General features: G+C 42.9%; 2 protein-coding genes across 3 annotated transcripts; both read right to left on the bottom strand.

Moving 5' to 3' along the window:
* Positions 1-4,321: 4,321 nt before the first annotated feature.
* On the bottom strand, positions 4,322-18,220 carry LOC106603528 (receptor-interacting serine/threonine-protein kinase 4). Its single transcript, XM_014197346.3, has 8 exons — positions 17,635-18,220; positions 11,568-11,859; positions 9,404-9,552; positions 8,534-8,583; positions 7,625-7,783; positions 7,318-7,424; positions 6,492-6,720; positions 4,322-6,266 (listed from the first exon to the last, which is right to left on the bottom strand). The coding sequence occupies exons 1-8, from the start codon at positions 17,820-17,822 to the stop codon at positions 4,924-4,926; spliced, it is 2,517 nt and encodes an 838-aa protein (XP_014052821.1). The 5' UTR covers positions 17,823-18,220; the 3' UTR covers positions 4,322-4,923.
* A 4,059-nt stretch (positions 18,221-22,279) lies between these two features.
* Positions 22,280-52,996, bottom strand: LOC106603529 (PR domain zinc finger protein 15). Of its 2 annotated transcripts, XM_014197347.3 has the most exons (25): positions 52,929-52,996; positions 52,104-52,143; positions 48,229-48,322; positions 47,873-48,026; positions 44,848-45,000; positions 44,542-44,644; positions 44,293-44,379; positions 40,980-41,336; positions 40,703-40,856; positions 40,174-40,295; positions 38,264-38,358; positions 38,035-38,122; positions 37,661-37,828; positions 37,326-37,423; positions 37,117-37,248; positions 36,805-36,945; positions 33,410-33,573; positions 33,082-33,161; positions 32,734-32,853; positions 30,472-30,603; positions 30,152-30,235; positions 29,838-30,013; positions 29,109-29,189; positions 25,262-25,465; positions 22,280-25,020 (listed from the first exon to the last, which is right to left on the bottom strand). In XM_014197347.3, the coding sequence occupies exons 2-25, from the start codon at positions 52,132-52,134 to the stop codon at positions 24,511-24,513; spliced, it is 3,528 nt and encodes a 1,175-aa protein (XP_014052822.3). In that variant the 5' UTR covers positions 52,135-52,143; positions 52,929-52,996; the 3' UTR covers positions 22,280-24,510. The 2 variants fall into 2 exon arrangements, with proteins under 2 accessions (XP_014052822.3, XP_045573068.2); XM_045717112.2 differs by lacking the exons at positions 47,873-48,026; positions 52,929-52,996.
* Between the last annotated feature and the right edge of the window lie 2,471 nt (positions 52,997-55,467).

The raw sequence follows: 55,467 nt of genomic DNA, 5'->3' as shown, positions 1-55,467 counted from the left end.
CTCCTCCAATTTGGCACCAGAATAAAGAGCCGTTTGTCTGAATGATTCTGCTTGATCAAAACAGATCTGTGCCTTCCCCATTAAAATCAAATAAAATCAGGTTAATGTTGAATTGCTTGTTCAGTAACTATCACCTTTACCTTTATAATAGGGACTAAAACATAAATAGCTGTAGCTTCAGAGAACGGGTGTAATCAGGTAGGTTTTCAACCATAACAAATGTACCATTATGCTAATGTTCTCCCTATAAATAATATATTAAGACATACACATGAACAACACATTTTAAAGATAGGGTAACAGAGCCCCCTCGTGGTCAGAGAAAGTGCTACAGGTACACAATCTGAACAAAGTCTCTTATGACCTCAATAACGTGGGGTAAACTGGACATTTAGATTTTCTTCTCAACAGGCCTATTAGGGGGTAAAGTTAAGGGAAAAGACTTGTCATGTAACCAGCTCACCAAATGGATCTCATTCACTATGAAGAAGCATTTGTTTTGGAAGAGGATTAACAACTCAAATGACTTATGCAGACATACAGTGCCTTCAGAAAGTATTCAGTCCCCATGACTTTTTCCACAGTGTTACTTTACAGCCTTATTCTAAAATGGATAAAATAAAAAAGAATCCTCAGCAATCTACACACAGTGCAAGTCCCTGAATGTCCTTGAGTGGCCCAGCCAGAGCTCGAACATCTCTGTAGAGACCTGAAAATAGCCGTGTAGCAACGCTCCCCATTCAACCTGAAAGAGCTTGAGAGGATCTGCAGAGAGGAATGGGAGAAACTCCCCAAATACAGGTGTGCCAAGCTTGTAGCGTTATACCCAAGAAGACTCTATGCTGTAATAGCTGTCAAAGACGCTTCAACAAAGTACTGAGTAAAGGGTCTGAATACTTATGTAAATGTGATATTTCCATTTTTTTTTTTTAATACACATGCAAAAATGTAAAAAAAAATGTTTTTGCATTATGGGGTAGTGTAGGATTGATGAGGGAGAAAAAAAAACGATTTAATCCATTTTAGAATAAGGCTGTAACGTAACAAAATGTGGAAAAAGTAAAGGGGTCTAAATACTTTCCGAATGCACTGTACATCAAATGTGAGCATACAACTACAGAAGCAAAATATTGTACTATTTTAGTCTGTAAATAATGTTAAACTGATTGAAAATATGTACATCAATAATAAGATACACAGTAACATGTTTGTTTAACCACCGCGGGAAAGAAATAACCATTAAATGTTTATCTTTCCAATTCACTGGACATGAACCCCCTTCTCTTTCTGCCTCTCAACTCTGTCAATTAGTAACTTATCATGAGTTCAACACGGCGCTTTTAACGTCTACATATTCAGCCATTAATCTCTAGGAATTCATCATCACTGCTTCAGTGCACCCACATTGTAACCCCAAGGCGATCTCTAGTCTACAGGTTGCTGCTTGTTCACAACCAGAGACACCAGCTCAGATCTGGTTAGACAAGTTCTGTCAGGTTAAAAAAGCTTTCAGTGATCATGTGATCGTTTTAGCTCTGAGCAGCCAGCTTGTGAGTTTGTAAAGATGTTAGGCTACTGTTATGTTACCGCTGTTTAAAATTATTGCTTTCTGAAATCACTCTTTATTTGGTATATTTTCATTCAGATGCGGTTCAGTCTACTGTATATCAGCAATGTTAGTATTAATAACAATCTTCAGTGTAACAAACTGACAAGAGTTTGTATTGGGATTTATTATGGATCCCCATTATCTGATGCCAAGGCAGCAGCTACTCTTCCTGGGGTCCAGCAGAATTAAGGTAGTAATACAATTCAGAAAGCATTACAATACATTCACAGATTTCATCAGAGTTATGTCTAATGATATTACAAATACGGGGCTTGCGTCATTTCAGCCGTTCGACTCAGTGAAGTGTTTGGGGATGGGTCTCCTGCCATTGAGGTATGACTCCTCACAAAAAGGCCCTGTTGTAGCATCCAGGTGAGCACAACCTGTACTAGCGTCTTCCAGGGAGGAAGTCCCATGACCCTTAAGACAGACCTTTACAGGAAAAGGCCAGGCTAGCCAGATGACTACACAGAGAGGGCAGACAATAACTGTCTTGTTTCCAATTAAATACAGTATAGTATTCATTTTAGGATGGATCAGACTACTATTAGAGATTATATGACTCATAATGAAACACATTTAGTCTTACCATTTTTTTTTACCTTTATTTAACTAGGCAAGTCAGTAAAGAACAAATTCTTATTTTCAACGACTGCCTAGGAACAGTGGGTTAACTGCCTTGTTCAGGGGCAGAACGACAGATTTTTACCTTGTCAGCTCGGGGATTTGATCTTGCAACCTTTCGGTTACTAGTCCAACACTCTACCTGCTACCCTCTATTTAAATTATTTTTCCCTTATCAGAATAACGGACCTCCAGGTGAGACCTAGCTATCTCTTGAACCTAATTGGTAGTAATTCAAGTGAAAGTAACTTGCTTGGTAAAAAAAATGTGATGCAAATTCAGGGAGAACCTTTGTTGGCATTCCATATTCGTCGCGGTCTAGTATTTAACATGAGACAAATGAGCTCCTCAGCCATGCTGGACACCACTAATCATGCAGATGCAGGCTCCATACATGTGGCCTCAGCAGACCAAGGAGATATGGCTCCACAGTCCTCCCTAGGTGTACTACCCACAGACAGGGACAGGGAGGACCTAGGGCCAACCTGGCCACCGATCTCATTCTGGCACCCAGGCCCAGCAGGTGTCTGTGCAGTACATGCGCAGTGCTACTTACTGGCTGCCTCAGCACCAGCTACACCAAGACCAGCGTGCTGCACAGTGGAGGCCTGAGTCCTATAGGATGGCCTAATAGGCTGGGGTCACCTGGTCCTACACAGGAGGATCCATGGATGCTAGGATGTATCCTATTTTCTCCACAGCGCCCCAACAAGCCCCACTGGCCTCAGGCTGGAGCAGGTCCCTTCCAGGTAGACTCCAGCAGCCCTCTGTCACAGCTTCAGAGCCATAGCCTCAGAGTTGCAAAAGTCTCCTAGGGCCCTCTGACCCAGGTCACCGGCCCCAGCAGGGGTTAGGGGACATTTCCCTGCCTGCAGTCACCTCCCTGGAAGAGGCTAAGAAGATCTTCCACTGAGCTGGAGGCTGAACCCAGCCAGCAGGCTGGGGCTGAGTGTTCCGGTGCCACAGGGGATGTTGTCCAGCCCAGCCCAGCAAGGTTCAGGCAGGGGTCAGTTTCCCTCCACCCTGGATCACTCTCTGGACCAGGAGGACCTAGAGGCCTGCATGCAGTGACTGCTGGAGGCCCAGGGATCAGAAGGAACATTTTCTGCACATTAACATGATATGAATCATCTTGACACAATCAAAAGATGAAGTAGAGATGAGCGTCACTAAGAGGGAGCAATGAGTCAAAGCAGTGTTTGTTATTCCCATGAGAGGTTTAAAGAGTCACATACATTTAAATAATGTTCTCTACTTACTTTTTCATCAAACACTATAAGGGTGGGCACAGTGCAAGTAGAGGGAGTGTACTTGCATAACAAGCTACTGTGTACAGTATGTAGAAAGTGTACAGTGAAGGAATGACATGATAATTGAGGGAAGATTGAGTAATGGTAGCACATGATCTTCCACACCACTAAGGATCACTTGGCAACAGGTGAGACAGACACACACACACAAAACAAGGCCTCTGATCACACAAACTCACCAGTCAAATTTCAGGGACACCGGGGTGGCAGGGTAGCCTAGTGGTTAGAGTGTTGGACTAGTAACTGAAAGGTTGCAAGTTCGAATCCCTGAGCTGACAAGGTACAAATCTGTTCTGCCCCTGAACAGGCAGTTAACCCACTGTTCCTAGGCTGTCATTGAAAATAAGAATTTGTTTTTAACTGACTTGCCTAGTTAAATAAAGGTAAAATAAAATAAAAACATGAGCTGTAAAAACAGGGCAATGCCAGGGCTCAACTCAGGAGGGCTTCAGACTCAGGTTACGACTCTTCAACCAGCCCTGCAAGCGTCAACAATGGCATGTTGGTTAAGGAGAGTGAGGTTTAAGTGGTCTGTGGAATGAGCCAACAGCCTGGAAAGGCAGGCATGTTCCCCCCTCTTCACTCCTCCCACCTGGCCTGTGATCCCCCCCTGAGGGCAGTTCCCATGGCTGGTGCCAAGTTGAGCATGCTCTGTGGGGTCTGGGGGATAGGCAGGAGGCACAGATAAGAACATAGCTGGCTGCAGATAGAGACATGCCCATTTTGCCCGGCATTGAAGATGTCATTTGCACATGGGTACACACACACACACACACACTTGTATTGACACTTGTTTTATTAGAGAATATAACTTATGAACATGATAAACATACCAGCTAGAGTAAGTAGATGGGAAATGAAAATACAAATGAGCATTCCACAGATGTCAACATTCTCTTTCTGTACGGACGGCAATGAATGTATGAATGTGCATATGCAAAGTATAAAAGTTACACTATTAAGGGGAAAAACGTGACATTGAGTGTATATTTAACATGAAGGGAAAAAAGTAAATGATGATCCAAATGAGCTCATGGTTCTATATACAGTGTATTTACATTAAAGCATTCCTTCCCTGATAAGATACCCAAGTAAGATAACAGGGGCTTTGAGAGGCCCAAAGCACCAAATAATCATAACATCTGGCAATGAATGATCAACGACTGACATAATAATAACACACAATCAATAAAAAATACTATGTACAAACAAAACAAAAAAAAATCACAATACAACAGCTGGTCTCTTTAGCTTGGACACTTCTCCCATCACATCAATGGGGAAGGGAATAGAAGAGATCCCTGACTGTTTTCAATTCAAGGACAGTTCTGTACAATCCAGTCACCGGGTGACTCCCTCCTCTCAGCGGAGGGCCGAGGCTCACAGTGCACCAGCGGACTCTGGACATTCGTTACCCTCACGCTCCGTCAGTTTCAAGATTACAACCTTCCTCTGGAGCCGCAAGGCCAACTGGCTAGGCCTACGAGCCAGGAGCTTTGGGCAGTCCTCTGCTGTTGGATGCAGGGTGTCCTGGGGGATGGAGTCCTGTGGTACATCCTGTGGCAGGGATATGGAGTCCTGTTGTACCTCTTGTGTATGCTGGGAGATGGAGTCCTGTGGTACTTCCGGTGATAGTTCCACCCCCTGGGCCAGCAGCATGCTGGTGATATCTGTATAGCCTCCCCTCACAGCCAGGTGCATAGGGGTGAGGCCCTGTTCGTCTGATAGACTAACAGCCTCAGGGCAGTGGACCAGAAGCTCTTTGAAGACCTCACAGTGGCCCCCTTCTGCCGCCAGGTGGCAGGGGGTACGCAGGGTCTGATTGGTGCAGTAGGGGTCTGCCCCTTCCTCCATCAGCATCTTCACTGTGGGCAAGTGGCCGCGTTGGGCAGCGAGGTGGAGGGCGGTAAGACCCTTGTCAGTCCGGGCCTGGATGTCTGCATTGTGCTTGACCAGGAGGCGGGAGGTGCTGGTGTGGCCTGTCTCAGCCGCCACGTGCAGGGGGGTGTGGAGGCCCATGGAGGTCACGTGGACGTCTGCCCCCAGCTCTATCAGGATCCTTGCCACCCTGTACTGCCCCCTTTGGGAGGCCAGGTGCAGCGGTGTGCGCCCGTCAGTGGTCTGCCCGTCTACGTCCGCTCCAGCCTGCTTCACCAGCAGTTTGGCAATGCCTAGGTGGCCCTGCCAGGCAGCCAGGTGAAGTGCCGTCCAGTCATCTCTGCCCTTCACGTGGACGTCTGCGCCTCGGCTCAGCAGCACCCTGACCACGTTCTCTTGGCCATGCTGGCAGGCGATGTGTGCAGGCGTGCGGCCCTGGGCGTCCGTCTCATTGATTGAGGCGCCGCGGTCCAGCAGCAGGCGGGTGATGGCCTCGTCTCCGTTCTGAGCAGCACAGTGCAGGGCCGTGTATTGGTCCTCATCCCGGGCGTTGGCGTTGGTGCTCCGACGGCCCAGCAGCAGCTCGGCCAGGCCCTTCAGGTGCATCTCGGTGGCCAGGTGGAGGGGGGTGGAGCCGCGAGCGTTGGCCAGGTTGGTGTTGGCGTGGTTGAGGAGCAGGAACTTGATGGCCTCCTCGTTGGCCTGCGTGACAGCGTGGTGGAGCAGGCTGCAGCCGCCCTCCAATAAGAGGTCCACGTCCTGAGGCTGCAGGATCTTCATCAGCTTGGACATGTCTTTGGTACGGATGGCGTCGCTCAGCTTCCTCCTCTGCACCTCCCCTGAGTCTAAACAACAAGGAGATAGAAGATACAGTATAGACTCAGGGCCAAAACGACAAAGAACCTATCTGAAAGTTAAAGAGACACTCCACATGCTCCAGAAGTCATTCAGGACTGTATTGCATGTAGGATATATGACCCTGATAAATAAGAATTCCTGTCATCTGTTAAAGAAAACCATGGACAATGCCACAATGTATTGACTACAATCACCATATCAGCCAGTCTTACCACAAGTATTCTCTTTCTCAAAGGAGAGGGTGATGGAGTCTTGAGAGGAGAAGGCAGAGTCTACAGAGGAGATCCCTGACAGTCTCTTGCTGGTGTTGTCTTTGCTGGGACAGCAGTCCTCCGTCACACGGTCAAAGCTCCGAGATATCCCAGAGTCCACCTGGCTCAGCAGCTCTGATAGGCTGTAGTCTTTCTCTGGCAGCATGGCCGATTTGGGCCTGACCGGTTTCTGCATTATCATAATTTTCACAATTTCACAGCATTATTCCAACCTCATAGTGTGGAAGTATATGTAAAACACACAGGGAAATCACATTTTTGACTGCACTGGGCCTTTCAATAGTTTTTCTCAAACCCAGTCTTCATGCCTTTCTCTGACTGTTTATCATCTTCACCAATATATCATCTTCACACATTGCACAATAACACCTGTAAATTCTGTCATATTTTGTAAACGGGTGTCGGTCAGTTTGTCACGTACATCGAGCACCAAACATTCAGAATGTGTCGCAACAGAGTTAACCAAGTTAAACAATGCTGCTGGACAGCATTCTTATTTGATGAGGAAACTGTTTGTCAGGATCAAATATTGACTGTGTATGTATTATGGAAACAATAACAGGTCCAGTACACAGGAAAGCAATCTCAAAAATAGGCACTCAGACCTTCTGACATACCAGAGGGTTTTCTAATTACATTACAGAAGAACACCAAAGAAGACTGACAGAATACTATATAGTCTGGCATGTCAGGGAGAAGAAGAGGATAGAAATACATAGAAAAAACAGAGGGAGAAGGCAGGGGAATAGAAGTGTGAAGGTTATACCTTCTCAGTGGTTAGCCCATGGCAGTGGTTATTCTCGAGCTCAGGAGTTTGGGTCTTGGACTCCTCTTGGGGTTTAGAGCACAGCTCCTCAGTTTCTGATGTGATTTCTGCAGACAGAAAACAACAAAGGTCAGGTTTGGTCAGGTGTACAGAATAGCATCCCTTGGTTTGATTTTCACCTTTTCAGAAAGCTATGCACAGTACATCATGATGTCGTGTAACCCAGTTAAATTGGGTTCTTACTGCTTTAAGATACACACAAACACCCACCCTTTAGAGACATAGGCCCCATTGGGTCTGTACTCACCCTGGAAGCTGGGTCTGGTGTCAGGTGAGGAGGCCCAGCAGCGTTGCATGAGGCACAGGAACCCCGTGCAGGCCTGGGGTCGACTCCAGGGCACAACATTGAGGTCAGGGCGCACCCCTCTCACCACCTTCACCATAATCTGCAGGATGTTGTTCTCCCCTGGAGGGAATAGAGGACATATGGTTCCAGTCAACACAAGACACATTGATACACTTCCTTCAATTCTCATATGATACCTCAGTCCATAAGGTCTACTGAGGTCACATTATTCTAAATACAAATTAAATCCTTGATCATATCAATGAATTATGTCTTGATCGTGTTCTGTTGAAGGTATGGAGAAGCAACATAAACTAATTTGGGTAAGACTGACACTAGTATGTACAGTTCATTATTATCATTATTATCATTCATGTACGCTTAGATAAGGAAGGTGTATAGATGTTTTGTTTGTTTCCCACACCAGGCCTGAAAAAATCTCTTAGATTTCCTTCTGTTAACGGTCTCTTTGTTATCAGGTGTTGGGACCAGCCAGTCAGCCAGTCAGTCAATAATTCAAAGCAAACAGAGGCAGTGGACTTAAACTCAGATCACCCTGGCTTCTTTGGTATCTCCGAGAGAGATTTACATGGTTATCAAAAGTCACGCCAGAGTAAGCCCACATGAAACACAGCCCTTATTTTAAGTGTTTCTAAAATCCCTTATGAGAAAAACAATTAGAATAATTTCCCTGTTTGACCGCTAGGTTTTATGGGTATTATGACACCTCCCCTGTGGGGCTCTATTGCAGTCCTGGAACTTTGAGTTTAAGAAATACTAGGAGTGCATTTTATAAGACAAACCCTGAAGGACTACAAGGTGTCTTTACATGGGAACAGAATCTCCATACGTTTCCTCAACATGTCTCACCTTGGTAAGGTTTCTTTTGAGTAAGAATTCCCCAGATGACTATGGAAAAGCTGTAACAGGAAGGGAATAACAACAGTTCAGTATCAAGTCATACTGTCTAAAGTGATAAATGATTGAATGACTGACTCACTATGGGTTTTCCAGGCATAACTTATAACTGATCAATATACACAGTGTACAAAACATTAGGAACACTTTCCTAATATTGCGTTGCACCCCCTTTTGCCCTCGGAAGTGCCTCAATTTGTCAGGGCATGGACTCTACAAGGCGTTGAAAGTGTTCCACAGGAATTCTAGCCCATGTTGACTCCAATGCTTCCCATAGTTGTGTCAAGTTGGCTGGATGTCCTTTGGATGGTGGACCATTCTTGATACACACAGAAAACTGTTGAGCATGAAAAACCCAGCAGCGGTGCAGTTCTTGACACACTCAAACCGGTGCGCCTGGCACCTACTACCGTACCCTGTTCAAAGAGACTTCAATATTTTGTCTTGCCCATTAACCCTCTGAAAGGTACACATACACAATCCATGTCTCAGTTATCTCAAGGCTTAAAAATCATTCTTTAACCCGTCTCCTCCCCTTCATCTTTACTGATTGTAGTGGATTTAACAAGTGACATCAATAAGGGATGATAGCTTTCACCTGGATTCACCTGGTCAGTCTGTCATGGAAAGAGCAGGTATTCTTAATGTTTTGTAAACTCAGTGTAAATCCAATTCAGATTCATATTGATTAAAACAAATATTGTAAAACAAACAATGGAGGGAGGAAGTGAAAAAACAAACATCATGACTAAGCATTAAACAGACAACGTTCCACCCCTCTGGCAGACAAGGACAGAGAGAAGTGAAGGTGAAGACACTCACCTGTAGACGTCATGCTTGGTTTCTGACACCCTGTCCTTCTCAATGATGCTCTCCGGCGGCAGGTAGGCAATGGTGCCACAGAACCCGTCACGGCTGATTTCATCAACCCTGGATAGGCCGTTCCATCGTGCCAGACCAAAATCTGATATCTGAAGGGGGAGATGGGAGATACAGAACACAGCTTGTTAGGACAAGACCAACATCCGATTTCTAAGGGGGAAGATGAGGATATACAGAACATATCTTATTAAGACAAGAACCCACTGGAACTCTCAGCCTTTCCCATTGTTCTTATGGTTATGGCTACCTTTACCCTCAAGCTGATGGCTGAGCCCTCATTGTATTCTATGCATTCAGAGCCATGATGAGGTCAGAGGCAGCCACGTCCTGTCCTAGCCTGAGGGTGCCTCCCAGTCACGTCCTGTCCTAGCCTGAGGGTGCCTCCCAGCCACGTCCTGTCCTAGCCTGAGGGTGCCTCCCAGTCACGTCCTGTCCTAGCCTGACGGTGCCTCCCAGCCACGTCCTGTCCTAGCCTGACGGTGCCTCCCAGCCACGTCCTGTCCTAGCCTGACGGTGCCTCCCAGCCACGTCCTGTCCTAGCCTGAGGGTGCCTCCCAGCCACGTCCTGTCCTAGCCTGACGGTGCCTCCCAGCCACGTCCTGTCCTAGCCTGAGGGTGCCTCCCAGCCACGTCCTGTCCTAGCCTGAGGGTGCCTCCCAGCCACGTCCTGTCCTAGCCTGAGGGTGCCTCTCAGCCACGTCCTGTCCTAGCCTGAGGGTGCCTCCCAGCCACGTCCTGTCCTAGCCTGACGGTGCCTCCCAGCCACGTCCTGTCCTAGCCTGACGGTGCCTCCCAGCCACGTCCTGTCCTAGCCTGACAATGCCTCCCAGCCACGTCCTGTCCTAGCCTGACGGTGCCTCCAAGCCATGTCCTGTCCTAGCCTGTGGGTGCTTTCCTTACCCCTCATGTCAGAAGTTGAGACCCTGTTTGACTGAGTTACATGTGTGGGCGAGTAGCCGAACACAAACTCAGTCAGTGTTGGCAGAGTACCTCAGCCTGTTAAGACAGGCCCAGGTTACGTGTTTACATGGAGGTATTAAAACAGACAGGTTGAAGGAAGGTTCCCACCCATTTCTCTTCCACCTCCAACCATTAGTCATGCAGGGGGAGGTTGGAGATCAGGTGGGATGAAGGCTGGGCGGGAGACACCTTTCTGCCCATAGCATGTGTGTCCAACAGGACGGCCATTTAAAGCAAAATATCCATACCTGTCAGCTGAAATGCATCCTTGACCAAATCCTATTAAAAAGGACTTGAAGTTATTGGGTTTGGGCTGTTGTTTTAAAGAGTCATGCTACATCATTTGGGGGAAGGTTTACTAAATACTCACTATAAGGTCAAATCTGACTTTTCTAACATTAGACAGTGTAATGATTTGACATATTTGGGTCGTTCCATGAAATAAGTGCCTTTTGTGTCTCTTTGATATTTTTAGTAGAAAGTGTGCGCCAATATTGAAATGTAAAATCCTGTTATATTAAAGGAAGTGCCCTTTAGTATAGATCACATGGAAAATTCAATAAATCAGATGTTTTATATACAGTAAAGACTTGCGGAAGTGCCTAAATTCAGACGTTTAAACCCAACAAGTTTTCACCATCATTGTAAAGCCCTAGTTATTTTGTTGCTTTGACAAAGTCATTTCTGAAGATTATTATTTTTTAATGTGATTAGTGATTCATTTTAAGGTACATTTTTTAAAATAAAAACTGTCCCACATTTTAAGGTAAATCCTGTTACGTGAACTAAACTGTCATTTTAATATGGTGAAACTATTCCTTTTAAAATATTTTTTTCCCAGAAAACATTGAACATCTAATAGTCAAATCATAGTGTAAAAGCAGATGAGCTGGTTCTACTATTTTTGGCCATTTTCTGTGTACCACCAATCTTCTGAACCAGTAGCAGTAGTAACAGTAACAAAAGCAGTAGCAATACTGTAGGAGTGTTTGGTTGAGTTCACCCGCCGCCCCAGGGAGGCAGAATCCCAATTTAGGACCAATGCAATGTGTATTTCAGGAACAATTGTCTCAAATGTGCAAGCTCTTCCCACACAGCGCCCTGTGCGAACTCTAATGAACAAACCAAGTAAGTCGTCTCTCACCTTGACGTGGTAGTGTGCGTCCAGTAGGATGTTGGCAGGTTTTAGGTCCAGGTGCAGGAGGGGTGGGCTCATGCAGTGCAGGAAGTTCATGCCCACCGCCGTCTCGTGGATGATCCTGAAGCGCAGCTCCCAGGGCAGAGGCTCAGCAGCCAGCAGGGTCTCCAGGGAGCCTGTCTCCATGTACTCCATCACCAGGCCCTGGGGGTCCCCACAGATCCCATACACTGGCAGGATGTAGCGGAACTTAGCCGCCTCCATCTTCTTAGCCTCTTCCAGCAGCTCTGCTCGCTCCCTACAGAGGACATAGCGGTCTGTTAACTTACTTACCTACTTAGCCTTCATTGCGCCAAGTGGTGCATAAAGGCCTTGTATACCTGTCTGTTCAGATTGAACTACATACTGTAACTCATACTGTACAGAGTAAAGGGAATTTAGGTTTAGCTGTCCTATAAACCTGCCCATCCATCTACATCCCTCGATCCACACCAAATTCGTAAAATGCTGTTCTCTTATCTTACTAACACAGGTATTCTAAGCCTTGTTAAAACAGCACCATCTGGAATACCTTTTACCATTGACCCAAACTCAAACTTCGTTACACAGTAGAATACAAGGAGACAACAAACTGAGATGCATGAGATTCTCCATGCATTAACTGGTCTCTCTGACAGTGCAGTAAATCAGTGAACCCAATAAGACATGACACATTTGAAGCTAGGCCTTAATGACATTCCTCAGAGAGGGCCAGGCCAAAGCATCGAGGTCTGTGTGGAGTTGTGAACACAACAAACCTCTTGTTCTCTGTGCTCGTTGCTCAACCTTTGCACAATTTCCTATTACCTTTATCAGTGTTAGCCCGGCTAGGCTAGCAGATGCAAACAGAGCAGTGTAGCCTATCACCACTGACCTCAATAGAGAGATCTCAAGGAGAGGTCCCTTTGAAAACAAACTCAGATAAACTGCTTAATCATCATGAATAATGTGTGTGTACGGGAGTGACTTCACTACAAATGAGCAACGACTTGGGTTTACAAAGGATTCATTCATGTCAAAACAGCATGGTGATGAGAACACCTTAAAAAGTAGTAGAAGCAGATAAAATGATGAAGTATAGTCAGCCATTCTAAGGCAGCCATGTTTGGAGGGGTCAATTATGAAATCATTCAAGTTCAATAAAAGTGTAAGCTTTCTCATCATATAAATCTGACAAGCATTAAAAATCAGTGCAAATGTGTGGATTTAGGAGATTTGGGGGAGAAAGAGAGGGGCTGACAGTCGTAATCACCTGGCATCACCCAGAAAACTCCTCAGCTCAGAAACCTTTCAAAACCAAACAATGACCCTTTTTATAAGGGAGAGGAGCCCAGCAAGACCGGTTCTGCAACTTCTCTTATTGTTTCCACCAAACATCGTCTGTATAGAAGGGAGTTGGGATCCAGTCAGACAAAGCTGGCTTTGAGTCAGAGAAGTGTGTGGAGGCAGGGTGCAGGCAGGCAAATTACAGTTCATGTACTTTTCAGATGTTCAGAGCAGATAGCATCTTTAGTTCAGGTTTAGTGGGTGCCATGAGTCTAGCTACCACGGATTGGAGATGGATGACAATGCTTGTCATTGGTGAAGCTGAAGAACTTCCTCCTTGTGCTGTGTATCTGACATTTTCCTTTATAGGCAGAGTTGCAAAGACAAAGCAATATCTCCGACTGGCCAATAAAAAGACAAGATTAAGATGGGCAAAAGACGACAGACACTGGACAGAGGAACTCTGCCTAGAAGGCCAGCATCCCAGGGTCGCCTCTTCACTGTTGACGTTGAGACTGGTGTTTTGTGGATACTATATAATAAAGCTGACAGTTGAGGACTTGTGAGGTGTCTGGTTCTCAAACTAGACACTCTAATGTACTTGCCCTCTTGCTCAGTTGTGCACCGGGGCCTCCTACTCCTCTTTCTATTCTGGTTAGAGCCAGTTTGCGCTGTTTTGTGAAGGGAGTAGTACACAGCGTTGTATGAGATCTTCAATTTCTTGGCAACTTCTCGCATGGAATAGCCTTCATTTCTCAGAACAAAAAGAGACTGACGAGTTTCAGAAGAAAGTTCTTTGTTTCTGGCCATTTTGAGCCTGTAATCGAACCCACAAATGCTGATGCTCCAGATACTCAACTAGTCTGAAGGCCAGTTTAATGCTTCTTTTTCAGCTGTGCTAACATAACTGAGAAAGGGTTTTCTAATGATCAATTAGCCTTTTAAAATGATAAACTTGAATTACCTAACACAACGTGCCATTGAAACACAGGAGTGATGGTTGCTGATAATGGGCCTCTGTACCCTTATGTAGATATTCCATGAAAAATCTGCCATTTCCAGCTACAATAGTCAATCACAACATTAACAATGTCTACGCTGTATTTCTGATTGATTTGATGTTATTTTAATGGACAAAAAAGTTGCATTTCTGAGTGACCCCAAACAGTTGAAGTCGGAAGTTTACATACACCTTAGCCAAATACATTTAAACTCAGTTTTTTACAATTCCTGACATTTAATCATAGTAAAAATGCCCTATCTTAGATCAGTTAGGATCACCACTTTATTTTAAGAACGTGAAATGTCAGAATAATTGTAGAGAATTATTTATTTCAGCTTTTATTTCTTTTATCACATTCCCAGTGGGTCAGAAGTTAACATACACTCAATTAGTATTTGGTAGCATTGCCTTTAAATTGTTTAACTTGGGTCAAATGTTTTGGGTAGCCTTCCACAAGCTTCCCACAATAAGTTGGGTGAATTTTGGACCATTCCTCCTGACAGAGCTAGTGTAACTGAATCAGGTTTGTAGGCCTCCTTGCTTGCACACGCTTTTTCAGTTCTGCCCACACATTTTCTACAGGATTGAGGTCAGGGCTTTGTGATGGCCACTCCAATACCTTGACTTTGTTGTCCTTATGCCATTTTGCCACAACTTTGGGAGCATGCTTGGGGTCATTGTCCATTTGGAAGACAGATTTTTGACCAAGCTTTAACTTCCTGACTGATCTCTGGAGATATTACTTCAATATATCCACATCATTTTCGTTCCTGATGATGCCATCTATTTTGTGAAGTGCATCAGTCCCTCCTGTTTTCTCCAGCATCTTCACAAGGTCCTTTGCTGTTGTTCTGGGATTGATTTGCACTTTTCGCACCAAAGTACATTCATTTCTAGGAGACAGAACACGTCTCCTTCCTGAGCGGTATTATTGCTGCGTGGTCCCATGGTGTTTATACTTGCGTACTATTGTTTGTACAGATGTCTACAATTTTTTTTCTGAGGTCTTGGCTGATTTCTTGTGATTTTCCCATGATGTCAAGCAAAGAGGCACTGAGTTTGTAGGTAGGCCTTGAAATACATCCACAGGTACACCTCCAATTGACTCAAATGATGTAAATTAGCCTATCAGAAGCTTCATTTTCTGGATTTTTCCAAGCTGTTTAAAGGCACAGTCAACTTAGTGTATGTAAACTTCTGACCAACTGGAATTGTGATACAGTGAATTATAAGTGAAATAATCTGTCTGTAAACAATTGTTGGAAAAATTACTTGTGTCCTGCACAAAGTAAATGTCCTAACCGACTTGCCACAACTATAGTTTGTTAACAAGAAATTATGGAGTGGTTGAAAAAAAAGTTTTAATGACTCCAACCTAAGTGTATGTAAACTTCCGACTTCAACTGTATATGTATGACAAAAAAAATACGTATTAGGGTATGGTGCATGGCTTGTATACTATTCAGGCTACGTGTAATTATGCAATACTAAGGTACTATACCTTTCGTTGACACTTCAAAAACATTCCAAGTGGCATGTGTTATGATTGATTTTTATCAAGAAATCTAAGATTTGAATGTGTATTTCAGACTAATATCCATAACAGAAGGTGTAACATCTAAAACAGTTGTTTTTACACTAAAAAGTAATAATGTACATTTCAATATGTAAAAAAAGTTTTAGTATGTGTTCAGCCATGCTTTTCCTTCAAAAAAGCAATCCATGTTTTGACCTAAGACTTACAAACTCAGACTTTTGCTAATACAGTACGTTCAGTCTCCCCAAAAAGCTTGTCCATTTCACGTAACATCCATAACGCTTCTTATGCGTTTTATTTCGCCAAAATGTCAATATTTATAAGTCTGCTTTTTTGGGTATACACTCCCCCCAAGGAGTACTGTAGACACACATCAAAAGTTTAATTTATATTTATTCCATTCTGTGAGACATTTAAGTTCTGATTGTGTGTGCAAATGTAATGTCAATAACACTGTAATCACCTTAAATTACTAAAATGTAATTTAAAAGTGTCTGTGACAGTGAATAAATCCTTCAACAAGTTCTCAACAGCAGAAAGTTCCGCATTCGGTCTGTGGATATATAGCCTCAAGTGAAATTAAGTTTACGCACAACCTGATCCAATCATTGTCTTCAAAGCTGTAAAAGCTCTCAAATGACAGATGGTCACAATGGTTAAAGTGTTCTACATTATAAGCCTCTTGAATAATGTTCCCAACCTCTTACACCTTTAGAAACATTAACTTGATATGACACCAAAAATGTTCAAATGCACTAACGTTCTCCACTGCTGATGAATGTAAAGTCACCATTTCATAAGTAACACCTTTTGTGCCAAAGGAATGAAAGGACATTGTACAGATTTTTTAAACACATCCACTCTGGTTAATTTTTTTAATCAAGTAGAAAGTAGGAAACTAATAATGAGAGTAAAAGAATAGCTGATAGTCCTCTTTGAGGCTCCAGGGGGGGCTCAGGTGTATACTACATTCGTTAAGAAGAGGGTAGGGTAGGGTGACAGGTTGTTCTTCTGACGGAGACAGCTGAGCTAGGCCTTTCGTGTTTCCTCCTGCTGTTGGCATACATGAGAAAGGTCAGGGGCACCCACGCAAGAGGGCATGCCTTCAAAGCAGCCTCAATTTGTTTGGGGGCATGGATTACATGGTGTTGAAAGCATTCCCCAGGGATGCTGGCCCATGTTGACTACAATGCTTCACACAGTTTTTTTGTTGTTGTTTTATTTAAGTTTTTTTTTTTTTACATTATTGAAACATTCTGTATTTGTGGCCTTCTAAACCATGACAAAAACTACTGGCAGCGAATCTGGACCCTCGTCCAATCAGAGGGTAGTAAGGGCAACCTGATGGAAGGTGGACCAAAGGAGAGAAGTGTGGTGTTGACATAATTTGCACATTTCTAGATACATTTTCTAGGTTGTACACTCAAGCTTTTTAAGTGCAATGACAAGAACTGCTTGTGAGAGACGTTAGCTACGCTTAGTATACCAAATATTAATTACACCTTCCTAATATTGAGTTGCCCCCCCTTTTGCCCTCAGAAGTGCCTCAAGTCATTGGGACATGGACTCTGCAAGGTGTCGAAAGCATTCCACAGGGATGCAGGCCCATGTTGACTCCAATGCTTCCCACAGTTGTCAAGTTGGCTGGATGTCCATTGTGTGGTGGACCATTTTTGATACAAATGGGAAACTGTTGAGCGTGAAGAACCCAGCAGCGTCACAGTTCTTTACACAAACCGGTGCGCATGGCACCTACTACCATACTCCGTTCAAAGGCACTTCAATCTTTTGCCTTTCCCATTTACCCTCTGAATGGCACACATACACAATCCATGTCTATTGTTTCAAGGCTTAAAAATCCTTCTTTAACCTGTCTCCTCCCCTTCATCTTCACTAATTTAAGTGGATTTAACAAGTGACATCAATAAGGGATCATAGCTTTTACCTCGTCAGTCTGTCATGGAAGGAGCAGGTGTTCTTAATGTTTTGTACACTCAGTGTATTTTCACCATCCACGAGTCCGTGACATAAGGCTGAATAAGCATGCTGCCCAGTTCACACCCTTAGATAGAGGATCAAACTCATAATCACATAGAACTACAACTTTCTACTCTGAAGCCCACAGAGGATATCAAACAGATATCATGGAGTCTAGGCTTAAATACTTGAAACAACATTCTTCATACCCCACACACAATGAATCCCAGAATAATAGCTGACCCACTCACTTGTCATCTACATGAAGGCAGGGAGGGCACTTGATAGCCAGCCATGTTTTCCACTGTACATGCCGGACTTTGTATACTTGTCCAAATCCGCCAGAGCCTATCTTCTCCCAGCTCCCAAACTCAGAGGAGTCAAAGGTTCTCAGCAGCCCCATATTCCCATGGGAAGGGTCCGGAACATCCATATCCATCTTTAGAAAGGCTTTAATAGTGTTGAAATGCCCAAATCCTTATTTTTTCCTCTAACACACATTCAGAAGAACTTAACACACACACACATGCCTACTGAAAGCTTCCTTCCTTGTTTTTTTCCACCCTCTTGCCTGACTCAGTCTGGCCCCTCCTTCTTTTCAGGTGAAAGCAGGGGAAGGGCCAGTAGATGTGACATCATATCCTGGGTCTGGCCAGACAGACCAAACAACAGCCTTTCCAGGGAGCATTCAACACTGAACCTGTTTGTCAAAGTGCTCGAGTCCCAACTCTCCTATTTCTGCCCAGAAAAAAAATAAGCATCATATTTGTAAATAAGATGGAATTCAAGAACAGTGGAATGTTGGCATATCACCCAACACCTTTCTCCCTCTAATAACCATAACATAGCAAAGACCCTGTAAATATCCTGAGGAGACATGGGAAATATACTTTGAAAAAATGTGTTACATGATATATGATATGGCTCTGGTTTTGAATGTGTGGGTTCATATGAGAAGTATACTAACCTATTCATGAGGTATCCAAAACCACAAGCCTTGTCATAAACCTGCCTGATTCCTTTCCTGTCCACACTGTGTGAGACATGCCAGTGATTCAGCAGGTGTCATATACAGTACCAGTGAAAAGCTTGGACACCCCTACTCATTGTAAGATTTTTCTTTATTTTTACTATCTTCTATATTGCAAATTAATAGAGATTACATCAAAACTAGGAAATAACACATTTGGAATCATGTAGTAACCAACAAAGTCGTTTTATTTTTAGATTTTAGATTCTTCAAAGTAGCTACCCTTTGCCTTGATGACACCTTTGCACATTCTTGGCATTCTCTCAACCAGCTTCACCTGGAATGCTTTTCTAACAGTCTTGAAGTAGTTCCCACATGTGCTGATCACTTGTTGGCTGCTTTTCCTTCAATCTGCTGTCAAACTCATCCCAAAGAATCTCAAATAGGTTGAGGACGGGTGATTGTGGAGGCCAGGTCATCTGATGCAGCATTCCAATACTCTTCTTCTTGGTGAAATAGCCCTTACACAGCCTGGAGGTGTGTTGGGTCATTGTCCTGTTGAAAAAAAAATTATAGTCCCACTAAGCCCAAACCAAATGGGATGACGTATCGCTGCAGAATGCTGTGGTAGCCAGGCTGGTTAAGTGTGCCTTGAATTCTAAATAAATCACAGACAGTGTCACCAGCAAAGCACCCCCACACCATCACACCTCCTCCTCCATGCTTCACGGTGGGAACCACACACGCGGAGATCATCCGTTCACCTACTCTGCGTCTCACAAATACAAGGCAGTTGGAACCAAAAATCACAAATTTGTCTCATCAGACCAAAGGACAGATTTCCGCCGGTCTAATGTCCATTGCTCGTGTTTCTTGGCCCAAGCAAGTCTCTTCTTATTATTGGTGTCCTTTAGTAGTGGTTTCTTCGCACCAATTCGACCATGAAGGTATGCATCACGCGGTCTGCATCACGCAGTATCCCTTTTCAATCCGAGTTTCCAACGACCCCCTCGATCGACAGAACAACTTCTTATCCTGATTTCTATTAACATAGAGGGGTGACCAGATGTAAATGGGCCATGTGGGAAATAATAATGAGATCTTAGTAATTTATGAGGGACCCTACTTCACACCACAGTGATGCACATCACCACAGAGTGATATTTTTTTGGGGGGATGGCAGGGTAACCTAGTGGTTAGAGCATTGTGCTAGTAACCAAAAGGTTGCAAGTTCAAATCCCCGAGCTGACAAGGTACAGATCTGTCGTTCTGCCCCTGAACAAGGCAGTCAACCCACTGTTCCTAGGCCACCATTGAACATAAGAATTTGTTCTTAACTGACTTGCTTAGAAAGGTAAGAGACAGATTGTTTAATGTTTGGGGCTAATAGACACAACAAACGCTTCACATATCTCATATGTGAAGGGTTCACACCTTCAACATTTGAATGTGTGAACCCTGTGAATGAGGGTCGTTTCAGATGATGGTCCATCTAGTCCACACCTCATGTTAAGTCTGGATGTTTAGCCTTATTGTGGGTTTTGACACACCTTGGTCCATAACTGTGGAAAGAGACAATAGCAAGATCCATACAGACTGAAGCCCTATGCTCCTTTAAACACCTTTCTTAGACAGAATATCTTTGCATAATCTAATGCTGATGTCAAGCGCTCTGTTCGGGGTCTCTCAGATAAATCACATTTGTGAAGATAGCGCTCCCTTCTGGTTGATCCAGGTTCTGACTCCTGGTGGGAAGCTATAGGTGTAAAACAGGTGGAAAGACTGACTGGTTCTTTTGATATACATACAGTTCCAGTCAGAAGTTTGGACACACCAACTAATTCAAGTGTTTTTCTTAATTTTTTGCTATTTTCTACATTGTAGAACAGTAGTGAATACATCAAAACAATGACATAACACATATGGAATCATGTGGTAACCAAAAAAGTGTTAAACAAATGAAAATATATATTCGATTTTAGATTCTTCAAAGTAGCTACCCTTTGCCTTGATGACAGCTTTGCACACTCTTGGAATTCTCTCAACTATCTTCACCTGGAATGCTTTTCCAACAGTCTTGAAGGAGTTCCCACATATGCTGAGCACTTGTTGGCTGCTTTTCCTTCACTCTGCGGTCCAACTCATCCCAAACCATCTCAATTGGGTTGACGTCAGGTGATTGTGGACACCAAGTCATCTGATGCAGCACTCCATCACTCTCCTTCTTGGTCAAATAGGCCTTACACAGCCTGGAGGTGTTTTGGATCATTGTCCTGTTGAAAAACAAATGATAGTCCCACTAAGTGCAAACCAGATGGGATGGCGCATCACAGCAGGATGCTGTGGTAGCCATGCTGGTTAAGTGTGCCTTGAATTCTAAATAAATCACAGACAGTGTCACCAGCAAAGCACCCCACACCATCACACCTCCTATTCCTCCGTGGGAACCATACATGCGGAGATCATCCGTTCACCTACTCTGTGTCTGACAAAGACAAAGTGTTTGGAACCAAAAATCACAAATGTGCACTCATCAGACCAAAGGACAGATTTACACAGGGTCTAATGTCCATTGCTCGTGTTTCTTGGCCCAAGCAAGTCTCTTCTTATTATTGGTGTCCTTTAGTAGTGGTTTCTCTGCACCAATTCGACCACGAAGGCCTGATTCACGAAGTCTCCTCTGAACAGTTGATGTTGAGATGTGTCTGTTACTTGAAATCTGTGAAGCATTTATTTGGGCTGCAATTTGAGGCTGGTAACTCCAATGAACTTATCCTCTGCAGCAGAGGTAACTCTAGGTCTTCCTATCCTGTGGCGGTCCTCATGGGAGTAGTCATCATAGTTCTTGATGGTTTTTGCGACTGCACTTGAAGAAACTTTCAAAGTTATCAACATCTTCCGGATAGACTGACCTTCGTGTCATAAAGTAATGATGGACTGTCGTATCTCTTTGCTTATTTCAGCTGTTCTTGCCATAATATGGACTTGGTCTTTCACCAAATAGGGTTATCTTCTGTATACCAACCCTAACTTGTCACAACACAACTGATTGGCTCAAATGCATTAAAGAAGGAAAGAAAGTCCACAAATTAACTTTTAACAAGGCAGACCTGTTAATTGAAATGCATTCCAGGCAGTGGTGGAAAAAGTACTCAATTGTCATACTTGAGTAAAAGTAAAGATACCTTAATAGAAAATGACTCAAGTAAAAGTGAAAGTCACCCAGGAAAATACTACTTGAGTAAAAGTCTAAAAGTATTTGGTTTTAAATATACTTAAGTATGAAAAGTAAATGGAATTGCTAAAATGTACTTAAGTATCAAAAGTAAAAGTATATAAACCATTTCAAATTCCTTATATTAAGCAAATCAGACAGCACAACTCATAATTTTTTTTGACGGATAGCCAGGGGTACACTCCAGCACTCAGACATAATTTACAAACAAAGCATTTGTGTTTGGTGAGTCCGCCAGATCAGAGGCAGCAGGAATGACCAGGGATGTTCTCTTGATAAGTGTGTGAATTGGACCATTTTCCTGTCAAAATGTAATGAGTACTTTTGGGTGTCAGGGAAAATGTATGGAGTAAAAAGTACATTATTTTCTTTAGGAATGTGTGAAGTAAAAGTTGGAAAAAATATAAATAGTAAAGTACAGATACCCCAAAAAGCTACTTAAGTAGTATTTTACACAACTGATTCCAGGTGACTACCTCATGGAGCTGGTTAAGAGAATGCCAAGAGTGTGCAAAGCTGTCATCAAGGCAAAGGGTGGCTACTTCGAAGAATCTCAAATACAAAATATATTTTGATTTGTTTAAGACTTTCTTGGTTACTATATGATTCGATATGTGTTATTTAATAGTTTTAATGTCTTCACTATTATTCCACAATGTAGAAAATAGTAAAAATAAAGAAAAACCCTTGATTGGGTAGGTGTGTCCAAACTTTTTACTGGTACTGTACATTACAGATATCTGAGATGAAGGGAGTTATTGGAGCCTTGGGCAGTGCTGTGGGAAGATGACCCCCATTCGGCAAGCGGACAAACACATCAATCTGATTACAATGACACCAGCCAGCCAGCCGAGTTTGCCAGTTCGGTAAATCAGAACCCAGGCTAGAAATAGTCTAGAAAACAAGTACGTTTGCAGTGCACTATATTTTCACATTTATACTCTATCTAAACATTGATATTTAGACAGAAATTAGCTAAACACATATTTCCTTTTTGAGACATTTCATTGAAAAACTGCTATAAAAAGGCTTCCAGTATTTCTTCGACAATTTCTCAAAAACAATCTGACGCTTCAATGCTTTCAGATACATTTTTTTTTTTACATCTGATTATCTCTACTCTTTAAATGCTCTGTGTCTTGGCTGCTCTACACTCATGATCTATTCATAAAGAACGCTTAGACTCTATCATCTAATTGTCTTCTTTAAACCTGTTGTGCAAGGCATTCAAAGTTATGTGCCAAAATAATTTCATATTCTTCTTTTAACCCCCAATGAGTGAATCAGAGAATTCCTAAAAGTCATACACTTTTTTTCCCTTTCAATAACTGAAATAATTATGTAATATACTATGTGATCAAACGTATGTGGACACCTCCATTAATATGGAGTTGGGCCCCCTTTGCTGCTATAACAGCCTCCACTCCTCTGGGAAGGCTTTCCATTAGATGTTGGAACATTGCTGCCGGGACTTGCTTCCATTCAGCCACAAGACCATTAGTGAGGTTGGACACTGATGTCGGGCAATTAGGCCTGGCTCGCAGTCGGTGTTCGATGGGGTTGAGGTCAGGGCTCTGTGTAGGCCAGTCAAGTCCTTCCACACCGATGTCAACAAACCATTTCTGTATGGACCTTGTTTTGTGCACAGGGGCATTGTCATGCTGAAACAGGAAAGGGCCTTCTCCAAACTGTTGCCACAAAGTTGGAAGCACAGAATCGTCTAGAATGTCATTGTATACTGTCGCGTTAAGATTTCCCTTCACTGGAACTAAGGGGCCTAGCCCGATCCATGAAAAACAGCCCCACACCATTATTCCTCCTCCACCAAACTTTACACTTGGCACGGCAGGTAGCCTCTCCTGGCATCTGCCAAACCCAGATTTGTCCATGGACTGGCATATGGTGAAGCGTGATTCATCACTCCAGGGAATGAATTTCCACTACTTGAGAGTCCAATTGCGGCGAGCTTTACACCACTCCAGCCGATGCTTGGTATTGTGCATGGTGATCTTAGGCGTGGTGCGGCTGCTTGGCCATAGAAACCCATTTCATTAAGCTCCTGAAGAACAGTTCTTGTGCTGACGTAGCTTCCAGAGGCAGTTTGGAACTCATTAGTGAGTGTTGCAACCGAGAAAGGACGATTTTTATGTGCTCTGCGCTTAAGCACTCGACGGTTACGTTCTGGGAGTTTGTGTGGCCTACCACTTCCCAGCTGAGCTGTTGTTGCTCCTAGATGTTTCCACTTCACAATAACAGCACTTACAGTTGACCAGTGAAGCTCTGGCAGGGCAAAATTTGGTGGCATCCTATGACGGTGCCACTTTGAAAGTCACTGAGCTCTTTAGTGAAGCCATTCTACTGTCAATGTTAGGCTATGGAGATTGCATGGCTGTGTGCTCAATTTGATACACCTGTCAGCAAAGGGTGTGACTGAAATAGCTGAATCCACCAATTTGAAGGGGTGTCCACATACTTTTGTATATATAGTATGTTAATATTGTTAGACATGCATGTTTCAAATTTACAAAATATTCAATAGCTTACTTTTGTTTATGTTGATAAGTCAACCTGTGCAGTTTTGACCAAAGAAACAATGCAGCAAAATCCTTTTAACTATACATCCATCTCTGTAAACAGCTTCCTCTGTGTTTTTCTTTTTTTTTTACAATAAAAGAAAGGAACAACTAATGTTGACGTAAGACAAAGTGGCTCTTGGTTCTTGTAAATGCAATCATCCTCCATCAATGTTCTCTTGTTCCAGGGATGTATTTTGGGGAGAATGTAACATAGGCATTTTGGAGACAGCATTCAAGGTCTCTAGTCCACATAGGCCTTCATAATAGGAATCGGTATTCCATGTGTGTAGACTATCCACTATCCTTCACCAGGACTGTGAGGTGACCAGCATCTCCCTTCTCCAGTCTAGCAGCTGAACATATGTTGTGTTGTGTTGGCCTGCTGCACTGCCTGGGCTTGTCTAGCCTGCTCTGGGGTTTGGGTCTCAGAGTCCTGGGCATCACCTGGAGCCCCCTCCACCACAGGGGTGACCCGGAACCCCTCCGCCTGCGTGACGGGCCTCCAGGCCAAGGTGGGGGCCTCCAGGAGTTGGCCCTGGATTGGGTTGACGAAGGTGGTCAGGTTGATGAAGTGGGCGACCGACTGTGGCCCAGTTCCGTCACCACCTGGCTCCACCGTCTCGGCTGTGAGCTCGGTGGGCCGGTTGTGGAGCATTGCGGAGCCAGTGACTGCGTCAAAGGTGACAGTGAGGATGGAGCTGTCTAGGGTGAGGGGCCGGTGGTCACTAGCCATCAGGTGGCCCAGGGATACGGGCTGCAGGCTGGTGAACTGGGAAGGGGCATGGGAGGTGATGGGGGTCACTGTGATGCTGGTGGAGGAGGCTGAGGACGTGTTGGGGTTGGCTTGCACCACCACCTACAACAACAGCACCAGTCACATTGGGTCAGATCATACAGTATGATAGACTCACACAATCTACACATGATGTTGTGGATAACATGGAAAACTCAAAAACTCCACTTATCCATTACCAAAATACTATTTAAGACATTTATCACAGACAGGTGGACCCAATTGTAATGAGTAGAATCTCTAACCTCATATAACTTCTAACATTGATGATCAGACTAACACATGTCCAGTGTGGCACACCCACCTGTTGGATACTCTGCACAGCAGAGCTGGTCTCATCTCCCACTATGGTGGTGGTGTACTCTACTCCATTGCCTGTGAAGTCAGCGTACTCGTCAGAGTCTGGCAGCTCCAGCTCCTCCAGCTGTTTCTGCTTCTTCCTGGGCAGCCGGGGGGTCCGCTGGGGCCTCTCCCCAGAAAGTGCCTCCTTCTCTGGGGTTAGACTGGGCTGCAAAGGAGGGTATGAGAACCAAAAATATTGAAGGTTCAATGCAGCCGCTTGTATCTCAATGTCAAATCATTACTGGGTAACAATAAAGTACCTTACTGTGATTGTTTTCAACTAAAAGTGTCAAAGGGGGGTAGATCAGCTTTAATAGTGCAGATAGATTGTAGTTTCCATCAATGTAATTGTCTGCATCATTTCCAATCTCGATATATTTTTTAAACAAAGAAATAAAATAAAAAACATCTATATCTATATCTATTATATATATATATATATACATACAGTTGAAGTCGGAAGTTTATATACACTTAGGTTGGAGTCATTAAAACTCGTTTTTCAACCACTCCACAAATTTCTTGTTAACAAACTATAGTTTTGGCAAGTCGGTTAGGACATCTACTTTGTGCATGACACAAGTAATTTTCCCAACAATTGTTTACAGACAGATTACTTCACTTATAATTAATTCACTGTATCACAATTCCAGTGGGTCAGAAGTTTACATACACTAATTTGACTGTGCCTTTAAACAGCTTGGAAAAATCCAGAAAATGATGTCATGGCTTTAGAAGCTTCTGATAGGCTAATTGACATCATTTGAGTCAATTGGAGGTGTACCTGTGGATGTATTTCAGGGCCTACCTTCAAACTCAGTGCCTCTTTGCTTGACATCATGGGAAAATCAAAAGAAATCAGCCAAGAAACCCCAGAAAAAAAATTGTAGACCTCCACAAGTCTGGTTCATCCTTGGGAGCAATTTCCAAATGCGTGGAGGTACCACATTCATCTGTACAAACAATAGTACGCAAGTATAAACACCATGGGACCACGCAGCCGTCATACCGCTCAGGAAGGAGACGCGTTCTGTCTCCTAGAGATGAGCGTACTTTGGTGTGAAAAGTGCAAATCAATCCCAGAACAACAGCAAAGGACCTTGTGAAGATGCTGGAGGAAACAGTTACAAAGGTATCTATATCCACAGTAAAACGAGTCCTATATCGACATAACCTGAAAGGCCGCTCAGCAAGGAAGAAGCCACTGCTCCAAAACCGCCATAAAAAAGCCAGATTACGGTTTGCAACTGCACATGGGGACAAAGATCGTACTTTTTGGAGAAATGTCCTCTGGTCTGATGAAACAAAAATAGAACTGTTTGGCCATAATGACCAACATTATGTTTGGAGTAAAAAGGGGGAGGCTTGCAAGCCGAAGAACACCATCCCAACCGCGAAGCACGGGGGTGGCAGCATCATGTTGTGGGGTTTCTTTGCTGCAGGAGGGACTGGTGCACTTCACAAAATAGATGGCATCATGAGGAACGAAAATTATGTGGATATATTGAAGCAACATCTCAAGACATCAGTCAGGAAGTTAAAGCTTGGTCGCAAATGGGTCTTCGAAATTGAAAATGACCCCAAGCATACTTCCAAAGTTGTGGCAAAATGGCTTAAAGACAACAAAGTCAAGGTATTGGAGTGGCCATCACAAAGTCCTGACCTCAATCCTATAGAAAATGTGTGGGCAGAACTGAAAAGGCATGTGTAAGCAAGGAGGCCTACAAACCTGATTCAGTTACACAAGCTCTGTCAGGAGGAATGGGCCAAAATTCACCCAACTTATTGTGGGAAGCTTGTGGAAAGCTACCCAAAACGTTTGACCCAAGTTACACAATTTAAAGGCAATGCTCCCAAATACTAATTGAGTGTTTGTAAACTTCTGACCCACTGGGAATGTGATGAAAGAAATAAAAGCTGAAATAAATCATTCTCTCTACTATTATTCTGACATTTCACATTCTTAAAATAAAGTGGTGATCCTAACTGACCTAAGACAGGGAATTTTTACTTGGATTAAATGTCAGGAATTGTGAAAAACTGAGCTTAAATGTATTTGGCTAAGGTGTATGTAAACTTCCGACTTCAACTATATATATATATATATAAATATATATATATACACACAAATACACACTACCGTTCAAAAGTTTGGGGTCACTTACAAAAAAAGAAACATTTTTTGTCCATTAAAATAACATCAAATTGATCAGAAATGCAGTGTATCAATCAATCAAATGTATTTATAAAGCCCTTCTTACATCAGCTGATGTCACAAAGTGCTGTGCAGAAACCCAGCCTAAAACCCCAAACAGCAAGCAACGCAGGTGTAGAAGCACGGTGGCTAGGAAAAACTCCCTAGAAAGGCCAGAACCTAGGAAGAATTCCAGAGAGGAACCAGGCTATGAGGGGTGGCCAGTTCTCTTCTGGCTGTGCCAGGTGAAGATTATAATAGAACATGGCCAAGATGTTCATAGATGACCAGCAGGGTCAAATAATAATAAGTGGTTGTAGAGGGTGCAACAGGTCAGCACCTCAGGAGTAAATGTCAGTTGGCTTTTCATAGTGTAGACATTGTTAATTTTGTAAATGACTAATGTAGCTGGAAACGGCAGATTTTTTTATGGAATATCTACATAGGCGTACAGAGGCCCATTATCAGCAACCATCACTCCTGTGTTCCAATGGCACGTTGTGTTAGCTAATCCAAGTTTATCATTTTAAAAGGCTAATTGATCATTAGAAAACCCTTTTGCAATTATGTTAGCACAGCTTAAAACTGTTGTTCTCATTAAAGAAGCAATAAAACTGGCCTTCTTTAGACTAGTTGAGTATCTGGAGCATCAGCAATTGTGGGTTCGATTACAGACTCAAAATGGCCAGAAACAAATAACTTTCTTCTGAAACCTGTCAGTCTATTCTTGTTCTGAGTTATTAGGGCTATTCCATGCGAGAAATTGCCAAGAAACTGAAGATCTCGTACAACGCTGTGTACTACTCCCTTAACAGAACAGCGCAAACTGTCTCGAACCAGAATAGAAAGAGGAGTGGGAGGCCTCGGTACACAACTGAGCAAGAGGACAAGTACGTTAGAGTGTCTAGTTTGAGAAACAGACGCCTCGCAAGTCCTCAACTGGCAGCATCATTAAATAGTACCCACAAAATACCAGTCTCAACGGTGAAGAGGTGACTCTGGGATGCTGGCCTTCTAGGCAGAGTTCCTCTGTCCAGTGTCTGTGTTCTTTTGCCCATCTTAATCTTTTATTTTTATTGGCCAGTCTGAGATATGGCTTTTTCTTTGCAACTCTGCCTAGAAGGCCAGGTGCATCCTGTTTCCATTGATCATCCTTGAGATGTTTCTACAACTTGATTGGAGTCCACCTGTGGTAAATTCAATTGGAAAGGCATACACCTGTCTAAGGTCTCACAGTCAAAACATTCGAAACCAAGAAAACATTCGTTACAATAAATGCGGCCTCAGGATACGCGGTTTCCAGTTTGCACAAATTCCAGTGTAGTTCCTTGAGAGCCGTCGCAGTGTTGGATTAAGGGGGAATATACACGGCTGCGGCGATGATGGAAGACAATTCTCTCGGGAGGTAACGCTTTTGGCATTTGATGGTGAGGTATTCCAGATTGGGAGAACAAAATGACTTGAATTCCTGTACGTTTCCACAATCACACCATGAGTAGTTAATCATGAAACACAGGACAATCACGTTTTGACTGCATTGGGCTTTTAAAATAGTTTCATCTGTGCATATATGCTACTTAGCTCACCACCATAGGCTTTGTATGGATCTACGTACCTGCACAATGCAGATGCTTGACTCATCGATGTTTGAGTCTTCTTGGAGCTCGTCAAACTCATCTATTCTTACAGTGACCACCTGGGGTTGGAGGTAAGATCAGAAGCACACAGGTTTAAATAAAACTGAGACTTCACTATCACAGACAGGTGGGATAGAAAATTATGTTTAAAACAGAGATGGCCCACTCTGCATTAGGTCTGGAGAACAAGGCTGTTTCAGCTGATACTCTAAGAATTCCATTTAAGTTGTGATAGATCTCATGCATATATGGTTTAACCCCTACTGTCCCAGCTCACCTCGGGGTGTTTATATGGTTTAATCCTTACTGTCCCAGCTCACCTCGGGGTGTTTATATGGTTTAATCCTTACTGTCCCAGCTCACCTCGGGGTGTTTATATGGTTTAATCCTTACTGTCCCAGCTCACCTCGGGGTGTTTATATGGTTTAACCCTTACTGTCCCAGCTCACCTCGGGGTGTTTATATGGTTTAATCCTTACTGTCCCAGCTCACCTCGGGGTGTTTATATGGTTTAATCCTTACTGTCCCAGCTCACCTCGGGGTGTTTATATGGTTTAACCCTTACTGTCCCAGCTCACCTCGGGGTGTTTATATGGTTTAACCCTTACTGTCCCAGCTCACCTCGGGGTGTTTATATGGTTTAACCCTTACTGTCCCAGCTCACCTCGGGGTGTTTATATGGTTTAACCCTTACTGTCCCAGCACACCTCGGGGTGTTTGCGCCTCATGTGGCGGTTCATGGAGGCTCGGGTGGACACCTTGGTGCCACACAGGTGACAGCTATGGGCCTCCACCTTCTCATGGGTCAGCTGCACATGCTTCTGGAGCATGTATTCTGTCACATACTTCTTATCACACACTGCACATGACCACGTCTTCCCCACTGGGGAGCGAGAGAGAGAAAGGGAGAGAGACAGCTCTAATAACAGCTCTCAAAAGATAAAGAAACTTTGAGAAGGTATTCATGGAGTTGTCAAAACACACCATATATGAAACTATGAGTATTCATCCAGGAACTTACCTGTGTGAATGAGCTTGTGTGTCTCCATGGTATTCCTCTCACTGAAGGTCTTCCCACACAACTCACACATGAAGTCCTTTATTCCTGTAGGAGTAGAAACAGTACATCTGTCAGTGTAAGCCTTAACCCAATGAGCCCTTTGTACAGACACTTGTAACTTACATGCTTCATTAGCGTTGCTGTATCTGTAAGATTTGACAAATGTTTGGTCATGTACAGTATGTTAGCTTAAAGTGCCCAGCCCATGTTTACAAATGAAAGTGGCCTCTTTTTTCATTCCTCTGGGTTGTTTTGTATTGTTGTTGCTGGGTCCATCTCACCTGTGTGTCTCTTGTAGTGTTTCAGCATGTTGACCTTCTGGGCAAACTTACGTTTGCACTCCTTACACTCGTACTCTTTGATGCCCTTATGCAGCTTCATATGGTGCCTCAGCGCATGCTTGGTCTTCATCCCTGCAGAGAACACATTGGCTTAATTTCTTAGCTTTACCTTCATATATGTTTTTACTCAAAAAAGGTACAGTGAGGGAAAAAAGTATTTGATCCCCTGCTGATTTTGTATGTTTGCCCACTGACAAAGAAATGATCAGTCTATAATTTTAATGGTTGGCTTATTTGAACAGTGAGACAGAATAACAACAAAAAAATCCAGAAAAACGCATGTCAAAAATGTTATAAATTGATTTGCATTTTAATGAGGGAAATAAGTATTTGACCCCTCTGCAAAACATGACTTAGTACTGTGGTTACCACCTGCAGAACCACTTCTTTATTGGGGGTGTCTTGCTAATTGCCTATAATTTCCACCTGTTGTCTATTCCATTTGCACAACAGCATGTGACATTTATTGTCAATCAGTGTTGCTTCCTAAGTGGACAGTTTGATTTCACAGAAGTGTGATTGACTTGGAGTTACATTGTGTTGTTTAAGTGTTCCCTTTATTTTTTTGAGCAGTATATTTGACCCCTGTGCAAAACATGACTTAGTACTTGGTGGCAAAACCCTTGTTGGCAATCACAGAGGTCAGTCGTTTCTTGTAGTTGGCCACCAGGTTTGCACACATCTCAGGAGGGATTTTGTCCCACTCCTCTTTGCAGATCTTCTCCAAGTCATTAAGGTTTCGAGGCTGACGTTTGGCAACTGGAACCTTCAGCTCCCTCCACAGATTTTCTCTGGGATTAAGGTCTGGAGACTGGCTAGGCCACTCCAGGACCTTAATGTGCTTCTTCTTGAGCCACTCCTTTGTTGCCTTGGCCGTGTGTTTTGGGTCATTGTCATGCTGGAATACCCATCCACGACCCATTTTCAATGCCCTGGCTGAGGGAAGGAGGTTCTCACCCAAGATTTGACGGTACATGGCCCCATCCATTATCCCTTTGATGTGGTGAAGTTGTCCTGTCCCCTTAGCAGAAAAACACCCCCAAAGCATAATGTTTCCACCTCCATGTTTGACGGTGGAGATGGTGTTCTTGGGGTCATAGGCAGCATTCCTCCTCCTCCAAACACGGCGAGTTGAGTTGATGCCAAAGAGCTCCATTTTGGTCTCATCTGACCACAACACTTTCACCCAGTTGTCCTCTGCCAATGAACATCTGAATGATTCAAACTTCAGACGGGCATGTATATGTATTCTTGAGCAGGGGGACCTTGCGGGCGCTGCAGGATTTCAGTCCTACGGCGTAGTGTGTTACCAATTGTTTTCTTGGTGACTATGGTCCCAGCTGCCTTGAGATCATTGACAAGATCCTCCCGTGTAGTTCTGGGCTGATTCCTCACCGTTCTCATGATCATTGCAACTCCACGAGGTGAGATCATGCATGGAGCCCCAGGCCGAGGGATATTGACAGTTCTTTTGTGTTTCTTCCATTTGTGAATAATTGCACCAAATGTTGTCACCTTCTCACCAAGCTGCTTGGCGATGGTCTTGTAGCCCATTCCAGCCTTGTGTAGGTCTACAATCTTGTCCCTGACATCCTTGGAGAGCTCTTTGGTCTTGGCCATGGTGGAGAGTTTGGAATCTGATTGATTGCTTGTGTGGACAGGTGTCTTTTATACAGGTAACAAACTGAGATTAGGAGCACTCCCTTTAAGAGTGTGCTCCTAATCTCAGCTCGTTACCTGTATAAAAGACACCTGGGAGCCAGAATTCTTTCTGATTGAGAGGGGGTCAAATACTTATTTCCCTCATTAAAATGCAAATCAATTTATTACATTTTTGACATGCGTTTTTCTGAATTTTTTTGTTGTTATTCTGTCTCTCACTGTTCAAATAAACCTACCATTAAAATTATAGACTGATAATTTCTTTGTCAGTGGGCAAACGTACAAAATCAGCAGGGGGATCAAATACTTTTTTCCCTCACTGTATATACAGCACATGCTTAATCAGAACACTTTTCCAATTCATAAAGTGGCATATTTCTTGTTTTTGTCAGTCAAGGTAAAAGGCTTGGCCAAGGAGCATTTGGAAATTCCACCACCAATGTAGGTCAATTTGGTCTCCATTTCTAGTCTATTAGCCAAACCCCTTTACCCCCAAACTACCGTATGTGACAAGCATAGTTGTCATGGTGATGGCCTCACCTTTCCCACACTCGGCACAGAGGAAGTCTCTGATGTTGTCATGGACCCTCAGGTGTTCCTTTAGCATGTCCTTCCTGGCAAATGACCTCCCACACTGGTCACAACCGTGGCTCTTCACCCCTGGGTGGACAACATTACAGAGGAGACAGCAAAAGAAAAGTTTAATAAGCCCATAAAAATCAGATGTAAGGAACAATATTCTTTATATCTTCATCATGCCTTCAATACAAATATTGTGTGAATAATCATAGTGCCAAAATCGGTGATTGATGCGTGTTAAAGTACAGAATGTAATGTGGTCCAGTATCCAGAAAGTATATTGGTTGAGATGAAGGCTTCAGTTCATACCTGTGTGGATGACCTTGTGTCTCTCCAAGTTGCCGATGCTGTTGAAGATTCGGCCACACATTTCACAGGGATGGATGTACCTTTTGAGCAAAATGAAAAGTGTAACAGATAGGGTTATAGTCTGAGTGCTAGTAACTAGCCAATAGTGAGACTGTACAACAGTGCACCTGTTCTATATCTCTGTGTCCCTGTACCATTTTTTCACACTCCCCGGTCCCCACCGGTTTTCTACCCATCTCTCTCCATCCCTGTCCCATATCCCTGTGTCTCATCTCTCTCCACCCCTGACCCATGCCCCTGTCTCTCATCTCTATGTCCCCCGTCTCACCTCTGCACTGCAGGGTCTGGGAGCTGTTCTCTGTGGATGACCAGGTGGGCATGGTATGTGGCTTTTAGAGCAAAGCGCCGGTTACAGATGATGCAGCCATAACCCCTCTCTTTGTGGAAGTCCATGATGTGCTTCAGGTAGTCTCTGCCCTTGAAGAACGTCACCTACAAATACAAAGACATCAGGGTCTAACATGAAGAGTGTGAGTGTGTCTGTTTGACTACCACAGTGGTGAAGGTTTGTTTGTGTGACAGAATGTGTGTCGGGATGTGGAATTTGTGTGAATATGTGTGTGTGTCAAATCAAAGTTTATTCGTCACATACACAGTTCACAGCAGGTATAAACGATGCAGCGAAATACTTACTTGCAAGCTCACTCAACAGTGCAGTAGAAATATCAATATAATCGAAAGTGAAATAAAAATGTAAAAGTTGTGGGAGAAATTAGTATGCATAATAATAGTAAACATAGTAATATAACTGATATACACAGTAGGATATACAGTATGAATGATGAATGTGCTATGTAAAGTAACTATCTACAAATATAAATTGGAGAGTATTTTGGTCGTGCAGTTGAATAAAATAGTATATAAATAGAACAGCAGCAGTGTGTGTGTGTGTGTGTGTGTGTGTGTGTAATTGTGTGGTGTGTGTGTGTGTGTGTGTGTGTGTGTGTGTGTGTGTGTGTGTGTGTGTGTGTAAGCGTTGGATGTGTGGAGGGTCAGTGCAAATAGTCTCTAAGGTACAGGTCTGAGTAATTAGACAGCTTGAATTAGCTGTTCAGCAGTCTGGTGGCCTTGTGGTTGAAGCTGTCTCGGAGCCTGTTGGTCCGAGACCCGATACTCTGATACCGCTTGCCAGATGGTAGCGGAGTGAGCAGTCTGTGGCTCGGGTGACTGGAGTCCTTGACGATCTTCCGGGCCTTCCTCAGACACCGCCTGGTGTAAATGTCCTGGAGAGCAGAGAACTCGCCCCCAGTTACAGTTGAAGTCGGAAGTTTACATACACTTAGGTTGGAGTCATTAAAACTCGTTTTTCAACCACTCCACAAATTTCTTGTTAATCAACTATAGTTTTGGCAAGTCGGTTAGGACATCTACTTTGTGCATGACACAAGTCATTATTCCAACAATTGTTTACAGACAGATTACTTCACTTATAATTCACTGTCTCACAGTTCCAGTGGGTCAGAAGTTTACATAGACTAATTTGACTGTGCCTTTAAACAGCTTGGAAAATTCCAGAAAATGATGTCATGGCTTTAGAAGCTTCTGAAAGGCTAATTGACATCTGTGTACCTGTGGATGTATTCAAGACCTACCTACCTTTCAACTCAGTGCCTCTTTGCTTGACATCATGGGAAAATCAAAAGAAACTAGCCAAGACCCCAGAAAAATATTTGTAGACCTCCACAAGTCTGGTTCATCCTTGGGAGCAATTTCCAAACGCTGAAGGTACCATGTTCATCTGTACAAACAATAGTACGCAAGTTTAAACACCATGGGAGCACGCAGCCGTCATACCGCTTAGGAAGGAGACGCGTTCTGTCTCCTAGAGATGAACGTACTTTGGTGTGAAAAGTGCAAATCAATCCCAGAACAACAGCAAAGGACCTTGTGAAGATGCTGGAGGAAACAGGTACAAAGGTATCTATATCCACAGTAAAATGAGTCCTATTTCGACATAACCTGAAAGGCCGCTCAGCAAGGAAGAAGCCACTGCTCCAAAACTGCCATAAAAAAGCCAGACTACGGTTTGCAACTGCACATGGGGACTAAGATCGTACTTTTTGGAGAAATGTTCTCTGGTCTAATGAAACAAAAATAGAACTGTTTGGCCATAATGACCATTACTATGTTTGGAGGAAAAAGGGGGAGGCTTGCAAGCCGAAGAATACCATCCCAACTGTGAAGCACGGGGGTGGCAGCATCATGTTGTGGGGGTGCTTTGCTGCAGGAGGGACTGGTGCACTTCACAAAATAGATGGCATCATAAGGAATTAAAATTATGTGGATATATTGAAGCAACATCTCAAGACATCAGTCGGGAAGTTAAAGCTTGGTCGCAAACGGGTCTTCCAAAGTCAAGGTATTGGAGTGGCCATCACAAAGCCCTGACCTCAAACAAATAGAAAATGTATGGGCAGAACTGAAAAAGCATGTGCGAGCCATGAGGCCTACAAACCTGACTCAGTTACACCATCTCTGTCAGGAGGAATGGGCCAAAATTCACCCAACTTATTGTGGGAAGCTTGTGGAAGGGCACCCGAAACATTTGACGCAAGTTAAACGATTTAAAGGCAAAGCTACCAAATACTAATTGAGTGTATGTAAACTTAAAATAAAAGCTGAAATAAATCATTCTTTCTACTATTATTCTGACATTTCACATTCTTAAAATAAAGTTTTGATCCTAACTGAACCAAGACAGGGAATTTTTACTAGGATTAAATGTCAGGAATTGTGAAAAACTCAGTTTAAATGTATTTGGCTAAGGTGTATGTAAACTTCCGACTTCAACTGTATGTATTGGTTCGTCTGCACCACCCTCTGTAGAGCCTTGCGGTTGAGGGTGGTGCAGTTGCCATACCAGGCGGTGATGCAGCCAGACAATAATTTTTCAATGGTGCATCTATAGAATTTCATGAGGATCCGAGAGGCCATGCCAAATTTCATCAGTCACCTGAGGTTGAAGTCTGTGTGTTGGGACCATGTCAGGTCCTCTGTGATGTGCACGCCGATGAACTTGAAGCTTTTGACCTTCTCCACCGCAGTCCCATCGATGCGGATGGGGGTGTGCTCCCTCCCGTTTCCTGTAGTCCACATTCAGCTCCTTGGTCTTACTGACATTGAGGGAGAGGTTGTTGTCCTGGCACCACTCTGCCAGGTCTCTAACGTCCTCCACGTAGTTTTGTCAGTGTCTGTGATCAGGTCTACCACCGTTGTGTCGTCTGCAAACTTAATGATGGTGTTGGAGTCGTGGGTGAACAGGTAGTACAGGTGGCTGAGCACACACCTCTGAGGGGCCCCCTGAGCTTAATGATGTGCTTGGAGGAGACTATGGTGTTGAAAGCTGAGCTGTGAACAGCATTCTCACAAAGGTATTCCTCTTGTCCAGATTGGATAGGGCAGTGTGCTGTGCAATGGCGATTGTGTCATCCGTGAATCTGTTGGGGCGGTATGCAAATTGTAGTGGGTCCGGGTTGTCAAGTAAGGTGGAGCTCAAAGCAATAGTCAGGTTACCTTTGCTTGCTTGGGTACAGGAACAGTGGTGGACACCTTGAAGCATGTGGAGATTATAGACTGGGACAGGGAGTGGTTGAGTATGTCCATAAAAGTCTTACTCACATCGGCCAGAGATATGGAGTATATGTCTGTGTGTGTGTGACTGACCTGACACTTCTTGCAGCTGTATTTGTGGGTCTCTTGGTCATCGTCTTCATCCTCATCATCAGTGTTGTCACTGCTGTCCACTGAGATGCCAATCTTCCTGGTGAACTCCTCCCTCTCCTGCTCGTCCATCAGGGCTATGTCCTTCGGAACACACAACCACAAGAAGTTGAACAACGACACCAATATGGACCTAGTGTCAATCTCTATCTCATTCTGTCATTTTTGAGAGTTTGCCAAATATTTCGTAATGTCGAAGGTCAAAAGAAGCATGAACTAAACGTTTTATTGCAAAATCAACCTAATCTCTCTCACCTTAAAGTGCACGTGAATATGGTCCCTCAGGACGTCCACTCTGAAGAACTTGCGTCCGCAGATCTCACAGGTGTACTTCTTATCCCCGTGAGTCAGCAGATGCTTGTTCATGTTGCTCCTGCAGGAAAACACCTGGATACACACAGTCAGGGTAAATATCTTCTTTCAAATATTATTTGATATATTTTCAGGTATCTGTGTCATCTCACCTTGCCACAGATAGGACACTCTGAAGGCTCCTTCCTGTATTTGCTCCCTTCCTCCCCATTGGCCTCCAGCTCCTCACTCTTCAGGTCTTTTGGGTTTGCTGAGACATACAATAACAGTACAGCTGAGCACTAAGGTGCTGAGAGAAGTGTTGATTGATGCTTTGGGATATAACACGTCATGATCCAGCCACTTGTAAAAGCTCTGCTGTGTTGATGTATACAATCAAGTACATCATATACTAGAACATACTTCAAACGTATAATAACCGCCAGAGTATCAATACAATAGTAATAAAGAAAGATCACGCCCTCCTGGTCCCTCTGCCAGTACTGACCCGCAGTATGTCTCCTCTGGTGGTCCTGCATAACGTCCTTGCGGTAGAACATCTTGCTGCAGATCTCACAGGTGTAAAGCTTCTCTCTATGCTTCTTCTTGTGCTTAGAGAGGTTACTGTTGGTGGAGAAGAACCTCGAGCAGATCTCACACTGGAATGTCTTGTCATCTGCCACCACAGGACCAAGAACAAACAATCAAACTAGTCATTAAATTAAATACATAATGATGGATAGGATGATGAAACAGTACAGTACAACAAGGGACACAACTGTGCAGTAACATCAGAAGTCTTTCAAAAGGTGGAAAAAGATTGCCGACACCCCAACAAATGGTCTGCAACTAAATTATGTTTCCAATTCATGGTGAACTTACCTGTCCTACAGTTGTGGAACTTCAATGCATTCTCCACACGGAAGGCTTTGTCGCATGTGTTACATTTGTACCTGTACTCTACGTCGAGCTGGAGGGGGAGACACACAAGTGATACATGAGTGATACACACAATGTACAGTGAATCAAGGAGCTATCCACTGCAACAGAAAAAATGACTATCCTGGGGAAAAGCTGTAAAGGCCAAAAGCATTGATCTTGGTGTGCCTACCTCGTTTTTGCTGTGCTTGTATGAGATGTGCTGTTTCAAGCTCTCCTTGCGGCTGAACATCTTGTCACAGTCATCACATTTAAACAGCTTATCACCTAAGAGAGCACAGGCAAACAAACAAAACATACCGTATGTATTATTGTGTATATGTGTATGTCTGTATGATACAGAGCATTCGGAAAGTATTCAGACCTCTTGACTTTTTCCACATTTTGTTACGTTAAAGCCTTATTCTAAAATTGATTAAAATGTTATTCCCCCCTCATAAATTGACACACAACACCCCATACTGGTCCCGTGTGGCTCAGTTTGTAGAGCATGGTGTTTGCAACGCCAGGGTTGTGGGTTCGATTCCCACGGGGGACCAGTATGGAAAAAAATGTATGCATTCACTACAGTAAGTCGTTCTGGATAAGAGCGTCTGCTAAATGACTAAAATGTAAAAATGTAAATAAATACAAATCAAAACTGTTTTTTTTTTAATGTTTTATTTGCAAATGTATATAAAAAAAGATCATATTTACATAAGTATTCAGACCCTTTACTCAGTACTTTGTTGAAGCACCTGGCAGCGATTATAGTCTTGAGTGTTCTTGGGTATGCCGCTACAAGCTTGGCACACCTGTATTTGGGGAGTTTTTCCCATTCTTCTCTGCAGATCTTCTCAAGCTCTGTCAGGGAGCGTAGCTGCACAGCTATTTTCAGGTCTCTCTAGAGATGTTCAATCGGGTTCAAGTGTGGGCTCTGGCTGGGCCCCTCAAGGACATTCAGAGATATGTCCCGAAGCCACTCCTGCGTTGTCTTGGCTGTGTGCTTAGGGTTGTTGTCCTGTTGGAAGGTGAACCTGTGGTCTTGAGCTCTCTGGAGCAGGTTTACTTCAAGGATCTCTCTGTACTTTGCTCTGTTCATGTTTCCCTCGATCCTGACTAGTCTCCCAGTCCCTGAAAAACATCCCCACAGCAAGTTGCTGCCACCAACATGCTTTACCGAAGGGAATGTGCCAGGTTTCCTCCAGACGTGATGCTTGGCATTCAGGCCAAATAGTTCAATCTTTGTTTCATCAGACCAGAGAATTTTGTTTCTCATGGTTCAGAGAGTCTTTAGGTGCCTTTTGGCAAACTCCAAGAGGGCTGCCATGTGCCTTTTACTGAAGAGTGGCTTCCATCTGGCAACTATACCATAAAGGCCTGATTGGTGGAGTGCTGCAGACATGGTTGTCCTTCTGGAAGGTTCTCCAATCTCCACAGAGGAACTCTGGAGCTCTGTCAGAGTGACCATCGGGTTCTTGGTCACCTGACCAAGACCCTTCTCCCCAGATCCGCTCCCCCGATTGCTCAGCTCTAGGAAGAGTCTTGGTGGTTCCAAATGTCTTCCATTTAAGAATGATGGAGGCCACTGTGTTCTTGGGGACCTTCTTCGCTGCATAATTTTTTTGGTAGCCTTCCCCAGATCTGTGCTTCGACACAATCATGTCTCGGAGAACTACGGACAATTCCTTCAACCTCATGGCTTGGTTTTTGCTCTGACATGCACTGTCAACTGTGGGACCTTATATAGACAGGCATGTGCCTTTCCAAATCATGTGCAATCAATTGAAATTACCACAGGTGGACTCCAATCAAGTTGCAGAAACATCTCAAGGATGATCAATGGAAACAGGATGCACCTGAGCTCAATTTCGAGTCTCATAGAAAAGGGTTTGAATCCATGTGTAAATAAGGTATTTCAGTTTTTTTAATAAATTGCACAAATTTCTAAAAACCTGTTTTTTCTTTGTCATTATGGGGTATTGTGTGTAGATTGATGATTAGTAATCACAGTGATCTCCACGGATGCTGCTCTTCAGAGAGAAGTCCTGGCACAAAAAACACAGGGACAAAAAAAGGAGGGAGTAGAGGCGGGAGCATTACCGTGGGAGCGGATGTGTCTGTTGAGGTTGCTGCTGTTCTGAAAGACCTTGTTGCAGAGGGTGCACTTGTAAACCCTCTTATGGTCTACTCCCTGCCTCAGGAACCTCTTCCTCGACTCAGGCCTGGGAAGAAGAAACAAGGGCAAGATAGTAGAAAGAGTGAGAGAGAAGAGAGAGGGACAAGACAGTGTGGAGAGAGTGAGAGAGAGGAGAGAAGGACAAGACAGTGTGGAGAGAGTGAGAGAGAGGAGAGAGGGACAAGACAGTGTGGAGAGAGTGAGAGAGTGAGAGAGAGGAGAGAGGGACAAGACAGTGTGGAGAGTGATTGAAAGCAAGCCTGGCATCTTCCAAAGTCTATGGAAGAACTGATTGATGACGTTTATTGTCCATATGTGTACAGTAAAGTAAGAATATGATGAAAGTTTAACTGTAGTTGAAAGATAGCGATGAAAAATTAGGACTCTACTTAGAGACATTTACTTTGGCAATGTAAGTCATGACAGTATAGTGGAAAGGGTGTTGATCCTTACTTCCCAGCGGAGAGGAGGGTGCGGGTAAGCCTGGGCATGGTGACAGCCACCTCATCAGGGCCAATCTCCAGGTCATTGTCATCCGGCATGGCCTCTCCTCCGTCTGTAGGGCCCGTGTTGAGGGCTTTTTCTACTGGCTCTAATGACGCTGCAACTAAAAGCAGGAAGGTATAAATGAAAATCACATTTTGAAGAGAGAATATGGTGGAAATTGAACAGTGCATGTGATGGGGTAGTCAATAATGTAACAACGAAAAAGAGGTGGAACCGGTCTCACTTTTCTTCTGTGCCGCTATAGTTGCAGCACTAGGTTTCCGTCCTCCTTTGGCCCTCTTCCCCGTACTTCTCTTAAGAGATGGCAGAGGGGGAGGAGCAGGGATGGGCTCAGCACTGAGGCAGTCGTCAGGGGTTACTAGTTCTGCTTCCTCCAGCTGCTGAGGCTGGTTGTCAGGGGTTACTAGTTCTGCTTCCTCCAGCTGCTGAGGCTGGTTGTCAGGGGTTACTAGTTCTGCTTCCTCCAGCTGCTGAGGCTGGTTGTCAGGGGTTACTAGTTCTGCTTCCTCCAGCTGCTGAGGCTGGTTGTCAGGGGGCAGGGCTACAGCCTTCAGTTCCTGGAGGTGGCTTAGCAGGTGATCTGGCAACAAGTTTTTCATGTAAACACAGAAGAGCATCTCTTCCTCTTAAATATTGTCCTGATTAATATGAGCAATTCAGCCGCCTGTCTTAACCCAACTCTGAAGCCCTCAACCATCATGGAAGCCTTCTATATAATGGATGTGCTGGTATATTAAGGAAGGAAAGGTTATATATATTTTATATTTGAGATTCTTCAAAGTAGCCATCCTTTGCCTTGATGACTGCTTTGCACACACTTGGCATTCTCTCAACCAGTTTCATGAGATTGTCACCTGGAACGCATTTTAATTAACAGGTGAGCCTTGTTAAGTTTGGGATAGGCGTCCCGCTAGCGGGACAACTTCCGGTTTAACTGGAGGGCACGCAATTCAAATAAATAATCATACAAATTATAGATATTAAACATTTAGGTACATATAAGTGTCTTATATCGGTTGAAAGCTTAAATTCTTGTTAATCTAACTGCACTGTCCAATTTACAGTAGCTATTACAGCGAAAACATGCCATGCGATTGTTTGAGGACGGAGCCCCACATCAAAATATTTTTCCACCAGCTCAGGTTTCATACATTCACAAATAACGATTAAATATTCACTTACTTTTTGAAAATCTTCCTCTGATTTGTCATCCAAAGGGTCCCAGCTATAACATGTAGTGTTGTTTTATTAGATAAAATCCTTCTTTGTATCTCAAAAAGTCAGTTTAGTTGGTGCCCCCGATTTAAGTAATCCACTCGTTCAACATGCAGAGAAAGAAATCCGAAAATCTACAACTAAACTTTGTTTCAACAAGTCAAAATACATTTCAATTTACTCCTCAGATACCCTAAAATGTAATCAAACTATAATATTTCTTACGGAAAGAAGTATGTTCAATAGGAAACTGATTTTAACAGGTGCGTCCTGTCTTCATGGCGTGCGCAAACACGAATTTCCAAGACTGTGTCCAATAGGAAACAGATTTTAGCAGGTGCGTCCTGTCTTCATGGCGTGCTCAAACACGAATTTCAAAGACTGTGTCCCTGTACTAAAACTGATTTTTCTTACTCGTTTTTGAAGTTACAAGCCTGAAACCTTGACCATAGACTGCTGACACCCTGTGCTAGCCATAGGAATTGCATCCAGGGAGCTAATTTTCAATATGACCTTTTACTTGCCATTCTAAGAGGACGGTCTCTCTCTCAAAAATAATTCAGGCTGTTTTTCTTTGGATTTTCTCCTACCATATCTATTGTGTTATATTCTCCTACATTATTTTTATATTTCTACAAACTTCAAAGTGTTTTCTTTCAGTCAATCAGTTGTATTGTGACAAGGTAGGGGTGGTATACAGAAGATAGCCATATTTGATCAAATACCAAGTCCATATTATGGCAAGAACAGCTCAAATAAGCAAAGAGAAACTACAGTCCATCCTTACTTTAAGACATGAAGGTCAGTCAATACGGAAAATTTCAATAACTTTGAAAGTTTCTTCAAGTGCAGTCGCAAAAACCATCAAGTGCTATGACAAAACTGGCTCTCATGAGGACCGCCACAGGAAAGGAAGACCCAGAGTTAATAAATGCTTCACAGAGTTAAAGTAACAGACACATCTCAACATCAAATGTTCAGAGGAGACTGAGTGAATCAGGCCTTCATGGTCGAATTGCTGCAAAGAAACCACTACTAAAGGACACCAAAAAGAAGAACAGACTTGCTTGGGCCAAGAAACATGAGCAATGGACATTAGACTGGTGGAAATCTGTCCTTTGGTCTGATGAGTCCAAATTTGAGATTTTGGTTACAACCGCCGTGTCTTTGTAAGACGCAGAGTAAGTGAACGGATGATCTCCGCATGAATGGTTCCCACCGTGAAGCATGGAGGAGGAGGTGTGATGGTGCTTTGCTGGTGACACAGTCAGTGATTTATTTAGAATTCAAGGCACACTTAACCAGCATGGCTACCACAGAAATCTGCAGCGATACACCATCCCATCTGGTTTGCGCTTAGTCCCACTATCATTTGTTTTTCAACAGGACAATGACCCAACACACATCCAGGCCGTGTAAGGGCTCTTTGACCAAGAAGGAGAGTGATGGAGTGCTGCATCAGATGACCTGCCCTCCACAATCACCCGACCTCAACCCAAATGAGTTGGACAGCAGAGTGAAGGAAAAGCAGCCAACAAGTACTCAGTATATGGGAACTCCTTCAAGACTGTTGGAAAAGCTTTCCAGGTGAAGCTGGTTGAGGGATTTTTTTTTTTTACCAGGTAAGTTGACTGAGAACACGTTCTCATTTACAGCAACGACCTGGGGAATAGTTACAGGAGAGAGGAGGGGGATGAAAGAGCCAATTGTAAACTGGGGATTATTAGGTGACCGTGATGGTTTGAAGGCCAGATTGGGAATTTAGCCAGGACACCGGGGTTAACACCCCTACTCTTACGATAAGTGCCATGGGATCTTTAATGACCTCAGAGAGTCAGGACACCCGTTTAACGTCCCATCCAAAAGACGGCACCCTACACAGGGCAGTGTGAAGGGTGTCCTGGGACATTGGGATATTTTTTAGACCTGAGGAAAGAGTGCCTCCTACTGGCCCTCCAACACCACTTCCAGCAGCATCTGGTCCATCCAGGGACCAACCAGGACAACCCTGCTTAGCTTCAGAAGCAAGCCAGCAGTGGTATGCAGGGTGGAATGCCAAGAGTGTGCAAAGCTGTCATCAAGGTAAAGAGTAGCTACTTTGAAGAATCTAAAATCTAAAATATATGTTGATTTGTTGAACACTTTTTTGGTTACTACATAATTCCATGTTATTTCATAGTTTTGATGTCTTCACTATTATTCTACAATGTAGACAATAGTAAAAAAGAAAGAAAAACCCTTGAATGAGTAGGTGTGTCCAAACTTTTGACTGGTACTGTATGTCCGCAAAGTATTTGTGGCATCTCTGGAAGTGAACTCACCTGCATCCTTCTCTCCCACCACAAGGGGCAGTGATGGTCCAGCTTTACCCAAAGTCCCCTCTGGCTTGGTACAGGCAGTATGCACAACTGAAGGAAAAACAATAGTACAACAATGTCACATATTTCACATTCATTATGAGTTTAGCATCAGAACACTTAATCGATCTGCGTTAAGAGTAGGGTGAAAGCTACAGTACACCAGTTTGCATCTCAGGGGACAATGATGCAGAATCCAGTGGAGCTCCATACCTGCTGGAGGTGGAGGGACTGGGGCTTTCAGCATGGGCCTCTCCATCTTCTTGGCATAGAAGGCCCCATACCAAACCCTCAGCTCAGACCCTGGCAGGACATCCTGGGGAAAAGACAGAGGGTTACAATATAAAAGTAGAGTGAATCATCTCCGTGTCTGAGATCTCTCTTCCAGTTATTAGTGATGTATTGCCCATGGACACCAAATAGTACGCTAGTGTGGATATTGGGACCTATCCACTACAGAATGGACAAAACTGTTCTCAGTTGCTTTGGTTGGGAGTATTAGTATATGATATATGATACCTGTGAGGTGTTGAAGTAGACCTCATCGTCGTGCTGGTAAGCAGTCATGTTCTGGTGCTGATGGTCAGTGGCGGGCCGAACCAGCATCATCCAGTTACAGTCATCCTCATTGGCTGCATCAAAACAGACTACCTGGTTATCTCTCTGGAAGATCTGTCAAGGCCACCAACAAAACAAAGACACAGAGAATACAGAGTGGGATATTAGCACCATTGCAAACAACAGTTGAAGTCAGAAGTTTACACCTTAGCCAAATACATTTAACCTGTTTAGGATAGGTTTGCAGTATTTTCACGTCCGGATAAAAAAACGTACCCGATTTAATCTGGTTATTACTCCTGCCCAGAAACTAGAATATGCATATAATTATTTGATTTGGATAGAAAACACCCTAAAGTTTCTAAAACTGTTTGAATGGTGTCTGTGAGTATAACAGAACTCATATGGCAGGCCAAAACCTGAGAAGATTCTATATGGGAAGTGCCCTGTCTGACAATTTCTTGGTCTTCTGTAGCCTCTTTATCAAAAATAGAGGATCTCTGCTGTAACGTGACATTTTCTAAGAGTCCCATATGCTCTCAGAAGGCGCCAGAACGTTGAATGATAACTCTGCAGTCCCTGGGCGAAAAACAGTGGGGGTTTTGGAAAGTGGTCGTTCTGAGAACAATGACACTGGCGCACGCGTGCATGTGCAGACTCCATTTTCTATTTTCAGTGTTTGAACGAAAACAAGGTCTCCCGGTTGGAATATTATCGCTATTTTACGAGAAAAATCGCATAAAAATTGATTTTAAACAGCGTTTGACATGCTTCGAAGTACGGTAATGGAATATTTTGAATTTTTTTGTCACGATACGCGCCGGCACGTCACCCTTCGGATAGTGTCTTGAACGCAAGAACAAAACGCAGCTATTTGGATATAACTATGGATTATTTGGAACCAAAACAACATTGGGTGTTGAAGTAGAAGTCCTGGGAGTGCATTTTGACGAAGAACAGCAAAGGTAATCCAATTTTTCTTATAGTAAATCTGAGTTTGGTGAGTGCCAAACTTGGTGGGTGTCAAAATAGCGAGCCATGATGGCTGGGCTATCTACTCAGAATATTGCAAAATGTGCTTTCACCGAAAAGCTATTTTAAAATCGGACACCGCGATTGCATAAAGGAGTTCTGTATCTATAATTCTTAAAATAATTGTTATGTTTTTTGTGAACGTTTATCGTGAGTAATTTAGTAAATTCACCGGAAGTTTTCGATGGGTATGCTAGTTCTGAACGTCACATGCTAATGTAAAAAGCTGGTTTTTGATATAAATATGAACTTGATTGAACAAAACATGCATGTATTGTATAACATAATGTCCTAGGTGTGTCATCTGATGAAGATCATCAAAGGTTAGTGCTGCATTTAGCTGTGGTTTTGTTTTTTGTGACATTATATGCTAGCTTGAAAAATGGGTGTCCGATTATTTCTGGCTGGGTACTCTCCTGACATAATCTAATGTTTTGCTTTCGTTGTAAAGCCTTTTTGAAATAGGACAATGTGGTTAGATAAAGGAGAGTCTTGTCTTTAAAATGGTGTAAAATAGTCATATGTTTGAAAAATTGAAGTTTTAGGATTTTTGAGGTGTTTGTAATTCGCGCCACGCTCTATCATTGGATATTGGCGAGGCGTTCCGCTAGCGGAACATCTAGATGTAAGAGGTTTTAAGCTCAGTTTTCACAATTCCTGACATTTAATCATAGTAAAAATTATCTGTCTTAGATCAGTTAGGATCACCACTTTATTTTAAGAATGTGAAATGTCAGAATAATAGTAGAGAGAATGATTTATTTAAGCTTTTATTTCTTTCATCACATTCCCAGTGGGTCAGAAGTTTACATACACTCAGTTAGTATTTGGTAGCATTGCCTTTAAATTATTTAACTTGGGACAAATGTTTCAGGTAGCCTTCCATAAGCTTCCCACAATAAGTTGGGTGAATTTTGTCCCATTCCTCCTGACAGAGATGGTGTAACTGAGTCAGGTTTGTAGGCCTCCTTGCTCGCACAGGCTTTTTCAGTTCTTCCCACAAATTTTCTATAGGATTGAGGTCAGGGCTTTGTGATGGCCACTCCAAAACCTTGACTTTGTTGTCCTTAAGCCATTTTGCCACAACTTTGGAAGTATGCTTGGGGTCATTTTCCATTTGGAAGACCCATTTGTGACCAAGCTTTAACTTCCTGACTGATGTCTTGAGATGTTGCTTCAATATATCCACATCATTTTCATTCCTCATGATGCCATCTATTTTGTGAAGTGCACCAGTCCCTCCTGCAGCAAAGCACCCTCACAACATGATGCTGCCACCCTCGTGCTTCACGGTTGGGATGGTGTTCTTCGGCTTGCAAGCCTCCCCCTTTTTCCTCCAAACATAACATGGTCATTATGGCCAAACAGTTCTATTTTTGTTTCATCAGACCAGAGGACAATTCTCCAAAAAAGTGTGATCTTTGTCCCCATGTGCAGTTGCAAACCATAGTCTGGATTTTTTATGGCGGTTTTGGAGCAGTGGCTTCTTCCTTGCTGAGCGGCCTTTCAGGTTATGTCGATATAGGACTCGTTTTACTGTGGATATAGATACTTTTGTACCCGTTTCCTCCAGCATCTTCACAAGGTCCTTTGCTGTTGTACTGGGATTGATTTGCACTTTTCGCACCAAAGTACATTCATCTCTAGGAGAGCGGTATGATGGCTGCGTGGTCCCATGGTGTTTAAACATGCGTACTATTGTTTGTACAGATGAACGTGGTACCTTCAGGTGTTTGGAAATTGCTCCCAAGGATGAACCTTGGGAATGATGAATGCACAAAGTAGATGTCCTAACCGACTTGCCAAAACTATAGTTTGTTAACAAGAAATCTGTGGAGTGGTTGAAAAATGAGTTTTAATAACTCCAACCTAAGTGTATGTAAACTTCCGACTTCAACTGTATAAGACATACACATCTTCTCCATAAAATTAGCACCCTATGTTGAGAAAGCACCTTCAGAGGAAACAGGCCTTCTTTGTCCAGGTGGGACACCCTCTTAGCCTCAAACGGTCCAAACCTGGTCCTATTGACCAACCGTCGGAGGACAAACACTCCCTCCTTTCCATCTGGCACCTGTCTGATCTCCAGATTTTCCGGCAGAGAAGACCTGACCAATGACAAACACAAACAATACAACATCTACCAATACATTGCCTCCTCCATTTCTGTTCCTCAGATATCAGGTTAAATATTGCCATCTTTAAAGACACCATTTGTAAGATTTTAAGCTAAGCTAGAAACCCTCTCCATGCTGGAGTCAACTCAGTAACCCTCTCATTGTGTATTTTGCATGGTGGACTTTTACTCACCGAGCTCTGCTGAGAACGAATGAGTCCTGTACAGTCACTACTGGTCCCAGCTCTGGACACTCAGAGTCATGATACTGCCCACAGTCCTCACACCCTGAGAGGTACCATCAAAAAGTCACTTATCAGATACCACATATCCAACTTGGTCTCAGATCATTTCGAATTATACTGTATATAAATGTGGGACACTCCATTTAGTATGACATGTTACATTTCGTATGGTATGTATTCATTTGTGGCTGTCCATCACCCATTTCGTATGATATCTTACTTATTACAATTCATATTATATGTTACGAATTTGCAAAACGTATGATATGTTACTAATTCTAGCTAGGTGGCTAACGTTAGCTAGCTCGCTAAAATTTGCTAGGCTAGTGGTTAAGGTTAAGTTTAGGAGTTTGGTTAAAGGGCTATGGTTAGGGTTAGCTAAAAGGGTTACGATTAGGGGTAGGGATAGTTAACATGCTAAGTAGTTGCAAAGTAGCTAAAAAGTAGTAAGTAGTTGAAAAGTTGCTAATTAGCTAAAATGCTAAAGTTGTCTGTGATGAGATTCGAACTTGCAATCTTTGGGTTGCTAGACGTTCACGTTATACGCCCACTTCGACCAACCACCCTCCTTTCGTTTTTGCCTTAAAGTAACCATCTGTCTTATGTAACCATACCAAACATAACATATAGTATTTTTTTTATTTATTTGTATTTATTTTTTAGGGGGTAGATCAGCTTTAACCCATTTTACTATACATGACTTTAACCCATTTTATAAGAGATCGTCCAAAATGTAAATGTTCCAGGCATTTATCTATAAACTCCTGTCGTACTTTATCAAAAGCCTTTTCAAACTCAGCTATGAATAGCAGGCCTGGTTTCCCAGATGTTCATAGTGTTCTATTGTTTCCAGTACTTGTCTTATATTATCTCCAATGTATCATCCATGTAAAAAACCTGTCTGATTAGAAAGAGTAATATCCGACAATACCTTTTTAATTCTATGCGATACACATTTTGCTATAATTTTTTAAGTGTAAGGGGCCTCGACTTTTTTTCATGGACTGGATCTTTAGATTTACCACTTGTATCCTGTTTCAGTAAAATTAAATCAGACCTTCTTGTTGAATGTCCGATAATCTACCATTTACATAGGAGTGGTTAAAACATGCTAATAACGATCCTCTGAGTATATCATAAAATACACCTCAATTGGTATGCCATCCAGCGCTGGAGTTTTCCCGGCCTTAAAGGCTTTAATTCCATCAATTATATAATTTGGTGAATCAAGGGTGTCATTTGTAACACGTTTCAGTAAATAATTTTTGGTAGCATTTCTATGTTGAAGATTAAAAAAGTATTTGGTGCATTTTTCCCCATATTCCATCCAGTTTGCTTTATTTTTATAATATATTACACTTGATCTTTCTTGAATAAGTTCCTCCATTTCTTTTTGTTTTTCCTCTAACGTGTTCTGTGCATTTTTGGTACAGTTTTTATTGCCATCTGTACTGTTAGTCCCTCTATTTCCTATGTTAATATGAACTCTTTTGACCTACATTGCTTTCGCTTTAGAGCTGAGTACTGACCTCTAAAGGCACATTTAAAAGTGTCCCATACAATAAGAGAATCTGGATCCTCGCCCATAAGGATATTCAGTAAGAGTTATGTATATGCCAATTATCTGATGGTCCGACCGCATTTTGTCCCCTATCAACACTTTTTAAACGTTTGGTGCCAACGACAAATATATAACTAGCTTGACTGAGCCTCCACCATGTATATCTCCCTAGGTCAGGATATTAAACCTCCTCCATGTATATCTCACTAGGTCAGGATATTTAAGTCTCCATATATCCACTAGTTCCAATATATCCATGACATTCATGATTTCCTTAAGAGCATGAGGGTGATAGTTTGTAGTGTGATTTCCTTTATGGTCCATTGAGGTATTTAAAACAGTATTATAATCCCCCACCGTAATAATAGAGTTGTGTATTGCTTGTAGGGTTGATAATTGATTATATATATTTTCAAATAAATTATTTGGTCCGTAAAGGTTAATGAGCCATATCTGTTTATGGTCCAATAACATATTTAAAAGAATCCATCTACCTTGCAGATCTGTTTGAACAATTTGCACATTCAGATCAAAATTACTGTTAATTAATATCATCACCCCTTTTTAGTTTCTTTGCCCATGGGAGAAGTATATTTCACTCCCCCAGTCCTTTTTCTACACAACTTCAACTAAAATGGTTGAATGAGTTTCCTGTAAACAATAGATATTATATTCCTTCTCTTTTAGCCAGGCAAATATTATTTGTCTTTTCTTATTATCTGCTAAGCCATTACAATTAGAACTGTCTATACTTATTTCACCAATTACCATAATGAGATACAAGTTTCAAATCTATTTATCATAATATATATTTGTAAATTTACCATTACAAAGTACCATAGTGATTGAGTATCCATATAACTATACCATGATATTTGTATTGCTACTAAGTAACCCTCCAATTGTTCTCCACTATTCCACCTGTTAAAGCCCCTCCAAATCACATATTGGGTAGTCATCCCAGTGACTGACCGGCCACCCCCATCCCCCCGGATCCCTAGGCCCCACAAGAGGCCAGGATCCATCCTTTGAAAAGAGCACACAGTGCCACCCACAAACTGAAGCAGATTTCCGCTAAAAGCATTTCCATTGCTCTTACCTCAATTTGCTGTATACATAGCTCTTTAAAAAAACGATACGCAAGATTTTTGAAAATGTATCTCAATTCCCATCATTAACAATAAATATGCATAATAATGTTGACAGTTCAGTTCAAGCAATTATTATTATAGAAAACAATTATTGTGATTCATCCTATATTGACCGTCACATCCTTACCCCCTAGCAACAGATGTGGGATACATACACACACACACTCTTACACACTCAACCCCTTTTCGGCACAATCAACCATAAGCTCAGATGCTCAACGGTTGTTACATCACAGAGCCCAACTCAAGAAAAGACTTGATTTACAAATGCATATCCAGTTACAGCTGTTTGAGAAAGCATGCAAGATTGAGCAGAATTGGCAAAAATGGGGAGATTTGATTAACCAATGTTTAGTCCTAGGTGATGGAGATCAGATACACACACACACTGGTCCCCCGTTGTGACCATTTTCCTAAGCCTCTTTGTGCAGTCAGACCTTTGATTATATTATTGTGACCCCACCAGGGTCACAATAATATGCCCCCTCTCTGATTGTCCGATTGTGACCCCCTCCCCATGGGTTACTGCAGCCAGTGTTGCCAGCCCTGCCACTACCTGGTTGGGGGTACCACACCGGCTAGGTACAAGGTCATCAAGGTTCTCATTAGCAGCTTTGAGAATGTCCTTGTATATTATGCTCTCCCATCAGGGGGCGCTGGCTTTGTAGGACCAACCCTGCCAGGCAGGCTCAGAATCTTGAGGGGGTTGTGCTGCTCTAGTAGGTCTCTGTCCACATTCCTCTTTCTGTTTAGGCTGCATATAGCCAACTTACAGCAGGCATACAGTATTATCCTAAATGGAGTGGGGCAATTTACGTACAGAATAATACGAAATGCTCTGAGACGAGGTTGACATATCACATACCCTTCCCAATGGGCACACACTGGTTGAATCAACCTTGTTTCCATGTAATTTCAATGAAATTATGTTGAATCGACGTCTGTGCCCAGTGGGTTATGTCTAAATAGGCACAGGCATGCACAATGTGAAATACACACATATGCACCTGTAGGGCGCCACACACACGCATGTGCAGACCAAGTGAGAGCTACAATAGAATGGCAATGCGCACTTTGCCATTTCAAGGCATTGAAGTTTTCAGTATACTCACAGATAAACTCATCTGGTGTTTGCTCCGTCATTATGACAATCTACAATTTTTTTAAAAAGGAGAAAGGGATGGTGTTACAAACCTTTGTAACATGTGTATCATTTGCTTTATTGAAATCAAAACTTTCAAGAGTTTAAAGGGTCATGGAAGATAAGGAACCAATCTATTTACAAGATCAGTAGGCTACCTATTTTTACTTAGAGATTATCATTACATTATTACAACATGATCATTATAGAGATAGGCTGTTGGTTGCAAGAGAAATACATTTATAAATCCCAAATAGGTTGGTCAACTTAATTAATTCTGAAGAATGTATGCAATCCTCTGAAGTAGACCAAAGGAGTGGCTAATGTAAGGCCTACACTTCTTGATTCATGTGGATAAATCAACCTGGAGCTATATTCTGGACAAAAGCAGTGGTGTGGTAAATGTATGGAGACTTCACTAAAGCAAAGGCCATAACGTTACACTTCTCCAGTATGAAAATAACGCTATACATTTTACGCTAATCACAATTCACCAGGGGAGTAGCTACACAATAAGAATAGGATCCCGGTTTTCACCGGTTTCCGAACTCTAGCCGGGTTTTAACTCAGATCTCAGACTCGTATTTTGCGGCAATGTAAATGTAACAAAGAACAATCGGCATGGCGGATGGAATGGAGACGCAAACCCCATCTGGAGCCAGTACATTTCAACGTCAGAACGGCGTTATTCTGACCCCTCCGGGACTTTCCGTGTGCACCATGCAAATTAAAAATAGTGTGTTCTGCACGGTGGCACAATTGTTGTTTGTTCAAACTGCAGAAATAAACACGTTACCTGCTATCCAACAACTACACATTTACAGAATCCTGACTCCGGGTTCCAATCCGCTCCAGAAACCGCGCAGGACCGGAAATGCAGTGAAGTGTAGTCTGGGAATCGTAGTTTTGCTCAATCGCTCGCGTTATCAAATGGTCAATTAAACACGTTTTTAAAATAACATCTTATTCATTACAAATTTGCTTTACACAACCAGATCACCTATTTCAATGCAATATATCTATATTTTCACATGAACAATAGGCTATTGAAAACCAAACTGCACTCATTCAGTCCACACTTTGAATAGGCAAATAACCATGGCCCTCTAATGAGTGTAAACAGAAAGGAAGGAGAAAAAAAACAATTGCTATTTTGATACATGAGGCCTTGTTTGATATAATAGAAGTTTCGTTGTACTTGGGTTGTTACGAGTGTACTGATATAACTGTGATGCACGTGACTTCCCAGCAACTTTGAGGAAAACGCTTAATATCAGAATTGCCCCCACAGAAATTCGAGACGGTCTATGCATATTCATTAGGCTAGCGTAGCATCTCACTCTACATTGAAAACAGGCAGTTGACGTTAACTCCCTCATAAAAAAAATCATGAGATGTATCCACCAATCCAAAGACAGGAATAAGCGGGAGCTTGACAGCCAACCATTCAACTCTGCGAACAAGGAATCCTATTGTTAGGGCGGATCAGAGCCATATATTTAGTTACGCTAACTTTTACAATTTTGAATGTTATTCTAATTCTGGACATTCAGTTAAATATCATTGATTAAATATTCCCCACGTAATGTTAATGGGGAGCTAACACGGCTGCCATACAATGTTGAAGTGTAAAGTAAATGCATCATATAGCAGAACCTGCATTGGCTAAATACATGGCTGTGGGGCGGATATACAGTGCATTCTGAAATGATTCAGACCCCTAGACTTTTTCCACATTTTGTTATGTTACAGCGTTATTCTAAAATGGATTACACTTACATTTACATTTTAGTCATTTAGCAGACGCTCTTATTCAGAGCGACTTACAGAAGTGAATGCATACATTTCATATTTTTATTTTTTTTCCGTACTGGTCCCGTATTACATTGTCATTATGAGGTATTGTGTGTAGATTGAGGGGGGGAAAACAAAGCAAAAACGTATATATATCATATTTACCTAAGTTGAGACCCTTTACTCAGTAGTTTTTAGAAGCACCTTCGGCAGCTATTGCAGCCTCGAATCTTCTTGGATATAACACTACAACCTTGGCACACCTGTATTTGTGGAGTTTCTCCCATTCTTCTCTGCAGATCCTCTCAAGCTCTGTCCGGTTGGATGGGGAGCGTTGCTGCACAGCTATTTTCAGGTCTCTCCAGACATCTTCGATCGGGTTCAAGTCCGGGCTCTGGCTGGGCCACTCATGGACATTCAGAGATTTGCCCCGAAGCAACTCCTGCGTTGTCTTGGCTATGTGCTTAGGATCGTTGTCCTGTTGGAAGTTGAACCTTCACCCCCGTCTGAGGTCCTAAGTGCTCTGGAGCAGGTTTTCTTCAAGGATCTCTCTGTACTTCACTCCTTTCATCTTTCCCTCGATCCTAACTTGTCTCCCAGTCCCTGCCGCTGAAAAACATCCCCACAGCATGATGCTGCCACCACCACCACCATACTTAACAATAGCGATGTTGCCAGGTTTCCTCCAGGCGCAAAGCTTGGCATTCAGGCCAAAGAGCTCAATATTGGTTTCATCAGACCAGACTATCTTGTTTCTCATGGTGTGAGAGTCCTTTAGGTGCCTTTTGGCAAATTCCAAGCGGGCTGTCATGTGCCTTTTACTGAGGAGTGGCTTGTCTGGCCACTTTACCATAAAGGCCTGATTGGTGGAGTGCTAGGCCCTTCTCCCCCGATTGCTGTTTGGCCAGGCGGTCAGCTCTAGGAAGAGTCTTGGTGGTTCCAAACTTCTTCCATTTAAGAATGATGGAGGCCACTGTGTTCTTGGGGACCTTCAATGCTGCAGACATTTTTGGTACCCTTCCCAAGAAGATTTAATCAATTTCAGAATAAGGCTGTAATGTAACAAAATGTGGAAAAAGTCAAGGGGTCTGAATACTTTCCGAATGCAGTCATTGGCAGAGACACAAGCATCTCGTCATTATATCCAGAGTCTCTGGTGTACAGTTGAAGTCGGACATTTACATACACTAAGATTAGAGTCATTAAAACTTGTTTCAAACGCTCCACAAATTTCTTGATAACAAACTACAGTTTTGGCAAGTCAGTTAGGACATCCACTTTGTGCATGACAAGTAATTTTTCCAACAATTGTATACAGACAGATTATTTCACTTATAATGCACTGTATCACAATTCCAGTGGGTCAGAAGTTTACATACACTAAGTTGACTGTGCCTTTAAACAGCTTGGAAAATTCCAGAAAATTATGTCATGGCTTTAGAAGCTTCTGGCTAAGTGACATCATTTGAGTCAGAAGAGGTGTTCCTGTGGATGTATTTCAAGGCCTACCTACAAACTCAGTGCCTCTTTGCTTGACATCA

The sequence above is a fragment of the Salmo salar genome, chromosome 04 (genome assembly GCF_965601325.2).
Source record: "Salmo salar chromosome 04, fSalSal1, whole genome shotgun sequence".
Taxonomy (NCBI): domain Eukaryota; kingdom Metazoa; phylum Chordata; class Actinopteri; order Salmoniformes; family Salmonidae; genus Salmo; species Salmo salar.
Note: the sequence above shows the minus strand (reverse complement) of the source record. Positions and strands in the feature narration are given on the sequence as shown.

Excerpts from the sequence above, each read along its gene's own strand:
- LOC106603528 (XM_014197346.3), bottom strand. The coding sequence starts at position 17,822 with ATGGATATGGATGTTCCGGACCCTTCCCATGGGAATATGGGGCTGCTG. Across the intron at positions 9,553-11,567 it reads ACGCACACTACCACGTCAAG|ATATCAGATTTTGGTCTGGC; the intron begins GTGAGAGACGAC and ends CTCCCCCTTCAG. Across the intron at positions 6,721-7,317 it reads ATGGGCTAACCACTGAGAAG|AAACCGGTCAGGCCCAAATC; the intron begins GTATAACCTTCA and ends ATGATAATGCAG.
- LOC106603529 (XM_014197347.3), bottom strand. The coding sequence starts at position 52,134 with ATGACGGAGCAAACACCAGATGAGTTTATCT. Across the intron at positions 41,337-44,292 it reads GGTGGGAGAGAAGGATGCAG|ATCACCTGCTAAGCCACCTC; the intron begins GTGAGTTCACTT and ends ACTTGTTGCCAG. Across the intron at positions 38,359-40,173 it reads CAGACACATCCGCTCCCACG|GTGATAAGCTGTTTAAATGT; the intron begins GTAATGCTCCCG and ends GTGCTCTCTTAG.